General features: G+C 38.2%; 3 protein-coding genes across 3 annotated transcripts; 1 reads left to right on the top strand and 2 right to left on the bottom strand.

Annotated features, from left to right (window-relative positions):
• Window positions 1-20,662: 20,662 nt before the first annotated feature.
• Window positions 20,663-33,438, bottom strand: hadhb (hydroxyacyl-CoA dehydrogenase trifunctional multienzyme complex subunit beta). The gene is made up of 16 exons (XM_081378534.1): window positions 33,209-33,438; window positions 32,312-32,396; window positions 32,163-32,204; window positions 31,928-32,018; window positions 30,502-30,546; window positions 30,306-30,405; window positions 26,828-26,915; window positions 26,459-26,646; window positions 25,648-25,828; window positions 25,324-25,445; window positions 25,124-25,203; window positions 24,604-24,651; window positions 23,368-23,455; window positions 23,168-23,242; window positions 21,441-21,605; window positions 20,663-21,349 (listed from the first exon to the last, which is right to left on the bottom strand). Exons 2-16 carry the CDS (start codon window positions 32,376-32,378, stop codon window positions 21,314-21,316), a joined length of 1,416 nt encoding a protein of 471 aa, XP_081234660.1. The 5' UTR covers window positions 32,379-32,396; window positions 33,209-33,438; the 3' UTR covers window positions 20,663-21,313.
• Window positions 33,439-33,538: 100 nt separating this feature from the next.
• Window positions 33,539-45,896, top strand: hadhaa (hydroxyacyl-CoA dehydrogenase trifunctional multienzyme complex subunit alpha a). Its single transcript, XM_081379436.1, has 20 exons — window positions 33,539-33,635; window positions 35,155-35,196; window positions 35,283-35,353; window positions 36,377-36,510; window positions 36,591-36,729; window positions 38,377-38,496; window positions 38,588-38,690; window positions 39,313-39,435; window positions 39,533-39,651; window positions 39,726-39,782; window positions 40,103-40,212; window positions 40,296-40,430; window positions 41,330-41,501; window positions 41,594-41,680; window positions 42,260-42,400; window positions 42,475-42,543; window positions 43,463-43,658; window positions 44,703-44,817; window positions 44,916-45,061; window positions 45,213-45,896. The coding sequence occupies exons 1-20, from the start codon at window positions 33,575-33,577 to the stop codon at window positions 45,356-45,358; spliced, it is 2,286 nt and encodes a 761-aa protein (XP_081235562.1). The 5' UTR covers window positions 33,539-33,574; the 3' UTR covers window positions 45,359-45,896.
• Window positions 45,897-49,968: 4,072 nt separating this feature from the next.
• Window positions 49,969-66,301, bottom strand: gareml (GRB2 associated, regulator of MAPK1-like; the record flags this gene model as incomplete). The annotated part of the gene is made up of 6 exons (XM_081377903.1): window positions 49,969-50,734; window positions 53,231-53,391; window positions 56,666-57,781; window positions 58,930-59,060; window positions 62,513-62,653; window positions 66,190-66,301. The coding sequence occupies 6 exons, from the start codon at window positions 66,299-66,301 to the stop codon at window positions 49,969-49,971; spliced, it is 2,427 nt and encodes an 808-aa protein (XP_081234029.1).
• Window positions 66,302-72,089: the final 5,788 nt, after the last annotated feature.

Below are 72,089 nucleotides of genomic sequence, written 5' to 3'. Positions count from 1 at the left end.
CTTGCCACAGAGAACTTTCCAGAAAAGTTCTCTCCGGTTGGTAAACAGCTATTTGCAATATTCATCTAAACGCTGCTAACAGTATTTCGCTGCTCACGTATTTCAAATTTCTTTTTACCCCTAAGCAAAGGACGGAAAATAGCTTGCCGTGAGTATATCGGGGCCTTAAAATGACTCGTCCAAAGATACATTCTCTCTAAATCCCTCCGCTATGTGAGCCTGCTCTGCTCTGATTGGTCAGATGGCCCAGTCTGTTGTGATTGGTCTATCGCTTACAGCGCATCTATGAAACCAAACACCCCTTACCATAACCATGAACTTCAGCTTTGGAGGCTTCCTAAAGCTCAGCGATTGTACACACTGTAAAGACAGTAACAATGGCATTGATTTTACCATATCAATCTAAGCGCGAGTCTGATGATTAAACATTATAAGAGCTAGTTATTCAACCCGAACCTTCATCGCAAGGACGACTTGAGAAGGACGTTTCTCAGTGATATGCTATTCACAGTCCCTCCAGGATTTCGCGATTTTTTTGTGTGATTTTTGCGATCAAAATGACTGATTTTGTGGTGGTAATTTCCAGAAATTTGTGAAAAATTTTGCGCTTTTTACATTTTACAATTAGGACATCATATTTACCATAATAGTATTATGTCAGATGCACAATAGTCATTCATCACACAAATCACAAACAAAATGCATAAAGCTTGTTTATTTTGGTCTAATTAAATTCTCATAAAATTAACTTTTAAAACAACCTATGGGCATTTTTTCTACCTGACCTATGTAAATATTAACAGCAGGTGTAGTAATTTATACTGTAGAACTGTGTGTAAATCCTGAGTTGAGGGGTCCTGAGCTGCAGAATGCAACCAGTTCACTTATAGTGCGGCGTTTTGCATGGCGTCCCCACTGCGTATAGCAACGCAATACGAAGTGACCGTTCGAAAGGGAACTTCCCTGAGAGGATTTTTTTTTTCCCTGAGAGGAGTATTGCGTAGCTGGCCGCACTATAGTAACCTGCCAAGTTGCCGCTTCAAGCTGCGTTCACACTACACGCGACCAAGCGACGCAATACCATTAATTTTCAATGGGGAGCGGGCGATTTCCGGCGACACGCGCGGTCGCGACCGTTGGCGACTGGATGGGGCGTGTCTGGCGACGCGACAAAGTTGAGAAATGTTTAACTTTATGCAAATCAAGAGCGACTTTAGCGAGCGACAACCAATAGCAGTGGAGTCAGTGGAGCCGTCACTCTTCAGTGCAGCGTCTGACCGAGGCAAGATGAATGAGAAGTTTATTTTAGCAGTCAGAAACTGTTCAATAATTTATGATATGTCTCTGTGTAAGTTACATACAGTAGTGCTCGTCGTGCTGACTCTGAGGCCGAATGGTTTCGTGAACTCAGAAAGACCAGTATTTACCCATTTTCTGCAGTTAAATAGCCGCGATAGCACAGGGCACTCGCTGTTTCTCATTCATCTTTAATATTATGCATTTTATGTACTGATCCCATTTATATTTAGACTTTTCCTTCCAAAATGTTAGCTTGTAGCGGCAAGAAAACAGATTTGTTGTCTACAACACGTAACATCCGTGAATGTCACTCACAAACATTACCTAGGCAACCAGAAGTGAGAACGCCCACTAACGACCTCATCGCCAGCCACTGGCGACATGCAGCGATAAAGTCGCTTGTAGTGTGAACGGACATTCAGTCGTTAAACCTGCTACAATGGCGTTTTTCGGGGACTAATGTCACAGACAGTAAAATAATAATATAGGCTAAGGCCGCATCCCCTTGGCGGGCTCTGACGTGTAATGGCGTGGTACTAGCTCATTGGCGTGGTACTAGCTCAGAGGCGCCCGCGCCATTGGATGTGCAGTTGCCGCAGCACAGCCAATGAGTGAGCCAGACACTCACTGTGCTAGCTGTGCAGCTGCAAAATGCGTTTTAAGGCCCGTACACACCGGGACGAATATCGGCGCGCGTTATTCGCCAGCGTTTTTCAACGCGTTTTTTGTGTTCACACCCAAGTGATTTTCGCTGACGATGAGCCGAGTGAATATGCAAATTCATTCCCTGACATTAGATGGCGCTTAATACCACTCCATAACAGTTCTCTTTTATCAAGATTTTTGTAGTCGCTGTCGCGTTTGTCATAGTTCTTTATTTTCCGACACCAACGAGACCAGCAGCTCTACATTCATCTTGCCTTGCATCTTCCTCGTCTTATTTCTTCCCGGCAGTGTTTAGACGCTACTCGGCATATATCTTCTTCGCCGTTACGTTTGTGTGCTCGGCAAGACCGTTTTGTGTTTGAGCGCCCTCAAGTTGTGTTTTACTGTAACTTCAGAAGCTCCAGACACGTGAGCAAAAGCACCAATCTCAATGGTCGGATAGTTTTTGACGCGGCGCGTCAAACCAAAAAAACGAACCCGAGGTGTTTTTTAAAAAATGACGCTTTTACGCGTGGCGTTTTTCGCGTCAGTGTGCACACTCGCATTGGCGCCCTTTGTTTAGTTACGAGGCGTTAAACGTCGGCGAATATCGCACGCGAAATTCGTCCCGGTGTGAACAGGCCTTTACATTATAGGCTTCAGACAGTAAATCGAGGAAAAGGAGTTTCCCCTTTTCCTGCAACATCTGTTGAAACTTTTGAAACTTTAATTAAACTAGCGATATTTCAATCGGGTGATTATAATTTAATGTTTTGTGAGGTCTTTTTCATTTTTGTGATTATTTTGCGGTTAATTTAGGAATTATGCAGGATCGCAAAAAAATGCGATATTTTGTTGATTTTGCGTTGTATTCAGCGATCGCGGAATCGCGAAAAACTGGAGGAACTGTATTCAGTTTGTCATACATTATGAGATGTTGCAACTGTAAATCCTCACCATCAGTATTAACAAGTGTATGTCCATCAACAAGCCGATGTGTATATTTCTAATTTATTGAGGTGCATATTTGGGAACTGTATCAATAACAGCGCGTACGTTAGCCGAGCACTTAAGTGAATGACTGATGAAACATTATACACATATAACATTTGTGTAACAAATCTTGCTCCATTCTTTATCAATACTCAAGAGCGTCAATCTCCATAAACAGACACAGTTTTAAGTAATAGTGGCCCACAGCTGCTTAGCAGAAGTATTTCAGTAAGACAGTAAGTTAGCCGGTTAGCCAGAGACCAGCAAAATATAAAACTACGTATTTTGACAGTAGAATAAAGGGCCTTGTAAGGACCACCCATTGGCCCAACGACGGAATCCAACGGCCTGGCGAAGGTTTAAAGCGTGTATGTCTTTTCAGCGCTCCAGTGAAGTTTACTTAATCTATTGGAACTTAGTTTTAGTATTACTTTAGCTCTACGTTTGATCTGACTCCAATTTCAAATGATAATCAAATTTAGATCGTATTTCTGATTAGAAATTAATCATAAACATCGATTATGAATTAATTTAGATCTTTGATTATCCTGATTATCCCATACTTTCAGTTATTAATACGTTATGGACCCGAATGCCGCACAGAGATCACGTCGGCCAATTCGTGTTTCTCACGGACACAAACTTGTTAATTCTGATTTGAGTCAGAGGATGTAGGGTTTGCTAATATACCCCTAAAGTCAGTCGCCTACTGCTTACGGACTAGAGAGTGTAGTTCATTTTAGCCATTTCCATACAACTTGCTAAACCAGTGATAGACAGAAATCAACAGGTCTCCAAGATGACGTGCCTACTGCTCCGTTCATTCATGTGCCTGTAGTTTGACCTACCTTAACTAAGTTTGCGGTAGCACCAGCCTCCTTAAATATATTAAAATAATGATTTCAGAATACTTCAGAATAAATCAAGATGTAACATTTATTTGTCAGGTAAAAATGTATTATGCCAATTACAGAAGTAATTTATTAAAAGCCAATTCAAATATACATTTACTCAAAGATGAATCTAAAAGTAAGCAATGTTCTCCTGACAAAGACACACAGTAATGTGTCAGGATTTTCCAACAGGAAAATACTGCCATGCATTACTGTGTGGGGGATGATCCCGGTAAAAGATTCCCAATGATTGCTCTGTCCCCTCACCTTAAATACCAGACCAGAACAAAAGGGGTTAAACAAATGTTGTTTAGAGTTGGTTGGGCCAATCCATGTACCCCAGGGGGGTAGCACCTGGTTTCTTGAGATATCGTAAAGAGATATCAGCCAGAGAGGAGATACAGGATTCTCCTAAGTTCTTCAATCTTTTTCATTAAACCAATGACTGCAATGAAATTAAGACCATTTTACCAATCGCACTGTGCCCTTTAAAATGACACCAAACATGAAAAGGAAAAACAACATATTCACAAGATACATCATATGTGATATATAGACATTCTTAATGAACTTTCAGTGCCTTGAGGAGGGAGAGGGGGGATGAGTTGAAGTCAAACAGGGGAACAATGAGATAAGTTTGGGCAGTACAAGGTTCTGTGCTCTGCCTTTGTTGTCCGCTGTCCAGGGTGCATTTTATGGCGTTATTGCAGGGTGAGTTTTGTTTTAACAGGAAAATCAGTTCTTACAGACGGCCCCTGGCCCCTTGGGACAGATTTAGATCAGGCCTAAGGGGACATTTTTTGGACATTTTCCTGTTTCCACATTTTTAGTGTTCACAGACCTGACCACTGTAGTTTGCAGTGTTAGTCGATTGGTGCAGGAATCCAGTCGTCACCTGAAATAACAACATTACGACAGGTTGAACATTAAAATGAAAGCATGGCAGAATGTGTGGATTCTGCAGCAGCCGGACTGGGTGTCACATGACCCTCTTGGCCGGGTTTGCTTCCACCTGCACTTGGCTGCGTTGGTATTCAGTCTGTAGAATGATCTCGTTGTATCAAGTCTGTTTGCGTTGGTCAGCATGATCAGAAAGTGTCATTGGAAAGTGTCATTATAACGCTTTGCGGAAACATCTTTGTCCTCCCTAGGATGTTTTAACTGACCATTTGAGAAGTCCTCGGTCACCTTCAAGCAGAAGGTTTCATTTGCCGGGTAGATCAGAACTCCATTGTTGAAGGAATCATTTCACTGATGACGCTCCACTGCGTGTAAGACACCTGAACAACTTTTGAATGACCATGCAATAATTGAACACTGATGTATTTGTGGTTATTGTAAGATGAGGAAAAGTTATTGGATAAACACAAGAACACAAGATAACAAAACATGATGTACTCAAAAATATGAAACCCAAAAGTCAAAGGTGCGAGTGGTAAATATGGTCTCTTCTTCAAAATCATATATTTAATGAACAGGTGTAATTTGATCACCAAATTCTTCACTACCGCAGTGATCTGGTAGTGGGATTTAGACTTGGTCTGGATGAATCAAGGACGGGTAGCAGAAAGTCACCATAACTAGTATATTTACTAGTTGTATGCATAATTAGAGTAATTAGAGTATATCACATAATTAAACATGGAAATACACAATTTCATAATTGTAAAATTGTCTACATTAGTTGTTATAAGTGCAAATCATCAATGAAACTTAATGTTTTAATCGATTCAATTAGAGAATGAAATGTATAGAAACAGAGATTTAAATTTCTGGTTTAACTTTTGTAATCATCCTCTGTGCATTTGATTTACAGGCTAGGTCACACTCAATAGTGCAGGTCTGAATTGTTCAGTTGACAAATAGAAATGCCTGCATTTTAAATTTAGCTGTTTAGATCATTGTCATTAGTCATTTGTTGGAAACTAGGGGGCCCTCCTGGTTTGCAACAACGCTAACGACTGGACATAAAAAATATTTTGTCCAAAGACCAGTTGCATTAATTAATAGGTCTCAATAAGATTTTTTATGTGGATTTAAATCAATTGATGTGTGACCACAGCCATGCATGTCCTATGCACAGCACAGTATTTACATACAGGAAGTTGACAAGACTGTAATGCTGAAAAGAAATTATTAAAATAATTTTCCTTGTCCTATATGTATGAAGGTAAATGATGTATTGCATGATGTGAATAATTTTGGCCTGGTTAGTCTTATGATCTATGCCAGGTAGAGATGTTCTAAGATTGCCATAGTGATGGTGTGTATTGTGTATGTTTGTGTACAGGAGATGGGTGGTGTTTTATCCTACCATAATTTGTGTTGCATAATTTAGTTCCAGTGCTACACCGGGAGGCCACATACAGGAGCTGCTTCTGTAGTGTTATGAGGTGTGAGCGGCCCCTTGGAAGTTTCTCCACCCCCATCTCCTAATGTAAAGTTGTGTGTCCTGCTTAAGGCAGGCAGAACCAGACCCTTGTGGAATCTGGTTCTAAAGAAAGTCATTTGTCAGCCTGTAGGGAAATAGACCTAGAGAGGAAAACACAGTTTAATCTTGAGCCTTTATACAAATTGCATTTAAGATAGATGGTCTATCTCAATATTTATTTGATGGCTTTAGCCAGACAGTTGTTACTGATGGCTTTGATCTGTTAAGATTTTACGCCATTAGAAGAAAATTTGTTTTTGTTTACAAAGACATGTATCATTCTCATGATCATGTGTTTGCAAAGAAAAGGTCAATTAAACAGTGATAATAGTCAGATCTGACTGCTATTGCATCTAAACTCAAACAGTCTGCTGTGTTGTGAGCATTAGGACCCTCAGGTCTGCTAGGGAAATCTCTTTACATGATGTTGTTTATTTACACTAGCCAGATCTGTGTTTAGAGCAATTAGATCACCAGGGGTGGTGCTGTGCTTGTTTGTTTTAGCCTTTGGAATTTATGGTGCCATTCAACTCTTGACCATTTGGATCTCTGTGGTCCATAAAGACTGTAGATTTTCTGTCTGATATTTAAATTCACACAACTGTTCTTACATGTACAGTAAAATACCTTTCCTGATCAGATCCCATGTGAGATGAAGCTCCTAGAGAGGAGTTTAACACTTGCACCACTTTGTTTGTGGTTTTGTTGCAAGAGAAAATTTAAATTTGTACCTCCCCTTGTTACTGGGTTAAAGATCTATTAGATCAAAATGAAATCATCCTGTGGATTTGGATGGACATTTAAGACATGGTAATCAGGTTGATCATTTTAGTTGGTATATACTGGGCATTGTAATTTCTCTCATTAAAGATTTTTGCACAAATAGAAGGTAAAGAAGTTCTTTCTGATTCATTCTTCCTTTCAGTTTCCTTTCTTACCAATACTTTCTCTAACCATTTATTATCTCATTCCTCCCAACACTAGTAGTGTTCCTCCTTCTTGTTCCCTACATACACGTACCATCTTTCTACATTCTGATTCTTTTAATTCTCATTAAACATTCTTTTTTCTTCTAACCCAATGCTGAATCATCACGAGATTAAAGCCATTCTTGGCCATTACAATATAAGATATATTACAATCTGGTCATAATATAAATTATATTTTATAAAATTGTATAAATCAAACCAATTTTATTTTCTGGTCTCGGGGGTTTCTACTGAGTAATTTGTCCAAACTGACTTGTTATCTTCTCACTGATCTTTTAGAAGGTGATTGGCCCTGCAGCTCCAGCTGTGCTGGCATTAGCATTGTGTACACAGCAACACCCAAACTGGAAACCAGTTACAGCTGCTTCGATGCTGTGAACATTCAATGGACTGCAGGCATTGAGAAACATGGGTCAAATCATTGCTCAATTTAAAGATTTTTGTGACTACAATTTAGAATTGGACACAATTATCTTATTTTAGGCTGAGATGTTATCAGTTGCATTCTTTTAAGAATCTTATTTAAATATGAAAGAAAGGTTGGACAAACAGGTCTCATGGAGGGCGCCAAGATTGTTTTATGGTTTGTTGCTTTTATCAGTCTCTTTTGAGACCTCGAAAGCATACAATAATGCAGTGATTGCAAAGTCTGGTATAAAACCAAATTAAAGCTATGTTTTATAAGACTGAGCCTTAAATGGTGTTGTTTAAACCATATACGGGACATCAGTCATGAACTTTTTGACACTATTAAAAGATTTTCAAAGAACCATGATTACTTTGATGTAATTCATATAGGTCTTTGTCTAAATTATCTCATAAGATAAGGACAAGCTGTGCATGTCCTCTGACACTATCAGGCCTGGTTACAAGCCTCTAGTAACACAATAATTGTCATTATATGCATCAGTTTTAAAATTTAGCGTATTTTTCCAAATTTCAGCCTAGGACTCCTGCATAGCAGCTGTTCTCTAGGACTGGAATCATTTTCCCAGATAATTTCTTTTGAAATATTCTAATTGCATTGCACTGTTTTGTCCAACTTTACACTTCACACACAAAGGATTCAAGTGAGACAATTTTACTTGTTATCTTTTAGCTCATCAAATCACAAGATTTTTTCACAAGTTAGCGTGACCATTTTCTTATTTCCAGTGTTGCAATGTTGTTGCAACAAAGCAAATAATTAAATGTAACAACATTATTTACCTCAGAATTTAAGTTTTTAGTTTTCAACCCTCTGTTGAGTACCAGAATAAAATTTGGATGATGTTATTCCAATTTAGGTTTCATCACTTGTTGCTTTGGCAAACAAGGAGGTAAAGTTAAAGCAAGGGATATCTTTTCTCATCTACACTGCCGCTATCATGTCCCTGATATGTGGTTTTATCTAATTCTCAAGCCCCACCGGATTTTGCGTTCTCCGGTCTAACTGGGTATGCCGACCCATTCTACAAATGTGTCTATGTGAGGTGCGTCTGAATTTTCCCTCAACACTTCTAAAAGGCAAAAGAGAATTGACTTACCAAACGGCTGAAGAAAGAGAAGGACATCTTTTTTCTCTTACTTGTTGCAAGTCCCAATATTTCGCTGAAAAGACACTCGCAACCTGGAGAATCACGTCGAGGTCACCACTTTGTAAGGACCACCCATTGGCCCAACGACGGAATCCAACGGCCTGGCGAAGGTTTAAAGCGTGTATGTCTTTTCAGCGCTCCAGTGAAGTTTACTTAATCTATTGGAACTTAGTTTTAGTATTACTTTAGCTCTACGTTTGATCTGACTCCAATTTCAAATGATAATCAAATTTAGATCGTATTTCTGATTAGAAATTAATCATAAACATCGATTATGAATTAATTTAGATCTTTGATTATCCTGATTATCCCATACTTTCAGTTATTAATACGTTATGGACCCGAATGCCGCACAGAGATCACGTCGGCCAATTCGTGTTTCTCACGGACACAAACTTGTTAATTCTGATTTGAGTCAGAGGATGTAGGGTTTGCTAATATACCCCTAAAGTCAGTCGCCTACTGCTTACGGACTAGAGAGTGTAGTTCATTTTAGCCATTTCCATACAACTTGCTAAACCAGTGATAGACAGAAATCAACAGGTCTCCAAGATGACGTGCCTACTGCTCCGTTCATTCATGTGCCTGTAGTTTGACCTACCTTAACTAAGTTTGCGGTAGCACCAGCCTCCTTAAATATATTAAAATAATGATTTCAGAATACTTCAGAATAAATCAAGATGTAACATTTATTTGTCAGGTAAAAATGTATTATGCCAATTACAGAAGTAATTTATTAAAAGCCAATTCAAATATACATTTACTCAAAGATGAATCTAAAAGTAAGCAATGTTCTCCTGACAAAGACACACAGTAATGTGTCAGGATTTTCCAACAGGAAAATACTGCCATGCATTACTGTGTGGGGGATGATCCCGGTAAAAGATTCCCAATGATTGCTCTGTCCCCTCACCTTAAATACCAGACCAGAACAAAAGGGGTTAAACAAATGTTGTTTAGAGTTGGTTGGGCCAATCCATGTACCCCAGGGGGGTAGCACCTGGTTTCTTGAGATATCGTAAAGAGATATCAGCCAGAGAGGAGATACAGGATTCTCCTAAGTTCTTCAATCTTTTTCATTAAACCAATGACTGCAATGAAATTAAGACCATTTTACCAATCGCACTGTGCCCTTTAAAATGACACCAAACATGAAAAGGAAAAACAACATATTCACAAGATACATCATATGTGATATATAGACATTCTTAATGAACTTTCAGTGCCTTGAGGAGGGAGAGGGGGGATGAGTTGAAGTCAAACAGGGGAACAATGAGATAAGTTTGGGCAGTACAAGGTTCTGTGCTCTGCCTTTGTTGTCCGCTGTCCAGGGTGCATTTTATGGCGTTATTGCAGGGTGAGTTTTGTTTTAACAGGAAAATCAGTTCTTACAGCCTATACATCAATAATTAATTATACTTACAGGTTGTTAGCAAATTGGTCTAAATAAAGTGGGTTCTGTCCCATCTTTAATGGATAAGCCTTTTGCAAATCCTGCGTTGACCTCGAGAAGCAGTCGTCTAAAGTTTATACTGCTGTTGTATTGCAGTGGTAATTTTAACCACTGACTCTTCAAATCCTCATCCTTTGGAAGTGTTTACAAAGAGAATTTGCTTTTGCAAAGCAGAAAACAGTGTCTTCCCGACATGTACACAACACAAACCAGCTACAGTGTACAGTATGAGGGCGGGTCAAAGTAGACGCTGTTCGCCCGCAGCCAATGGAGACCATAGGCGGGCATTATGCAAATTTGTTACATTGTTGCGTATGAATGTTACAGAGGACTGGAATTACTGATGACCTGTTTCAGCAGTTCAGAAACTATGCTTTCGTTTGAGAGACAATAACTTTCTCATACACTTTGATCTTTAAAACTTTGCAGACCTTTTACATTCACTAATAGCTATTACACGCTGCATGAAAGATCATATCTGAACAAGCATAATAGGGGCACTTTAAAATAACTGTTTTCTGTCTACCTATATTTTAAAATGCAATTTATTCCTGTGATCAAAGCTGAATTTTCAGCACCATTACTCCAGTCTCCAGAATCACATGATCCTTCAGAAATTATTCTAATATGCTGCTCAAAAAACATTTCTGATTATTATCAATGTTGAAAACAGTTGTGCTGCTTCATATTTTATTGGAAACCGTGATACCTTTTTTCAGGATTCTTTGATGAACAGAAAGTTCAAACACTTTGCAACCTACTAAAGTAAGTGAAGACTATATATATATATATATACATACACATACACTCACACACACACACACAAATACCTGTTATCATAACCAATTCATTTATGTGGAAAATGACAGAAATTTTCAATAGATTTGGCTGTTTTTGAAAAGGGAAAAATGTCTACATATGAATACACACAATGAATAATATAAGCTCTAATAAGACAGTGGAATCAAGGAATTCAGTGACAACATGATAAGAGAAGCCTGTGGAAACCTACATCTAAACATGCGTACGTCTGGAGCAGATGTTGTTTTGCAGATTATATTACTGGTAAAATAATAATAAAAAGAAAAATTCAGTCTCTTATCACCTTGTCACTGAACTGCTTGTATTCACAGTCTTCTTTTAGCATATTTTATTCAACTGACTGGTGAAATGAAAAAGCAGTTGCTTTTTTAGCCTTATTTGTGTTATAAAACAAACAAACAACTTTTTGTTTGTCTTTTTTAAAAATAGCTAAATCTATCAGCAAGTTTTCTTAATTTACCAAACTTTGACTCTTCTAAAAAAGATTTTTTCTGAAAACAAAATACATCAAGAAAAGCAGACCAAACCGTACCTTACAGCTCAAGTGCAGCACTTTCCTCTTGGCTTGTTTCGTCACACTTTGTTCATACAACGATGAGGAACGATTCCTGCAAGAGAATAGTTTGGCATATATGACTTCAATTTTTGTAATAAACAACTAAATAATGTAAATATTAACCAGTTACTAACCCCTGGAGTAGATCTTCCTCAGAAGCTCTCATTGAAGAAGCCCGGGAACTTGACTTTGTTTTCTGGCGGACTGATAAAAACCTGTGCGCCTGAATCCTGGAAATTGTGTGAAGTCAGATCGGCCCTTAGCATTTTCAGAAAGTTCTGTGCATAAATCAGACGGTCTATAAACAGCCTTTTGGGGTTGGAGATCAAAACACTCCTACAAAAAAAAGGTTTATAGGTTCTGTCAGGTGATTCATGCAGTATATGGAACCTTTTGGAGGTTCCCAGCATGGAATCGTTTTATGGATTTAATTTTAATTAATTAATTTAGTTTTAATATATTTTTTATTTTAGCAAAATTTTATGAAACAGCCTGTAAACAACCTATTAACAGAAAAAAAATACAACCTGTTAAACATGAAATTATTATGCAATCGTTTAAGAAGCTTTTTGAGTCAAGAACCAGATATGTTTTAAGTATATAAACTCATATAATTCTGACGCAACTTTCAGAAAACAAGGCATAATACCTTAAGTCAGTGAACAAATCAAGTAAGAATGTTTAAGAATGTTTATATATATTTGTACTGGAAAACAATCGTTTAAGACAAATAGAACCTTTTCGACTTAAAGGGTTCGTTAAACGGTTCTCTTAAAAGAACCCCAATAAACCTTTTATTTCTAAGAGTGTACACAGGGTATTTCTCTCCCTCACATACCAAAGCACTTCATTCATTCAAATCTGAATCCTGCCTCTAAAAACTGACAGACATAAAATGCACATAAAAAGACTTTTTTCAAGCTTCGAAGTCTGTCGATGGCCCATCTGTTTGCCAGTAGCCCAGCGCAGAATTGCAGCTTTGAGTATCTCCTGCGCTGATGATGCTCTCTCACCAAACACACCGGCCCTCTCAATGTTCCCTTCATCTTGTCAGCTCAGAAAGGCTGCCGGTGTTTTGATGCTGCTAGCAGTATGACGCCACAGCCAGTAAAATGCCAGAGGGAAAAATGCCCTTAAGGTGTAGTATCCGCACTCCTCCCTCCGTTCACTAGCTTAACGTCTATAAACAGACACTAAACGCTGGGTCTCCCTTTCTGACAGCCATTTTGAACCAGACCTCACACGGACCTGCGGTTCTGTCAGTTCTGCTGACAAGCTTCACTGTGCTCAGCAAAAATGCTCTTTTGAAGTAATTGCCTCTTTGTGTGTGAAACTTCACATTTGGAAGGGGTGCTTAAAAAGAAATGTCTCGTTTTGAAGACATGGTGCACATTATGTAACACTGTTATTGATCAAAACTAGGGCTTGTCAAAGTTAATGCATTAACATGTGAAATTGATATTGACTTCATTAATGCATTTAATCAATTTTATACTATAACTGTTCCATTGTATTCTACTGTATGATTACTCAAAGCAGATTGCAACTGAACAGTACATACTGTACATCCACACACAAAAGTAAATCATAAAACAAAAGCTTTTAAGTAAAGTCATTTGCACTTTTCCTATCGTGAATATAATCATGCAGCTTTGCAATAAGCATTATATATATATATATATATATATATATATATATATATATATATATATATATATATATATATATTTATTTTTATTTTTTGTGGGACAGTTAAGAAGCATTGCATAACTTCACACAAGTGTCATTCGTGCAAATTGTCACAGCTAATAATTACACACGGGCCTGTTTTCTTGGAACTAAATCCATCAGACTAGGGTTACAAATCAAGACTCAGGAAGACACCATATTTAATTTGATGTGGAAAAAAAGGGACATACATATATTTTGGTGTCAAACGTTCAGCTGATCCAAAATCAGGCATGTTTACATAATTTTTGTCAATCAGAATGAATCCAAACCGATTTCACATATAAAGTTGTTTATGTGAACCCTAAACTTTGCAATGAATTTAAAATATTGCATTTACATGTGCATTTACTAATGAGCACATGCATAGTGCAATCGCTGCGTCCGCTATAATGTCACCAGAGCAGCCAGTGAGTACATAGTCGATTTTGCCTTGATGACACACCTAAAAATAAAGCTGCCAAATACGTCAGAAGAGCATTTAGTCTGACCAGTTTGTAAGATGTAAGATATAAATAAACATACGCACATTTGTAAGACATGCATGTAAACATACACATCACGGCACTGTGAGTAAATAGTTGGATTCAAGTGTTTACCTGCTTACATTTTTCCAATCTGATCAAATGTTAATTCGGATCAAGCTCAGTTGGACCGATTGCTTTTCAGTTTGGATGAGCAGTCAATCCCATGGTTTAGTTAACAGATTAGTTGAAAATACAGCTCTGAAAAACAAAAATGATATGTGCCACAGGTCCTTAACACAGTACAACCTATTGAACAGATTGTTGTTTTCATTTGTGCCAATTCCTACAGACAAAAACCTTTTCTAACCGGATCAAGACTTGGCATCCTGATACAAGTGTGGCTGAAATTATCTCGAGTAAGGGTGGTGAAGCGTGAGACACAAAGTGATTTATCGTATCATCCCGATCTTCACGCTGTCAGGACACCGCTGCAGGACGTCTGTGGTTCAGTGAAAGTTTACGCTCGCACCACGATACGATCTCGACATGAATTCAGAACAAAAGAGCTGATTCTCCAACCTATTAAAGAATCTGCATCAACTGTTAAGAGACGGTCAAGACTCTGCAGTTGTTTGTGTGAGATCACAGGAGCATACCATACAACTCACGTGATTGCTATACGGCTATCGGCATCCTAAACGATGCCTACAAACAGATCCAGGGAAAATGCTTAAAGTAGCCGAGACGTCGGTTTGCTTTCCGTTGAGGGTGGTGGGTGTAAGGAACAAAAAGAAGACTCGGACTTGCCACAAAGGGTTTAGATGAGAGCAAGACAGACAGGACGGGAAGCGCACAAAGCCGCCGGGGTGCAGGATGATCTCGGCATGGCGTGCGACGCTAGGCCCGCGCATACACACACATACACAAGAACTGGCGCATGTTTGAGGCCGAGCCGAGCACAGCAGCATTAATGTAGAGTGGGACTCAGGTAGCAGCCTGCTGTCAATCATTCATCCATCCACCTGACTAATTGGCTTCTTACCCTCTCTCCACCCGGCTCCTGTGCTAACCGCTCGCCTCTGGCAAAAATGCAGATGAGCGCTGGAGAAGGCGTCTGGCGGAGGGAGGGAGAGGAGAGGAGGAAAACTGCAGCTTTAGTTAATTATCTCTCTGAGTCAGTCTGTCCGACAGCAGCCCACACAGCGCACTTATGCTAAACAGCAAAGCATCCTGGGAATTGGAGTGACAGCTCATTTTCCTCCTGCAATTTTATATGAAAGGTGCACCAGAGACCTGCACCCCTCCTTCTATCTATCCATCCATCCATCTTTCCCTCTTCTCCTCCATCCGTTCTTGTCTTTTTCCCCTCACACTTGTTCTCCCTCTCTTTCTGGGTGGCGAGGACTCATGGGATGTTGGTGTGGTAGCTGTCAGTGACACTGTGTATGCCTTCTCTCTCTCGCGCGCGCTCTCTCTTTCTCTCTCTCTGCGCTGACAGCGGCTTGTTGACAAACGCCAGCAGTCATCTCGGCACCCTGGGAAATCTCTGCTACCATTTTGTCAGCAGAATGACAGAAGCTGTTAATGTCTCAAATTCTCCCCGTGACAGAGAGCCATCTTGTTGACAGTGTTTGACATTCGGCGCTCAATTCATGTCGTCCATTTTAATTTATTATATTTTTTTGTGCACCAGATCCAACCCCCCCTTCACTCTCTCTCTCTCTCTCTCTCTCTCTCTCTCTCTCTCACACACACACATGGATCCCATGGCTCCTCGGCGGAAAAATTAACAGTTACTCGATTTGTCTGAATGTAGCTGTGGAGCTGCTAATGATTTTTGTCCGGTAATGAGAATTGTGTCAGTGTCCTGTTAAAAATGAAATAAATCCTTCGCTCTGTATGAATCCACCGGCATATCTCCTGCCAGCCACGATCGATGCAATTTACAAATTAGAGTTGGGGAAAATTATTCCCTCTCTGGGGTGTTTAAAGCAAACATGCTGAAGACAGGAAGTTCCAAAGTAAAAAAAAAACGAAACAATACGCAAAACACAGCGATATATCAAATATATAAAACGTACAGGACTACTTCTGTATTAAATGCATGGTCAAAATGATGAATCACACAGTACATGTCACAGACTCTCGGAATTGGTATTAATAATATTAATGTGGAAAGTAAATGTTTTCAGAAATGGCAAAACTAGGCACCGATGTTTAATAGTAATGACTAGGAAGTTCATCAGCATTCTGATTGAGTCTAGTTGTTAATAGATGAAATCTGAATAGAGGCAGATGGAAATTTGAGGAAATTTGTTGCGTTTTCTGAATAAATTGCACTTCAACCACAAATAAATGTGCATGAGACACAGTACATGTCATAGACCTTACAACCTCAAATAAAATTGGCATAAATAACATTAATATGATACAAGCAAATGCTTTTAGAGACAGCGCAGATTTTTTTAACGACTAGGAATTTCATCCGTGTTTTGGTTGAGCCGTGTTGCTTATAGGAATCTGTGGAAATTTTATGCATTTTCTGTGCAGATTTGGAAAGAAAATCAATTTCTAAATGTAGCTCAGACTGTGTATCTGACATCCAAACTAATTAGCCCAAAAAAAAAAAAGTTTAACAAGCGAGGGGCGGAGGATATGTAATGATGGGTGTACCAATTCTGTGGGAAAAATGCAGTATGAGTCTGACGGAGAATTATGGGCTTTTATGGCCTAATTGTGGTAAATATGTAGACGAGAAGGACCTGATCTTATACTAATAGATAACAGTGACGTCTGCAGGACTCAGAAAGGCCTTTTTTGGGCAAAAACAACCCTAAAAATTCTATATATGTAAAAAAAAAAAAAAAAAAAAAAACTCAATTCTGAGAGAATTTTTTATTTTCTAGTTAGTTTAGCATTCATGATGTAATTAGCATTTCTATAAAGCTTTAGATTCTGAGCAGAATGAATGTGTCTCTAGACATGTTCTATAGATTTTACAACATGAAAATGGCAAAAAGGGGGAAAAAATTGTCAAAGACATCCATCTAGCGCATGTCCACATAAGAAAAAACAACTAAAAACTGAGGAAGCACGGAAAACTTTCGGTGTGAATGTACGCTAATTGACATGACACAGCAGAAGCAGAATTTTCTCAGTTACCTCTAAACAGTAGCCTTTTGTTTCAATTGTTTGTAGGAAAATATTCACTTCGTCCAACACTGTTTGTTGTTAGTGTTCTTAAAGGGATAGTTCACCCAAAAAGGTTTTTCTTCTTCTCTATACTATGTAAGTCACTGGGGTCCATCAACTGTTTGGTTACCAACATTCTTCAAAATATCTTCTTCTGTGTTTAGTAGAAGACAGAAATTCATACAGGTTTGGAACAACATGAAGGTGAGTAAATGATGACAGCATTTTTCATTTTAGGATGAACTATCCCTTTAAAGGAGAACTCCGGTCAATTTTAACATTGAGCTCATTTTTTTGTACATTTGTAGTGCTGTCAATACAGAGAACAACGACAAAAATCGGTGTTGCCTACACAGAGTTATTCTATTTTTAAAATTTGCACCCTGTTGACTTCAATGGAGCAAGTACTAAACCTGCTTTTAGCCTCTTAACATCCTTGATGTGTCATTACAAGTGCACAGAAAATGTGAGTGATTCCTTCAGAGTGAACACGAGTGAATCTGACTGCAGTAGATGTGAAAGATATTAATAAAAATGATGTTATTTAAGCCAGCGCAAATGCCTGTTTACATCCTGTTTTTCGGTTGAAGTCCAAAGTAGTCGATTGCCGAGTTCACGTGCATAGGTTTGATCACGCGCGTGAACTCGGCAATCGATTACTTTGGACTTCAACCGAAAATAGGATGTAAACACAGGTATTTGCGCTGGCTTAAATAACATCATTTTTATACATATCTTTCACATCTACTGCAGTCAGATTCACTCGTGTTCACTCAGAAGGAATGACTCACATTTTCTGTGCACTTGTAATGACACATCAAGGATGTTAAGAGGCTAAAAGCAGGTTTAGTACTTGCCCCATTGAAGTCAACAGGGTGCAAATTTTAAAAATAGAATAACACGGTGTAGGCAACACCGATTTTTGTCGTTGTTCTCTGTATTGACAGCACTCCAAATGTACAAAAAATGAGCTCAATGTTAAAATTGACCGGAGTTCTCCTTTAAGTAGCCTATATCGGTGTTGTTTGTTAGTTTTACAGACTGAGAAACCGCTTCACATGTTTCTGAATGAATGCAAATCAATTCAGGCAGTTTTGCTAACACATTCGGTCAAATCACAGATCAGAAATATACGGGACACACAAAATAACTGCTGAAATATTCGCAGGAAAAGCGTTTCTCATGTGCTCATGGTATGCACATACAGCTGCATGTGCCACTGACATAAAAGAAAGGTATTAAAGAACCAAAGTTCTCTGAGAGAAAGTGAGCAAGTGAGTGAGAAAGCACTGATCTTGGGATTCCTTCCCTCATTTGAGTGTACTAAAAAACTGATTATAGGATCTGAGTTCACACTAACCGGTCTTGCTGAACAAAAGATCCATCCAATTAAGTCTTCAATCCCTGCAAAGAAAAGTCAAAAGTTGGGGGGTGTTACAATTAAGCAGCTTTTTACATACATACACATATAGAGTATACATTGTTTAAATGTTTCAGTAAACAAAAACGTTAGCTAAATTCATTCTTGCGAAAACAAGTTTGCAAGGTTACAATAGTAAGCAGTTGTGTGAGCTCTTCCTGTTAGAATTAGTATGATGAAAATCTCACACACACACAAAAATTCACAGTAGCAAAAAAAGTTGTGATGTAAAGCATCTTGATGGTTGACACTTAGCTAATTGCGCTAGAGGCCCCAAAGAGCTCATTGGGTTGTGTGAGACAAACCTCAATAAATGACTGGAAAAATCACTTTAAAGGGTCAAAGGTCATTGAATAATTCACATACTGCAGCCAGGGTGTGATTTCATGTTGGTCTATTACAAATGAAACATTTTGGCCCCACCAAAAAGAAAAATGACAAAACCTCACAAAAAAAATGGTAGCAGATGATATAAGCTTCCATGGTATTTATGATTAGGCCTAACGTTACCATATTAATGTATCATGGTATTCAATTTCAGATATTACCCCAAGTTATCTGAGAATACCATGTTGGTAGCTACTTAGTAAGCAAAACCCTCCCAAAACAAATATTATTGAGAAAGTGAGTCATGAAACTACAAAATCAACATCTGAGCTTAACAACTTCCTTAATATTCTCCACCTGTTTACTATCGGGAAATTCCCCCAAACGAAGTTTAGAATACAGATTTTATCCTATATCGGCTCAACAATTACCTTCGGTTCCCAGGAGCCTGAGCAGGAGGCTTTTAAAATGTTATAATATTATCTTCACAGCTTGTGTTTGTCATTATGGCCTCGCAGCGGCAGCCGGTAACCGTTAAACTCGTGAAAGCGCGCGGGGGCCGCACGCGCTCCTCTTTAAAGCGCGCGAGAGAGGTTCTGCAGGTGCGAGCGCGAGCAGAAGGACGAGATTAAAGTGTCTCCCTCCACCTCTCTCTCTCTCTCTCTCTCTCTCTCTCTCTCTGTTTCTCTCTCTTTCACCTCCATCTCTCCGTTTGACGGGGTGAGGAGTGTGAGGCAGATTTGTACCGACAGCACCGCGCGCATTCTCCAGTCAAACGGCATAAAAGGCGCGCGGCTGATCAAAGCGCGCGCTGCGGCGCCCGTCTCGCGGGTTCACGACGTTTGAAGGTTAAAACAAAACAAAAAACCGACACGCAACCCGCTATTTACATTTTACTCCGTTTTGCATCTGGATAAAAACATTTTTTCTCTCCACCTCACTCCTGTTCAAAATCTCTGAAGCGCTCCAAAAAACTTTTCTGCACAAATAACAACATTAATACGCAAATATAGAAGTAGGCTAGAGGCGTGATAAATATTGGAATTAATTCGTTTAAAAATAATTTAATGAAGCCGACGTATTGCGGAATGTGAAATGATGGCAAACGAGCAATTTGAAGGAAAACAACTTGTGTCGTGAAGGGGGCGGGATGAAACGCATCCGTGTCGCGCGGACTTGTGAGGAATTTTTTTTCTTCGTTCATCTGGGATCGTGACGCCGTAGCGATTCAGTCCAACGGCTATATTTGTAGTTCATCTTCTGAGGAGTTGAAACGCTCGTATTTACACACCAAGGGATTCACGGCGCAGTAGGATGATCCTCTGGGTGCATATGATACAATTACACACTCAGTAAACAGCGCTTCGCTTATGAATGTGCGCAAAACTTGCGCTGCACGTGACGTAACGCTGCGTCAACATCAGGCAATCCGTCGTTAGAGCGCCTTTATTCTTCATATGACTGAGGGCTATATTAGTTTCATTACAATAACATCACCAAATATATTTTATATATGATAACTGTTTGTTATATTTATACAAAAAAAAAAAAAAAATCCAAAACGCTACAAAAGTAGAACTAGACCATGAGCTGATTAGCATTATATAAAACTCATTGTGTCCCCAAGGTGTTTCAACCCATCATAAATATCCATTACTGGTATTAAACTGTGCAATTCATTAAACATAAAATATATATACACACACACACATTAAAACTGTATTCAGTTACCTTAACATTAAAATTATACATATATATATATATATATGTGTGTGTGTGTGTGTGTGTGTGTGTGTGTGTGTATATATATATATATATATATAGAACACACACATCTTATAGAATGTAACATGAAAAACATGAACGTAACTGGCGATTTCAAATCATGTTTATTTGTACAAACTGTTAGAAAAGGTTCAGAGGTTCACCTGCTTGAATCTGAGGCACACGTGTGTTTAAGTATGTAACCTTTGTCTTTATGGCTGATCTAGAATCAGTCCTTCTTACAATCCATTTCTTAAGAGCTAAACGCCATAAACTGACAATGGATCTGCTAATATTGTCGTATGAAACAATTTCAGATCCAGCTATACAAACAGCAATAAGAGACCCAGCTGCTAAATTGATAGATAAAATGATCTTTATCCGGAGATTAGAATGCTTAGAATTAGAACAAAAAATTAAATAATCTAGAATTCTTGATTCCCTATCATATCCCCCCTTTCAAAATCAAATGTGAATTGTATCCTTCTTACATAATGTCCACATTTAACTGGCCTGGTTTTAAGCGCTATATTTAGCATGCAAAAAAATCATATTTATCATATCTTTTCCTCAACGTGTTCTCAAATAAAGCTATAGTACATTACCATTTACATCCACGTCACAAGCATCATTTCAAATGAAGAACCTCCAGATAACTTTCAGGAACATTTCTTTTCAAGGCATTACGGCACGTTAGTATTTACAGAAACTATTCGTGTGCATGTATAGAGCATTATGATGTGTGGAAGTACGCAGATTACTGAGGATAAGCTTCAATCACCATAGCATGACCCTGCAACACACATACAAGAGGATGTTATGAGGATATTTCCACACGTGTGAGAATCTGTACAGTACGTTGTAGAAGTGATCGTGTCACACACCTGTCCTCCAGCGGCACACGCTGCCACCAGACCATACTGACCGCCCTCTTTCTGCAGTCGGTGAGCTACGGTGGTCACCAGTCTACAGCCGGTGGCCCCAAATGGATGCCCAATAGACAGAGAACCTCCCCATGTGTTAAACTTCTCCATTGGAGGGACACCGACCTAAGAAAACAGAAACAATGATCATGAGTTTTCATTTTCATCAATATCATCAACATTACTATTGCTCATCAACAGAAGGTTTCTAACCAATTTCGAGTCGACTAGTGAAACATCTTAAGCAACCATAAATCAATGCATAAGAAATATTGAGTTTTGCATGGTAAACGCAAAGCACATTTACTTTAGAAAGTAAAAAAAAACGGGATCCTCATTTATAAAACGTATCATATGATCGGATTTGATCCTAAATATAGAGCCCTATGATTTCCGCGATAAGGAAAACGTCGATTGAGTTGCGGAATCCAGTCATAAAAACAGAATACTGTACAATGCGGACTTCGTCAAATTTTTCCATTACAATGGAATCCAGAAAACTTAAAACAGAAAACACAGAATTTGGTAAAAAAAAATTGAATTTGAGAAAAAAAAAACGTGATTTTGGTTAAACTATTAATAAATTGTTGCCAAATTGTTTTCCAAAAAAGTTTCATGATTTCAATTAATTGGGCATGCTTTTTATTTATTAAAATTAAATTTAAACATTAAAATTGAGTAAATAAAAATTAAATGGAAAAAAAAAAAATCCAGAAAAATTAAATGAAAAAAAAAAAAAAATCCAGAAAAAAAAAAAAAAAAAAAAAAAAAATCCAGAAAAATTAAAGTGGAAAAAACAGAATTTGGGAAAAAATTAAACGGATTTCATAGGGTCCTATACATACCATGGATTTTATGCATCAAAAGTGAGGAACAAATCAGGATTTATAAAGGCAGAAACTGTTCTTATATGTACGTCAACTGAAGACCATGCCTACAAACTTTTTGGCATAAAAGTAATTCAATTAATTCAACAATTAACTGTTTATGAAAATGTAATATAAATAGACAATCACAATATGCATTTATATAATTATGTGCACAAATAAGCATATTATTAACTTTTTTTTAATAATTGCATCACTGAAATCTATATTTACATATTATTTATATTTATAACATTTATATTATTTTTCCTGAAAATAATAATAATAATAATAATAATAATAATAATATTATATGCCTACACACACAAACGTTGCACAGAAACCGAGCCATATATCGCACACAGGTATTCAGAGCGCGCTTGGGTTTCCTTGCCTATTGATGATGAGTGCCATACTTCCTCTGATCCATTAGGAGATTTCTGTGGCCGTTCTGAATTTAAAATTAACTACTACAATGCATAAGGAGAGATGCATTTAGGAACATTTGCATACGTACGTTTTATAAATCATTTATAGTTTCTGGACGTATACATTCGCATTTAAGATCATTATACGCACGTCTTTATAAATGAGGGCCCCTGGTTTCTATAACTATTCTTTATTCGTCTGATGCTTTCTTACACAATGTGACATTTATTAGCACGTGAATCCCCCCGGAGTATCCTGAGGTTTAGTGTCTTGCTCAAGGGCACAACGGTGATAGTTCATGAATCAAACTCTCTTGGGCTTTGAATGCACAACCTATGGGACAATCTTTAAGCACTTTTTCACACCACCTAGTGTGAGCACACACACACCTACCTTAGATTTTCTGCCCATATATGTCTGAGCGAACCAGTCAGAATCCATTGCCTTCAGGTTTGCCATGATCTGACCCTGTAAAAAGAAACAATAAAACTGAACATTAACACAATTCCCTCACTAATAACTGTTAAGTAAGTGTCTGTAGAACACAGGATTTTTAAAGCAGTATCAATGGAAAACTTGAAGGTGATGCTTACAGCAAAAGCTTCATGAAACTCAAACACATCAATGTCGTTCAATGTCAGTCCGCTCCTCTCCAGGACTTTTGGAGTGCTGTAGGTCGGCCTGAGAAAGAAAACAACCCAGACATGAGAGAGCAAGAGATCGAAACAGAGAAAACACACACACTGAAAAAACCCCAGCACATTTACATACTGTATTTAAACCTACCTTAATAATAGAGTTGACACAGATTACTACTACTTTGGATAATCAATGCAGAATCAAATTAAATTAGTTTTATTTCTGCTTTTTGACACTATAATGATCGATAATCAATATAATATATATTTTAGGCTACAGCAGTAAAAATATATGTACTTCAACAACAATAATAATTACAAAATAATTATGTATGGCACTATGCAAAATTGTTTTGTGATCTAACTAGCACTTGAGTTACACTACACTAGACTGTTCAACAGTCTGGGGTCAGGAATTTTTTTTTACTTTTATTATTTTAAATGAATACTTTTATTCAGCAAGGATGCATTTAATTGATCAAAAGTGACATTAAGATATTAAGCAAAGCAGCAACAACTGTTTTCAACATTGATAATAATCAGAAAAGTGTCTTGAACATCAAATTATCATAAGTATATGATTTGTGAAGAATCATGTGACACTGAAGACTGAAATAACGATAATGAAAATTCAGCTTTGATCACAGGAATAAATTACATTTTAACATATATTCCAATAGAAAACAGTTGTTTTAAATTGTAATAATATTACTGTTTTTACTGTATTTTTGGTCAAATAAATGCAGCCTTGATGAGCGTAAGAGACTTCTTTCAAAAACATTTTAAAAAACATGTAAAAAGCTAAATAATTTATGCAAGCAATAAATGACTTAAGCTTTGTGCGGGAACCAAAGTAGAGTTGAAAGTCAAAGTGTCACTATTGGTCAAATATACTTGCTCAACTGATTATAAGCCTGTATCTATTAAGAATGACTACTAGGAAATATAGATAGAATATGAAGAAAATGAACCATTAAACAAAAAATGGCAAATGCGTAAATGTAAACCTACACAAAACCTTTCAAATAAGAATCTATACCAGAGAGAGTCTCTGCAGACTGAATGAATGTCAGTCACAAACTCACACGCCACAACACACCTTAACCACAACAATAACAAAACCCACAGCACAAAACCTCACAGGCCTGAAAGAGAAAGAGAGAGGAAAGAAGAAAAGAAGCAGGAACTCACCCGAGAAGCAGCTGGTCTTTTGGGTCTTGAGACACGTACACAAAATCTCTGAAGGTAAAAACACAGACATTCAGTAATTTCAACATCAGCACCACAAGCCGCTGTGTGTCAGAGATGAGCACATGATGTCTGTCTGCAGTAATGGGACACTATAAACACTGACCACTCCACAATATCTTCAGCAAAACATCAGATTTACTTAAAGATAAAAAAGAATCTTTTTGCAACATTAAAATACACCTATACCAATTTAATGTGCAGCAACAGTTTTATGGTTTATTTCCCCTAAAAGAATAAACACTGATGTTAGTGAGAAATTGAGTTAGGCGAGTAAATTATTGGATAATTTTTGGGTGAACTAACCCTTTAAATTCTATAAATCCATTTCAATAAACACCCATGATTCATGGGTAAATTTGCACAGATCAGCTAAATTGTTTATGAAAATACAGATGATGTCAGTGAGATGCTTCTGGTGATAGTTCTTAAATGCAAGGCATTATTTTTTTTGTTTTTGTACCTGAGATATGCTTTAGGCTTGTAACCCATAGCAAGAGCTTTCTCCTCTGACATGATCAAAACTGCAGACGCGCCGTCAGTCTGAGTGAAAACACACACACAGCGAGAGTTCATCTTTGAGTGACAAAACTGACAGATGTTCCTTAAATTAAAGGGATAAAAACAAACCAGATAAACCCGAATTATCTCAGATAAACTGACCAGGAAAGAGGAGTTTGCGGCCGTCACGGTGCCGTGAGGCTTGACGAAGGCGGGTTTCAGTCTGGCCAACTGTTCCATGCTGGAAGGACGGATCCCGTTATCTTTAGACACAATATCCTTCCCTGTGACAAACACATCATCACAACAATCTGAACTGTTTAAATCAAACTTATGCAACAGACCTGTCAATAAAAAGTCTTGTTATTTCTGTTCAAATCATTTGCGTATTGCACTTTCACAAATTGCCTGCAAGCTGAATTAATGTTTTTGGTCAAAAACTGAAATGAATTGGCCAGTGCTGTGGTAATTGTGTTAATTGTTCACCTGGCACTTTGAAGCTGATGACATCACTGAGCAGCCCGCTGTCTTGAGCTTTCCTTGCAAGCGTGTGAGACCGCAGCGCAAACTCATCCTGCTCTAAACGCGTCACACCAAACGCAGCCGCCAGACGGTCCGCGGAGTGACCCATTGTCTCGGCTGTGGAGAACTCGGCCACTGCCGGCAGCTAAACACATTCAGAGACACACATTTAACAGCTTTTAAAGAAGGGCACTCAACAATACCATATGGACTGTATTTAAACAGACTAAAAACTGAAATATAGATGTCCTACATTTTATAATACAGATAGTTATATCAGACTTGTGATAGTCTGTGTAGAATCAGTAAGAATGGGTTGAGAATTACAAGCAATCAGTAATGTTGTGTCATAATTTTCAAGCAAAAGTGTTGAGTTATCAGCTTTCTTTATAGCAGTTTCCTGCAAATTTTGCTAATTATCTCTGTAAATAATAATAAATAATAATAATATTATATATAACGTAAAATAAATATTGAAAAACTATAAATGTAATTTTTTAGAAATGGAAATTTAAACCTTAGGTTAATTAGAACTTCTAAAGTTTATATTTCCATGTCTAGTTTTTTGCCTTGATTTGCTGTTGCATATCTGAGCAGTTACTATTCTATGATATTCTGGTTTCTAGATATGAAACGGGTCCCTCTGCCCTTCGCTCAGGTGAGAAATGCACTATGGGTAAATTGTTTTCTGTGATGTGAGCAGAGTACCTTAATGATAATCAAATTGAGGTGCACTGGGGGTAAAATGTGAGGTGTATTGTGGGTAACGTAGTACCTCAGGTGCGAGGTGAGCGAGGCGGATGGAGCCCAGCAGAGAGAGTCGAGCCCCGAGGGTCTTTGCCTTGTTGAGTGACAGCATTGTCTTCCGCATCTTCCGGCTGTGGCGAATCGGAACGTCAGACATAAACTCGACGCCACCGGCGACCACAGTATCGCACTGACCGGCAGCGATCAAACCGGCAGCTAGAAAACAAATTAACAATCAACTGTTAAGTTGCCTCTGCTGTAGAATGTTAAAGTTTAATGCAATTTCAATATGTTTATGCAAACTAACCGATCATGGTTGTTTAAAGTGATGTGTTTGTTTAAGTGAGTTACATGCATTCAATAACTGCTATTGTCACAAAATGTGTGTGTTCAGTACCTGTGGTCATTGCTTGGTTGGAGGAAATACACGCCATCGTCACCGTGTGAGCAGGAGTCTTATCTGAGAATCCAGCACCGAGTGCCGCCTACAAGAAAACAAATCAAAATGTAATTACAAATTAAAGGGGTGGTAAAATGCCCTTTTCACAAGATGTAAAATAGATGATGTCCCCAGAGTGTGTGGCATGGCAAGTTAAAGTTGTCACTTTTTGAGGGTTTGCAAAAACGCACCGTTTTGTGCCTGGCCCTTTAAATGCAAATGAGCTGCTGCAGAGGGCAGGGTTTCAAGAGCTTGTGTGAGTTAGAAGCTGCTATTACCTCACGCAGACACACTAAAATGACAGAAACTGTTCTGCCTTTAATGTTAAAACGGAGTCAGACAAAGATGGAGAGACTCAAGAAGAAGTGACAACATGTAGAATGCAACAGGACGTCTCTGAATGGTTAGTTGATGAATTTATGTTGCTGATGTGGAGTTAACTATCTTCAATTAGCATTTTCTGTCATGATAATCTATAAATCGTTTGAATAGGAACTGTTGTGAGATGCACACAGAGTGACTTTCTATTGCATGTGAAAAGATGGATGCTAAAGTTTGAGCTGACTCACAAATGTACTCTTATACAACAACTTTTCCTCTTCTCAATATGGACTGAGTGTTCCCGGGGGCGGGGTTTATGTAAATTCTAGGGTTAGTGATGTCACTAACCCGGGAGGAATGTCATGTAGTCCCAACCAGCCGTTTGTTGTAGTCCTTTTTAGGGCTGAACGATATATCGTTATAGTATCTATATCGAGATATGAACTTTCAAGATATTACTATCGAAAAAAGCAACGATATAGACGATATAGATTTTCCCTCTCCGCGCTCGCCCTGCATACAACTCTGGCAGTCACAACAAACATCAGTTTTACGAGTGCCCTTGAATGCACCGCTAAAGCCAGCGCGCGCACACTACCAGGGACGTGGGAACTATATTGTGAGAGGGGGGGCGGCGTTTCCATGGTGACACGTCATTGCTTGTCACGTGACACACCGCAGCAGCAACAGCGCTGAATAGAGAGCCTAAGTCCCGCCCCTCCGCTTCCGGCTCATGGGACCTTATTTCGGAAAAAATATGTATGGAAGTCAATGGCGAGAGATAACTTATCTTTTTATTCCGTCTGAACTGTGCCCTGAACTACACATATGATGTTTGTCAATTTAAAAGGTAATTATGAAAGTCAAGAAAGTCGCAGTTTGTCATAAAACAGAAGAGTAACGTTTAGTTTTATGTGAAAATCGCTCAATGAACTACATCTCTCGTCTCGCACTATGTACGTCACAAGATCCGTTGCTCGTATGTGTGTATTCTGGCTCAAAACACTCAGGCATGACGGCGTAACGTTACGATTATAATGTAAGACTATAGAAAAAATGACAGACGTTAGCTTCAGTAAAGTTAGCTTCATTCATTGAGAGAAAAGGTATGACGTCGCATGTGCGCCTTCTGGGTTTGTAGTCTTTGTAATTACGTATTTTCACAGTCTTATACCTCAGCAGTTTTACATCAAGCTGCGACTTTCTTGACTTTAAAATGTATCTTTTAAATTGACAAACATCATATGTGTAAATCAGGGCACAATTCAAACGAGATCAAAATATTTGTTGTCTCTCGCCATTGACTACCATACAATATTTTTCCGAAATAAGGTCCCATGGTGGTCGACCGGAAGGGGTGGGACTTAGGCTCTCTATTAATGATGATCTTCCTTTATGACATTTTTCCTTTTTTATTCAGAATATTCACAAATGTGTTAGCTATGGCATGAAATATCTGATATTCCGATTGTCAAATACATGCAAGTGGAAGTATATTGTTGTTTAAACACCTTTATAACGATCGCGTTAGTTGAGCTGTATGCGCGATGGGCGCCGCCGTGTTAGTTTGTGCCGCAGACGCAGTTCAGAGTATCGGATCTGTTGGATTTACAACCTCTATGTTTACAACACGTGAATTCATCCACTTCTCCCGAAATACTTAAAAGTAAGTGGCTGGTGAACTGGGAATAGAGTAAACATTGAAGTTACTTACACAATGTGTATCTGATATGAATAAAACGTGTCGAATTATAATGGAAAGGATTATTATTACCTCTTCCATAGACATCAGTGTGTATTTTACAAACTCTAAATGTATTGTTTTTTTAGTACTTACGTAGGCATATCGTATTGTATCGATATCGAGATATCTGGCATGAAAATCGAGATATGAAATTTTGTCCATATCGTTCAGCCCTAGTCCTTTTCTTTAAAAGCAAATATCTTCCTTTGCTTTGAACTTTGAGTATTGTAACTTTGCAGATGTTGTTTATGCTCAAACAGCAACATTACACACTAACTAAAGTTAGAAAAGTGACATCATAATCAACCACCCCTTTAATATTGCTCCTAATAAATACTCAGAAACCAAGCAGCAAAAGTAATGTTTCTAAGAAAGGGTCTTTCATTGATGATGGGACACAAAAGAAATTCAACTTAAAATGTCAAAGGAAAAATTATATATATATATAAAACATTCACAGGAGCAGTAAAGTCACTTTTTAACTATTTATGTATTTAAATATATATGTTATGAATAGGGTTGCAAAGGGACGGAAAATTTCCGGTAAATTTCCGGAAAGTTTGCGATAAATTTCCATGGGAAGTTAAGCTGGGGAATTTTGGAAATATTCATTACCACGGCAACCGCTTGCGCATCCACTTTGAAAGTAACTGTATACATAAGAGACGGATAGATACATTATTTAAGGTTATTTCTATTCGTTAGAATATTGATATATGAACTTGTTGTCAAGTAAGCCCCGTTGCGAGCATGTGCGTCTCTCTAAACTTTCAGTGTGCTGCACTGCTCTAGTTGACTTCTAGAGAAATGTGATTGAGGAATGGCATGGATATTCAAGTGTATTTGAATGGCATCTGTTTGTTTTAGTCAAGATTATGCTAAAATATACTTATACTATATACTTATACTTATACTATATTTAAGTTCCCTATGAAGAGCCAACCTTCTACTTTGAAAATTCCCAGTTTATTCCCGTTTATTCCCATAAATTCCTGTTAATTCCCTTAAATTCCCATTAATTCCCATGGAAAGTTTCCATCTTTGAAAATTCCCAGAATTTTGCAACCCTAGTTATGAATGTATTCGCTTTATGTTTGAATGCATAGTATGTGCTGACAACCTCCACACATTAAGTTCCTAATGGAAAGATAAAGCTCTTTCATTGAATTGAACTGATAAACAGGAATGTGGCAAAAGGTTAATTCAGTACACAATATACAAACAAACACTGCAGTAATGCTGTAATAAGATGAAATCTCTGTGCAGATGCCCACACTCTCATTGGTCAGTCTGATAGCAAGTTTCTCAGCAGCCAATCAATAAACACAGACCTGACAAACTAAATCATCACAGACTAGAGGACAGACTGACCTCTCTGGCCACATTACTGGTCTTCACTTCCTGAATAACAACTCCATAGACAATATAATCAACAGCTTCTTTAGGGATACCGGTTCTGTTTAGCAGACCCCTAAAGAAAAACACAGGCAGACAGTTAGTCCTGAACATTAGAGTGATGAGTGAATCTTTATACTGTATGTATATGTTAATGTGTGTGGCGACGCACTGTAATGCTGCTCTGGCCAGATCGTGGGGCATCAGATCAGCGTATCTAATAACAAAGACAGAGACACAAAGAATGATTTCACAGTTTTTTTGCAAGGCATCACTGCATTGATATTCCTAAGGCTCTGTTTACACCTGGTATTCAGATGCATTTTGGTCGATTAGATCACAAGTGGACGACACTAAATACAGGTGTAAACGCGGTCTAAAAGGTTTTGAGCTCGTCCACTTTCGACCACTTCCAGAGGTAGATGAAAACACATTTGACCAGATTGCTTTTGTAGTGTGAACGCTCATGTGGTCGAATGTGTTCAAACAGCCACAAAAGACCGTCTACTCTCCGTCTACTGATCTAATCTATAAACATTATGGGAAGAGCTCTAGCCAGACGGGATTTAAACTTTTAGAAAGACAAAAAAGTGTCCAGGGTGCTCAGGGAGATCAGTCAGATGTTTGAAGGTGCTCTCTGGGGTCAGGAATTCAAATAAATGTAGAAAAGAGAAAATCCAAGGCACTCTTCTTCAAAATTATTTAAAAAGCCTTATTATTTCATAATAGAAAATTAAAAGACATGGGGAGAAGCAACCCACGCGTAGCGGCGCAAACAGCCTTCTTCAGGGGATTTAAACTTTGTCGGCTGAAGACCCAAGTTTGGTTTGAAGATGAAAAACGTACCAAGATCAATTTTCTCTCACCATTCCTGATTTCTAACACACACTCACAGCGTTCGGCTGGTCTTTCAGCTGTCAGAGCAGAAACTAAAGCTGCTGCACTCTGTATGTTTTTCCATCATCTCTTTTCTCGTTCATATGTAAATTGCGTGAGCTTATTTCGTCCAGTAGATCGAAAAATCTAAAAAAGCCAAAACATTTACCTATCCTAAACTTGCAATTAATTCAGCCTGAAACATTAATTTGTAGTTAAATTGCATGTCATATAGTTTTGGGTTTTGTAACCTTAAAGTTTGAAAATGACCTGTTACCTTAAATGTTGGCTCAAAACCTTAAACACCTTAAATGCGATACAAGTCACTTTGCATAAAAGTGCCTGCCAAATGCATGAATGCAAATGTTATTTTCTGCCAAAAGCATAAATTAGTCCTCTTTTCTCTCTCCATAAAACAGCATTTGAAGCAGGTTAGGGAAATCCAACAAACCATCTTCATTCACAGTCATCTTAAGAAGAAATCTTAGCTGACTTCGGGCCAACAAAATGGATTTCATTATTAACATGACAGGTAAAGTTTAGCTTTGATTTGTTGTAATGTGTCCAAATATCAGATGTATCCAATTATCCATTATCAATAAACAACGCTGCTTTAATCTCCTTTCTCCTCTTTACAAATGATTGTGTGATTTAAATTATTTTTTTTGTTTCAGTTTGAGTTTCACTAAACACTGTGTGCAACTTGTCAGGCCACGCCTTACGTGGTGCCAGACAGCAGGAAAGGGGTTCGGACGCCATCCACCAGAACGATGTTCTTCATTCCTGGTTTGGCCAGCGTCTTCTTGCTCTTTGCTATTTGGTTATAAAAGACACAGAATAGAAAAACAAAAATATTTTTAAAAATGTGCATTTTTCTAATATAATATTAAAAGTATTTATTTTATTTAGTTTTATGAGGACCTTATAGAATACAGCAAAACAGATTGCTATAGATACCTTGAGCTTGCAGATGGACAGATGTGCTGAGAGAACGAGCAGCTGAAGAAGAGAAACAGTTCTAATGAGTGATAATGACAACTTAAATGTTCAGTAATCTGCTTAATGTGAGGGGTTCATTAGTTCTGTGGTGACCTAGGACGTCTTACCGAACTGGGCAGTCTGCATAGATGTCAGTGGACTGCTCCTCAGTGAAGTCAACAACATAGATGCCATCTTTGATTATCTGGAAGGCTTGAGCCAAAAGTATGAATGAATATTCAAAGACTATTATTTCAAAGCAAATGCTGCAGGATATTTTATCTTCACTAACTCTTACTTTTCTGAAGTCTCAATGTCTTTGAATCAGCTGTTGTGTTGGTGATTTTTAGTGGCTGTATGGATATTTGCTATGTGACGTGTAGACTATCAGATTAACTATCAACATGCTCGACTAACCACAAATATACTGAATACTGACTGTCTTCATGTTCAAAATTACATTTTATTGTATTGTTTAAAACTATTCACTTGAGAACCCTTTGGTTGTGCTATCTTTCTTTTAAATAAATGGCACTTGCTTTGACATTTTTCATCAATGCAATGACTTTTAGACATTGTACAAGTGTTGCTAAAGTGTCAAGCTACTATTCATACTTTAACCAGATAAGTATGTGATAGTTTTGATGATCTGGTGTGTGTGTGTGTGTGTGTGTGTGTGTGTGTGTGTGTGTGTGTGTGTGTGTGTGTGTGTGTGTGTGTGTGTGTGTGTGTGTGTGTGTGTGACCCTTCACCTACTTCTGTCAGTAGACTGGACAAGGACAAACACACAAACGCATTACACACTTAAACAGCTACTTAAGTATTGGTATCATTATAAAACAACACTGATCATGATATAACCACACATAACAGTAATGAGACATTAAAAATAACACTTTAACACACATAAACAAGTACAGGGATTCATTCTTCCGTATGCCTAATAACCCCGTTTAAGACATTCATCAGGATGTATCATATACACAAATTGTCATGTAAGATAAGTAGACAAATTATATTTTTACCTGCTACTGTTGTAAATGTGGAGAGAATGCGATGCGTCTCGCGTCTATCTAATGACTACAGCAGTGCACGAGCCGCAGGACCCAGCGTCAACCTGCCAACCCGAATCACTGCCTGAGCAGGGAAAAAATCCCGCGGATACTTACTTTACATATATATATATATTTTTTTTTAAATGGTATTTTATTGACATCAATGTACATCAAGGAATAAATATAAAATGTTACTATATGCACTAAATTGGGGTGATTTGGTTTTATTTAAAGGCGCTAAGTTGGCAACCTAAATGGCGGCTGCAGGGACTCGCGCTCATGCGCGCGCTTGTCAGTGCGTACACGCGCGTTGACGGTGACGTCGTTGTGAACAGGATGGCGAGCGCGAGACTACTGTTGTCGCGGAGCTGCTGTTCAGCCGCGAAAACTGTCACAGGTGACAAACTTATATTCATAAACGTATTATTGTGCATATCAATTATATTGTACTTGTATATCAGGAGTCCTAAACACATTTAAAACGTAATAAGAAGAGAGAATGAGGGGACCTGCATGATTGAACTTTCACCTAGTTTTTACAGTATTGGTCAGTGGGTCACAGTTGAGCAAATATTATTATAGTAATAATTGTGTAATGTGTATAACATTTTAAATTATAATTATATAAACGATTAGTAATTTAAAATTAGTTGTACAGGTGTGTGACAGGTTACCATCCAACTATGTTTACAGTTTTTGTGACTCTGAAATCATAAAAAAATGAATACAGATTAAGAGACCGTTCTGTTATTTGCATTATTATTTATATACATACATTTTGGAAACATTACTATTTTTAATGTTTTTGAAGGAAGTCTCTTATGCTTATCAATGTTGCATTTATTTGATGGGAAATATTATTAGGCTACAATTTAAAATAATGATTTTCTATTTTAAAATAATTTAAAATACAATTTATTTCTGTGATGCAAAGCTAAATTTTCAGCATGATTTCTAAAGGATCATGTGACACTAAAGACTGGAGTAATTATGCTGATGAAAATTCAGCTTTGCATCATAGAAATAAATTATATTTAAAGTATATTCAAATAGAAAACCATTATTTCAAATTGTAATAATATTTCACAATATAACAGTTTTTTTTCTGTATGCCTTGATTAGCATAAGAGACTTCTTTTAAAACATTAAAAATAGTCATATATTTTATTATGCTATACATGTAGCATATAAATTGTCAATAATCGGTTTAATAAAAGCCTTTAAAACCTGTTTAATCAACAGCTATATTACAATTATATATAGCTATTATATATAGCTAAAAAATATATTAATGTATATTGATGTGAATTTTTTCCATGTTTGTTGTAAGTTTATGATTTCTTTAGTATTATTTTAACTAATACAAGCTTTCTATGACCTGCTGACACACGGTGTGTGTTTGGTCATGTGAGTGTGACAGGTGGGGTTGTATGGGGGAACTGGGGCAAAGTTCAATGACAATTGGATTCTAGGCCAAAGATGTTGCATTTCAACAGAGACCCCAAATTTAATTAAATATATAATGTTTAAGACTGCTGTGTGGTGTACAACATATTGATCTTACAATTTATACTGTAATATAATCAATAAAATATTGATTATAATCTGTTTGGGCCAAAAAAACTTTAAGCATAGCTTACTCAGAGGTATTATCATAACACAGTTTATGTTTATTATTAACATGGAATATTTTTTTATTTACAGCTGCATTTTATAAGATACAGAATACGAGTTAATAAATCACTTGTTTAATCAAACACAAACCAGCTTTTTTCTGATACAATATTCATAAATATAACTTTGTTAAAAGGAAATGACCTCTATGTGGTTTGAAGGACTATGTGACTTTCTCATGGAAGTTTCATGTGGAACTTTAGACTCGTGTGATCATGTTTATTTATGTTTTTGGGTCATAGGTCATGGACAGAGAAGTCTATCCGTATCATCAGCTGTGCTGGGTAACTGTTAAAAACAGAATTGATGAATAGAAATATATTTAATGATTTCTTTTTAATCACTCATTTGTCTCTGTCTCTGTCTGCAGCTCGCACTCATGTCAGTTATGAAGTCAAAGATAATGTTGCTGTGGTACGAATCAATGATCCAAACTCAAAGGTGTGTTCTGTTCTCCCATGATTCCTCTGATTAATTATGTCAGTGTTTATTTATTAAAAGTTTAATCAAAGTGTTGTTTATTGTTCAAAAGTTTGCGATAAGTACACATTTTTTTAAAGAAATTAATACTTTTATTCAGCAATTTTCGTGCAAATCGGACAAACCGTCTAGGACGAGTTCGAAAAAGTAGCTTTTTAGGAAAATTCAAAATGGCGGCCATATTTTTATGACGGAAAATGACGTCATAGGGTGCAATCGAATCGTCATGAGCTCAGGAATCAGAGGAAAAAAATAATTTTGTTGATTGGCCTTACGGTTCAAAAGTTATTAGAAAAATATTAGTGAAACTTTGGACAGGTGGTGGCGCTAGAGGGAATGACTTAGAAACACCAAAATTGGTGTATTTAATGTTGGGACTGTCCTCTATCAGAATGTCAAACCAAAACAACTTTCCCGCAATCGGTTCTATGGGCTGCCATAGACTCCCAGTCGGAAGAATAATAATAAGAACGGGAACAGATACAATAGGTGCCTCCTATTGTGAAAAAGTGAAATTAATACTTTTATTCATATTTTATGCATTAAATTGACCAAAAGTGACAGTAAAGAAATGTATAATCTTACAAAAGATCAATTAAGATTTCAATTAAATGCTGTTCTTTTGAACTTTCTATTCAGTAAAGAATCTTGAAAAAAAAAAAAAAATGATCACGGATTCTACAAAAATATAAAGCAGCAACTGTTTTCAACATTGATAATAATCATAAATGTTTCTTGAGCAGCAAATCAAGCATATTAGAAATATTTCTAAAGGATCATGTGACACTGAAGACTGGAGTAATGATGCTGAAAATTCAGCTTTGATCACAGGAATAAATTACATTTTAAATATATTCCAATAGAAAACAGTTGTTTTAAATTGTAGTAATAATTCACTATATTACTGTATTTTTCATCAAACAAATCAGAAATATAAAAAATCATTTGAACTGAGATTGTATATAATTAGTGTGTGTTTTGTAGGTGAATACTCTGTCCAAGCAGATGCAGGCAGAGATGACGGAGGTGATGAATGAGATTTGGGGGAATTCAGCAGTGAAGAGCGCCGTCCTCATCTCCAGGAAACCAGGATGCTTCATCGCAGGAGCCGACATCAAGTACCACACACACTCTCACACACGCAGATTGCTTAGACCTTTTATAGAGACTCATATTCATCATTATCTTCATCTTTCAGTATGATTCAGGCCTGCAACACTGCGGAGGAAGTGACATCACTGTCACAGGAAGGACAGAAGATGTTTGACCAGATTGAGAAATCCCCCATCCCTATTGTGGCTGCTATTAACGGCTCCTGTCTGGGCGGTGGACTGGAGGTCAGCACATGATCATGTGTTTATTTATTCCCTTGTATTATTTCACTCTTATTTGTTTTTAATAAATCATTAAATCATTTTTGAGATGCCTTTTAACTGTGTGAACAGCAGTGATGTTATTGTTAACTAAAAACGAATAACATTTGTCAGTGATTAAAATAAAGCATAAATAAAATCTAAATTTTGATGGAAATCTTTTGAAAATTAGAACCGTTGCCTTGGCAACTATCTGAAATAATTACTTTTAAAGGGGTGGTTGATTATGATTTCACTTTTCTAACTTTAGTTAGTGTGTAATTTTGCTGTTTGAGCACAAACAACATCTGCAAAGTTACGACGCTCAAAGTTCAAAGCAAAGGGAGATATTTGCTTTTAAAGAAATCGCTTTTTAAGGACTACAACAAACGGCTGGTAGAGACTACACCACATTCCTCCCGGGTTAGTGACATCACCAACCCTAGAATTTACATAAACCCGCCCCCTGAACACGATTTCTAGATTATCAAGACAGAATATGCTAATCAATGACTAGAAGATAACTACACATAAGCTACATAAATTCATCAACTAACCATTCAGAAATGTTTTCTGCATATTGTCACTTCTTATTGAGTCTCTCCATCTCTCTGACTTCGGTTTGAACATAAAAGGCTAAAAGTTTTTGAAATTTCCAGTGCATGTCTGTGTGAGGTAAAAGGATACAAGCTGCTGAAGCTCCGCCCCCCTGTGCCGGGAGCAGCAGCTCATTTGCATTTAAAGGGACAGACACTAAAACGGTGCGTTTTGCTCACCCTCAAAAAGTGACAAATTTAACATGCTATATAAAAATATCTGTGGGGTATTTTGAGCTAAAACTTCACACACACACTCTGGGGACTTCAAAGACTTATTTTACATCTTGTGAAAAGGGCATTATACCACCCCTTTAAATTGAGAAACTAAAATTTCTAAAACTGAAATGAATAATTAAAGCTATGTAGAAAAAAATAAAAACTTATAAAAATGACAAAATTACACAACAGAATTTCTAAAATCAAACTGAAAATTTTAGAATAAGAGCCAATTCAAAATATTAATAAATACTCTGATAGTACATAAATAATACTAAATTAACTCACAGTTAAGAACTGTATAAATGGTTAAAGATACAAAAAAAAAAGGTATTATAATTCAGCATTATTTATAAGTCAGATGTTTCCTTTATTTGTATACTGAATAAAGGTTTGTTCATGCCAAGAACGATAACTATAACGATAAAGATATAGTTCTACAATCGTTCAAAATATAAAAGAAGACTCCACACCGCAGCAATAACGATAACAGGACAGAGAAACAATATAGTTGGAATCACTTTTTTCCAGCTGATTAATGATTAAAAACATTGACAGCCAATCGGAATCTATCCTGCTTTAAAGAGCTCGAGCATTTAAAGCGGCCGTCGACAAAACTACAGCTTGCACTTGTAAGAAATCGTCCGGTGGTGTGGACGCTTATATACTTATCGTTATAGATATATTTACATATTTACCGTTCTTGGTGTGAACGGGCTTAATAAAGAACAGTGTCCTATGATAACATGCAGACTTTAATAATATTAAATGAGACAATAAAATTCACACATGGTTCTCATTTATCTTGTTCTTTCAGTTTGCCATTGCATGTCAGTACCGTCTGGCCACTAAGAGTAAGAAGACGATTCTGGGCACCCCAGAGGTGATGCTGGGACTTCTGCCCGGGGCTGGAGGGACTCAGAGGCTGCCCAAAATGGTGAGGACTTTACTGACGCTCCCTGACCGCTCAGATGTAGACGATCCCTAACTCATAATGAGGGTTTCATAATGATGTTTGTGTGTCTTAGGTCGGCCTTCCCACTGCGTTTGATATGATGCTGACCGGCAGGAACATAAGGGCAGATAAAGCCAAAAAAATGGGGCTCGTACATCAGCTGGTGGATCCTCTGGGTGATTTAATCAATTATAATAATAAATAAATAAATAAACAGTCCTTCTATCACAGATGAATCATGTAAACATATTCAAGGAGGTGTTATCATGGAAAACAGGATTTTTCCCTGCTTTGTTTTTAAAAGATAATAAATTTCTTAATATTATTTATAGGCTTCCTGAACATGTTGTTGTTGTTAACTTAGACTAAAACTATTAAAAATTGTTTTGTTACTTGAAGCTGAAATAAAAGAAAATATAAGATGTAACTGAAAAATGTTGCTATCGCGATTAAATGAAATGTTTGTTTCATTTACTTGTATTTCAGTTTTAGTTCAACTTAAATTAAACTAAATTTAAGCAAGGGTTTAAAGTGACATTCAAGCTATTTTAAGACATGAAGAAATTATTTTCACTGGGGAAAAAAAGATTTAAATATGTATTTTGATTATCAAAGATGAGTTTTAAGGGATACAATTATTGAATGCAGGGGGACTTTAGAAGCAACAACAGTCTGGTTAATTAAGAAGGGAATGCAAGAAACCTTGACTAGCTTTTAAAGTGGACTTCAGAGGAAAGATTAAAAGCTGCACATGTGCAGAGTTGAACCTCTATAACGTGTTTGTGTTTTATGTGGCAGGTCCAGGACTGAAGAGTCCAGAAGAGAGGACCATCGAGTATCTGGAGGAAGTGGCTGTTGATTTTGCTAAAGGTCTCGCTGGTAAAAAAGTCACCATGGAAAAGAAGAAAGGACTCGTTCAGAGTAAGACAAACATGAGTGTCGAGATGAGATAAGACAGACTCTTGACTTGTCTGTTTATTAAAGGCCTTTTTTATTGTTTTATAATCTGTTTTTCCAGAGGTGCAGGATTTTATAATGGGTCTGCCACCGGTCAGGAAACAGATCTACAAAACTGTCCACAGTAAAGTCATGAAACAGAGTAAAGGGCTTTATCCTGCACCATTGAAGATCATAGAGGTAAACGCACACGTGCACTGGCACACATACACGCTCAGGCGCTCATGAACTCACAAGTTTTTGTGTGTTTTTAGTGTGTTCAGACGGGCATTGAAAAAGGAAACGCTGCTGGATATCAGACTGAATCTCAGGTCAGTGTCATCCCCTCCTGAACGTGGCACATCCAATCAGATTTCAGGGTTTTACTAGTTTAATAAGGCCTCTAAATGATCAACATGAGCAAAACTTGTTGCACACACTCTACTGCATGCCTTCTGTCATTTGATTGATGGCTTATTCTCTTTTAGTAAAGAATAAGCTATCAAAGAGATTTTAATCTCAGTGAGTCTTTTCTCCTGGTTAAATAAAGATAATAATAGTAATAATATTATTTCATATGTTAGGCTTTACAGGTTTACTTAAAATAACTTCGGCATAATTTATTCATGCAGCCTGACTGTCTGTTTTCTAGAACTTCGGCAAGCTGGCGATGACATCAGAGTCCAGAGCCCTGATTGGTCTGTATCATGGTCAGGTGGCCTGCAAAAAGAACCACTTTGGGCACCCAGAGAGAGATGTGAAGTACGTCTGATGGGAGGGGCTTAGTGATATGATGTCATCAGGACAAGGGTGTAATAACTGATTGTGCTTTTTACACTTTTTAGAAAGCTGGCTGTCCTGGGGGCGGGGCTTATGGGAGCAGGCGTTGCCCAGGTAACGGTAGACAAGGGTGTGTCCACCATCTTAAAGGACACGACACAGGAAGGACTTGCCAGAGGTCAACAACAGGTGTACAAGGGGTTGGTGTAGCACACACATAGATATTATCATGATAAATATAATATACAAGTACAAGTTAGTTTTTCAAACCCACCTGACTTGGAGACATCAGCTACAGGTTATGGTGTGAGGCAGCAGAGGGCGCTGCACTCCATGACATTAGAAAGAAACAATTACAGCTGAGAGCCACCAGATGTCAGTGCTGTGATCTTTCTGTTCAGAGACGGCCATGAAATTAGACTGTTACTCTATTAAAATTTAAGAATAAAAATAAATACAAATATGAAAATATCCCCTTATAATAAGTGTTCACACAGTAATGGCAATCCTGGAAATATCAGGATTTGTGATTTCCAATCCTATAAAAAATCATGGATATTTCTATTGTGAAAAAAAAAATTGTTGATATTTTGGCTAGAAAGGTCCCTTTGTAAGTGCATTCTCTATAGATTTTATTTGTAAAAAAATAAAAATAAATTTTTTATTTTTAAATAAATATATATATATTTTTTTAGAATTGATTAAATAGTTTGTAATGTTATTTTCACTTATATATATATATATATATATATATATATATATTTATTTTTGTATATATAAATATACACACATGCATGTACATATTTAATAAAAAAGTGTTATTTATATATAAAATAATTATATATAATATAAATATATAGATATATAAATATATCTACAGTATATACATGCAAATATTTCTCAAGTATATACATGCATGTGTGTGTATTTATATATACAAAATAATTAAACACAGTACACACACATATATTATGTAAGATATGTAAATACACAAACTTTTATCACGATTAATTGTTGCACAGCCCTAGTTTACATTTAAATTTATATATGTATAACTTATATTAAATCTAATAAATACATTTCATTGTTTCTTTCTCAGGCTTAACGACAAAACAAAAAAGAAGAGTCTGACGACGTTCGAGAGAGATGGGATAATGTCCTTGCTGTCGGGACAGCTGGACTACCGTGGTTTCGAGAATGTGGATATGGTCATTGAAGCTGTGTTTGAAGACCTGTCAATCAAACATAAAGTGGTGAAAGAGGTTGAGGCCGTAAGTTTAGCTTTGTGTTGAGTGCGATTATACAGGCTTGCTGATATGTTTCTAGTCGTGTACACTACTGAGCATACCTGTCCTGTGTGCAGGTGATTCCTCCTCACTGTGTCTTTGCCACCAACACATCCGCTCTGCCCATCAAAGACATCGCAGCAGCCAGCAGGAGACCTGAAAAGGTGCGCATGTGTGTGTTTTACTTGTCATTAGTCAGTTCTGAAGGAGTGATTTATTGCAAAAGTCTTAAAGGAATACTTCACCGATTAGCATTAGGCTTTGTATCAGTAGAAAACCGGTTGTATTCTGGAATGACCGTGCTTCCCTCCCTCATGACCCCTGAGACGAGAGATTTCTGAATTGTGTGTCTGGAAATATGTGTCCAGAGGCGAGAGACTACAGCCAGTAGGAGGAGCTCGTCCCGCATGTTCTCAACCCAATAAGATCTCACAATAAAACAGCGTCTTTTCAGTTTCGAGTAACTAGTAGCCTAGTTGTATCATTTCTTCCGATACTGCCCTCTGTAACCGGTAGGCGTGGCTTGGGAGTGGCCTTGTAGGGCAGCAAAGCAAGTGCATTCTGGGAGTTGTTGTCTTTCATCCACATGAGCCAAAAATACATTTTCTGGCTTTTCTCTGTCTAGAAGGCACCAACTTCTAAAATAATTTCACATTTCACATAAATTAACCAGTTTAAATACACATTCATCTTTCCAGTGGTGAAATATCCCTTTAATTCTGAACTAATTGTGTGTTATGTAGGTGATCGGGATGCATTATTTTTCTCCGGTGGATAAAATGCAACTGCTGGAAATCATCACCACAGATAAAACATCTAAAGACACAACAGCATCTGCCGTGGCCGTGGGACTTAAACAGGGGAAGGTCATCATAGTGGTGGGGGTAAGAACACGTTCTGTCACATGTTTTCAGGGTTCATCAGGCATCAGTGAGTGACTGTGTGTATATTTTAACAGGACGGGCCAGGGTTTTACACCACTCGTTGTCTGGCACCCATGTTAGCCGAGGCCATTCGTGCACTGCAGGTAAATTCCTAGATGTTTGATGTGCTCATGCAAAAAATGATCTTTATTTGTTCCAGGACTACATTTTAAAATGTTTTGGTCCGGACCAAGTGAACCGAGTATTAAGTGTGAACACACCCTAAATCAGGGGTCCCCAACCCCCGGGCCGGACATTTGGTACCGGGCCGCACAGAAAGAATAAATAACTTACCATATTTTCTGGACTATAAGTCGCACTGGACTATAAGTCGATAGTAAGTCCATAGTAATCGATTGTCCAGTTCACACGCATAGGTTTAGTTACCTATGATCACGCGCGTGAACTCGACAATCGATTACTGTGGCCTTCGACCGAAAACAGGAAGAAAACACAGGTATGTGCGCTGGCTGAAATAACATCATTTTTATTAATATCTTTCACATCTACTGCAGTCAGATACACCCGTGTTCACTCTGAAGGAATCACTCACATTGGCTGTGCACTTGTAATGACACATCAAGGATGTTAAGAGGCTAAAAGCAGGTTTAAAACTTGCCCCATTAAAGTCAACAGGGTGCAAATTTTAAAAATAGAATAACTCGGTGTAGGCAACACTGATTTTTGTCGTTGTTCTCTGTATTGACAGCACTCCAAATTTACAAAAAAATGAGCTCAATGTTAAAATTGACCGGAGTTCTCCTTTAACCTTAAATGTTTTGTATAGATTTTGGTTAACTGTGTGACACTTTGTTCTCGCCATGAAGATAGCCTTGATGTTGACATGGCGTTTAAAATTAAAAAAATAAATTGCTTGTTTGTGGTTAAAAGGTGCTTTGTGGAGCACCAGAAATTTAATTCAACCTTTTAATTCAATTTAATTTGACTGTTTTTGTTCAAAACTATTTTTATTCTATGAGCTAAAAATGAGCTCATCTTCATGTGTCATCACTTCGACTGCAGGAAGGAGTTGGGCCCAAGAAACTGGATTCCCTGACAACAGGATTCGGGTTTCCTGTCGGTGCGGCGACACTTGCTGACGAGGTCGGTATTGACGTGGCGGCTCATGTTGCAGAGGATCTTGGCAAGGCTTTTGGAACACGATTCGGAGGAGGAAATGTTGAGGTCTTGAAGATGATGGTCCAAAAGGGGTTCAAAGGTACATCTGTAAAACTACATACAGCTTTATCTTCATGGATGATCAGAATTAAAGAGGGATAGTTCACTCAAAAATGAATGTGCATCTGACTAATGACTTAAAGACTTTTTTTCACTCTGTGGTGAAAATCAAGTTTTTAATGTTGTTTATATGTCCATACGGTGTTTTTAATGTGCTTTAAGACAAACCATGTGCAAATTCATAAGTCAACACCACTGCTGAGTATCTCTTAAAAACTGCGGTGAACCAAAAACACGGTTTGAAATCGCTGGTGTTTCTGACGTCACAAACTACCTTGTAACCAATCACGTTAACATGCCAGCGGGCTTTTGCATATCATTAACGGTGAACTAGCTGGGAAGTCTCGAGAGATGCCAGGTTATAGATGTTATAGAGGTTATAGATGCCGGTATATTTTTCTGTTGATATGAAAAATTGGGTAGATTTAGCAATATAGCCTAGCGTGTGTATGATATATATTACAATGTTATGATGAACTATATGCCTTTCTCCACTGACGTTCTGAGTTGTTCAAAGCGTTTCTTATGATTGTTAGACGGCAGATGCCTGACTCTGAGATGCGAACTGGAACATGGTTTGTGTAACATTAGCAACACATTATTAGCTGTTTGATAACAGTCAAGCAAAAGGCTAATCATATTAATTACCGTTATGTGTCTGACGTTGTAAAGAGCGATACCATTGTGCAGCGTTTACCTCAGTAAGTTGACCTAGTGAATCTCTGAGCTGTTGTGAGTGTGTGGAGACGGGGCTAATTATCATATTTATAGAACCGTGTATACTAAATGAAGCAAGGGTGTAGAGTTGCATTCGGGCTATTTTAAGGCATGAAGAAGAAAAAATTCACAGGAAAAAGCGTTTAAATGTCATTTTCGTGATCAAAGATGAGTTTTAAGGGATAACATTTTTGACTACGGGGGGACTTTAAATTTTATAAACTACAGCTAAAAAAAGCGTAACTATTCTTGTCGTATTCCAATTCAGCTTTCAGATTGTTATTGCATGTATATCTGTGCACTTCAGGGCGCAAGTCTGGAAAGGGTTGTTATGTGTACGGAGCCAAGTCGAAAGAAAAGACGGTGAACTCAGGAGCCGAAGAGATTCTTAAGAGCTTCAAGCTAACAGCGCCCCCTGCTGTGTAAGTTGGTTTGCATGATTAACGCCACAGATTGTAGCATCCTTAACCTTGATTTACCTCGGAAAAACCCCTTCATATTTCTCTCTGTCCCTCTTTAGCTCCGGCGATGAGGATATTCAGTACAGACTCTTGTCTCGTTTTGTGAACGAGGCTGTACTGTGTCTACAGGAAGGCATTCTGCCTGACCCTGTGCAGGGAGACATCGGAGCCGTGTTTGGACTTGGCTTCCCGCCTTGCTTGGGAGGTAACCGACATTACACACCTTGTAATTAAAATGATTTATCGTAAATGATGCGGGCCCAGCACTTAACCCTGTGGTATACCGCATTATGCCTGGGGATAGTTAAGGATTTGCTAAGTAAACTTTGGCAACCCACTTTTTTCCCACATTTCAGGCCCGTTCCGTTTTGTGGATTCATATGGAGCAGACAAACTTGTCCAGAAAATGAAGCGCTTTGAAGAGGTTTATGGTAACCACTTCACCCCCTGCCAGCTGCTCATCGACCACGCAAAGAACTCCAGCAAGAGATTTCACAAGTGAAAATTCACCGCCATTATAATTTTCTAATCTCAGCATTTGGTATCTTATCAAAAAAAAAGAAAACTCACATTCACTTACTAAGTAGTGCATTATTTACAAATCCTTTAATTGTGTTTTATCATTTGTGTGTTTAAAAAGCAGCACTTTCCTAATTTGGCCAGTACACAATTTGTCAGTTTGTTTATGTGATCAAAGAAACGTTAAAGATGTAAAATCTCAGTAAAATTGAGATTTGGTGTCAACCATGTTGTCAACACCAAGATAAAAAAAAATATATATATATATTTTTTTTTTTGCCGTTAAAGTATTTCATGGTTATAGAATTCAGGTACACATAAAATCACTGCAAAGCACTGTAAAAAACATAGAATGATGCAGCTACATTTTTTTTTTTTTTAACCAAGGTGCCTCAGATTATCTCCAAATTGAGCTGGAGAGGGAATTTTGCACAGTTATTATTTGTTGTATTTTTGCATAGCATAGTAGTTTGTATGTTTGCATAAAATTCTGCTAAAATAAACTTGAATTTTGACTGGAAGCATCTACTTCTCACACCCGGCCTATATTTTACTGTATGTAAAGAAAAACTAATTGAAAAGAGTAAAGAATGTATTCATATGTACTCACAATGATATGTTCGAAAGAGTAGGCCTATGTGTAAACTGATTCAAATATACTGTAGTACAGGTATTTTCATAGTAATTAAAAAAATAATTGATTTAACAAATAAATGATTTTCGTTTCAATTCTGACATCACTATAAGTCAACCGCAAAATCTGCACAGGGAAGAAACAAATGCACATTGCTCACTAAGCTAGGGATCTAATTATGTGGGCATATGAATTCATATTTAAATGTTAGCTTTGTCAGCTATTTTACTCTTGACTGTTTTGACTTGGATGGGCCATTATAACGTCGTAAATTAATAGAAAAATCCAATATAAATAAAATTGGAAAAATACCAAAATAAATAAAATTTGCCCCCAAATTAATTGTGACTTTTTCCCCTCGCCCCTTTGCAGGGAGTTTGATTGACAGGCAATCTGACCAATCATAATCCGCCATGTTTGTCTGACAGATCAGTCAGGAGAGTTAGTAGATTAAAGGAGAACTCCGGTCAATTTTAACATTGAGCTAAATGAGCTCAAATTTTAAAAAGAGGATAACACGGTGTTGCCTACACCGAGTTATTCTATTTTTAAAATTTGCACCCTGTTGACTTCAATAGGGCAAGTACTAAACCTGCTTTTAGCCTCTTAACATCCTTGATGTGTCATTACAAGTGCACAGAAAATGTGAGTGATTCCTTCTGAGTGAACACGAGTGGATCTGACTGCAGTAGATGTGAAAGATATGTATAAAATGATGTTATTTAATCCATTTACATATCTTTCACATCTACTGTAGGCAACACCGATTTTTGCCGTTGTTCTCTGTACTGACAGCACTCCAAATGTACAAAAAAATGAGCTCAATGTTAAAATTGACCGGAGTTCTCCTTTAACGTTGGAGGATTTGAACTTGAAAAACGGAGTGCACTGACGTCTTTCCGCGGTTAAAACAACATTCCTTCTTATGTTCATTCATGTTTATTTGATGCTATAAATTAACTAGAAGGAAGAGATGATCGGTTCACGAGAAGCTTTAACTGAGGCGCCACAGCCATCTGTCACGACCATAGACTGTAAAAAAAAGAGGTCACGACACATTAGGTATTTATTGTTTCTAAGTATTGTATTTATTTAAGTTTCTTTAAAAAAAATGACCAAATTTGAAAGTTGAGACTTTTCGTTTCATATCAAGAGTAACTTGGTCTGTACTGTCCTGTCTCAGTGTGTTGTCAGTGTTGCTTCACGTTGTATTTTTCACTGCGTGAGATCATGTATCGTGAGGGGGCGGGTCTTTGCGAACGGTTGGTAAGTCCCGCCCCTTCCGTAAAACCCCGCTGGACCTCTAGGTTGAAAAATCGTCAATGCAAGTGAATGGGAGAAAATAATTATTTTCTGGTCCCGTTTGAATTTTGCCATGAATGTGAACGTGTTGCCTGTGAATTTTTTATATAATTTTTCATGTTACGAGTTTGACAGTATATGGTATGATTCTTCGGCTAGCAGTTGTGGAAAAGCCATAACGAGAAAGACTACATGTCGCCTATGTGACGTCACCCGATAAAGTTGACTTACCCGTGGTTTTCGCCAACATCAACGATTTTGTCCTCTCCCTGAAAGAAGGCGGTGAAGTGCACCAAAGACACAGCCATGTTTAGCGGGATCCGTGAGCTAGTGTCCGTGTGCGAGTGGTGGTGACGTTTCAAACGCGTCGAAAGCAGCGAAGAGTTGTAGTCCACAAAGTGCTCTCACACAAAGTCTACCTGTATCAAACTTCTACACGCTAAATTGTATCATTCTTTACACGAAAAGTTATATAAAAAATTCACAGACAACATATGTTCAATTCATGGCACAATTCAAACGGGACCAGAAAATAATTATTTTCTCCCATTCACTTGCATTGACGGTTTTTCAACTTTGAGGTCCAGCAGGGTTTTGCGGAAGGGGCGGGACTTACCAGCTCTATAAAGGCCTAAACAAAAATTAAAGTAAAAAACTTACTTAAAATAAGTAATTGTGACTTTTAATCTCACAGTTCTGACTTTATAACTCGGAATTAAGAAATAGGCCTAACGTCGAAGTTGCGGGTTATTGTCCAATTCTAACGGGAAAAAATTAAAATTTTACTAGTTACAAGTTCACAAAAACTGAGCAATTCCAAGAGGGTCCTCACACCATTGGTGCTCGGGCCCTAACAAGTTCTTACAAGTCTAACTTCAAGCAATTCTGACAGACTTTTTCCAATTCCTTTCAATTTCAATTCTGACTTCATACAAGTCTGAGAAAAAAAAGTCAGAATTGTGAGATTAAAACTCACAATTACTTAGTTTAAGTAAGTTTATTTTACTTTATTTATTTTTTTGTTCTGTGGCAGAAACAAGATTCCGTAATTGTCTGTTCGAAAATAGTTCCAATTTTAAACATTTAAGGTATGCAGTACACTAAGGAAAAAAGCTAGTATTGCATTCAGAACATAGCCTACGATACAGGTACATCAAGGATTTACTTTGTTCAAGTGAGCACTATTGATTTATTCTTTTCTGTAGTTGATCCAACAGGATTAAATCATACATGATGAAATTACAGTACAAATGAAACACTACCGCTGTTAAATATTATTCAAAATACACATGCATCTACAAAAGGGGGAACTCTGTTAAATAAACATTTCTGAAATGCTGATAAAACATTTTTAGAAAACAGTGAGATAAGGCTAAAACCTTCTCATTTCAGCAGCTCTGACTCACCTCACACACACATCCTCCATCAGTGTCGTCTGTGTTTAGTAAGCTCTTAATTACAGTCACCTAATTACAGTGTGCTCTTTAGACTGTAAACTCACACGGCTCTTATTAGTGTGTACATCACGAACTGAACTCTTTAAGTCTCTAAAAAGCGAATTTCCCGTGTGCATGACATGAGCTCAGTATGAGAGCAGATGGAATGAAGAAAATTGTGCCGTAAGTGGGTGAATCTTGTCAAACCTGTCAAACCCCCCCAATTTTCCCCTCAATTCTTATTAAAATAATGTGATCAGAAGTTTTACTTTTCAGTTTTGTGCCATTCTAATTATTCTCAATGATTATCATTACATTTTTTATTATTAAAAAAAATATTGTAATACAACAACGGTATAAATGATTTTACTTATATTGTTATCGACACTTATTGAGCTGAAGAGTCAACTCTGAACTAGCTCGAGCTGAATAACAACACTGTTCGCTGTTGTAGAGCTGCTTATAGCTGAATTGAACTAATTTTATAATTGATAAACTTAGTTTTTGAACTGAACTGAATCAACACTGAACTTACTTGAGCTGAATAATGAAACTATTGTCTTTTTACAGCTGCTATACTGCAATATTTGAACTGGTTCTTCATACCTGATGAAGTTTGCATCATTGATTCTGTTATTTTCTTGTTTATTACTGTGAAGCTGCTTTGAAACGATCTATCTGTATTGTATTAAGAGCTATAAAATAAGGTGTCATGACTTAAAATTATTAACATTTTTCCACATTACAATAACAAGAATGAGATTTTCATACATTCTAACAATGACAATTTATTTATTTATTTTTACTTTTGATTTTGGGGTGAAAAATGACCTGGACATGATCCCGACAGGTTCTGTGAGATTCACCCAGATCCAACTGACAATCATGCCAGATTATTAGAAAACAGACAAAAGAGGTCAAAACACAGTCAGTAAAACCCTTGAAACACAGCAGAACGGCCACAAGATGAGCTCTGACTGTCCACTGAAGGTACACAAAATCTCCCCACCCCAAAAATAAAAACATCGAATAGTGCTCCATAATATATTAGTCACAATCTGTCAGTCCTTCGATTAGAGAGGTGTATTTCAGACACACGCACACACACACACACACACTTATAAAACATCTGAAACTGTCCGAGTAGAAGCACTCATTGTGGCTGGAGTAATTTTGTGTCTCTCAAATAGAAACATCTATAAGTTCACGAGGATGCTGCCCTCATATCTTGGGTCTCCATCCCTTGATGAACTGCATGATTTTTTTGACCTGTAGTTTGGTGAGGTTAAAGTCCTCCAACAGGATTTCCTCTGTCAGCTGAGTGAAAATAGAGCCGTCGATCCTCTCTCGGCTGAACAGGCCAATCACGTCGTCCGAAAGGCCGATAAACCTCAGACTGGACGAAACCTCCTCCACCGAGAGCCAGCAGAGCTCCGAGGGGGGTCGCCATGACGACCCAGCCCCGCCCTCTGCCCCCCTCGTCATGGCAACGGATCCGGAGGCGGGGTCCACGGTGACCGTGTCCTCTTCTGAATTCTTGACTGGTCTGGGCGGAGCCTCGGGACTGCATTCTGAAGCCCCCTGATTGGTTTGAGGCTCCTTGGGGGTGGAGCTAATGAGGTCGGGTATCAGAGTGGGAGAGTTCCTACCAGTGGTGAGCCAGTCGGAGGAGGCGTGGGTGTGTCCCGGGTTGGCAAAGGGGTTTAGGGCACCGAATGGTGCGAAGCGGTTCTGCGCCACCGGCCGCGGTCTGGGACAGGTGGAGTAGTTCTTTTGGGCGGAGTCAGTGCTGAGTAGAGGTGTATTGAGGACATTGGAGGTGTAGGCTCCGCCTCCTCGAGGGTGGGACCAACAGGCCTGTGCGGGCTGGGCGGGATCAGGGCTTACGCAGGGGTCAGAGGTCACACAGTCGGCCCAGGTGCATGGGTAACAGTACAGAGAGTAAGAGTCCGGCGATGGAGAGCTGCTGCCGCTACGAGGAGCAGAACTGATGGAGAGAGAGAGAGAGAGAGAGAGAGAGAGAGAGAGAGAGAGAGAGAGAGAGTTGTGTTGTAATAAATAAAGAAATCACCAAAAACTCACCGTTCCTAAAAAAGTACAAAAGTCTAATCCAAAGAGGTGAGAGATTGTAAAATACTCAATTAAACACTTAAAGGGATAGTTTGGCCAAAAATGATATTAAACCCATGATTTACTCACCCTCAAGCCGTTCGAGATGCATGTGTCAATCATTTTTCAGACGAACACATTTTCAGTTATTTTAGAAAATGTCTTAGATCTTTCAGTGGTTATAATGTCAAGTTATGGGGTCCACTCCTTCAAGTCCCAAAAAATGTGCATGCATCCTTCACAAAAGTAATCCATCCGGCTCCAGGGGGATAAACGAAGGCCTTCTGAGGGTAATCCGTGCGGGTTTGTCGTAAAAATATACTTTTACGACAAAACCGCACGGACCCCATAACTTGACATTATAACCACTGAAAGATCTAAGACATTTTCTAAAATAACTGAAAATGTGTTCGTCTGAAAAATGATTGACAAATGCATCTCAAACGGCTTGAGGGTGAGTAAATAATGGGTTTAATATCATTTTTGGCCGAACTATCCCTTTAAGCCCTATTCGGACAGGACGTTTGAGTTATAATACTTATCACTCAAAGTTTCTGATTTAATGTACTGATTCAGACGGGACTCACATCTCTGTGTTTATTACAGACGTGGGAGTGTGTGTTTTCAAGATGTGGGCGTAACAGAAGGTCATGCTGTGCTTTTACAGTATATGTCTTTTAATTTATCATTTGTTGATATAATTTTAATTTATTAGAATAACCCTATTTAAGTAAAGTTTATAGCAGTGGCTGTTTATTATAAACTTGCACTGATTTTAAAATGGGCAGATGTCGCGGTTTCTGTGATTTTGCTCTATTAATTAATTTTAAAATGTTATTTTTTTGTCGGATACCATCCATATCGAAACTAAATGAAAGCATGCCGAAGATTGGTGTGCAAACGGTAGCTCATGAGGCCAGAAAACACACGAGGAGAAGTGTTAGGATAATACAAAGTTCGCATTCGGACAGGATTAGATCTCTCTAGGGACAGATGAGTTTGCTGAACAAACAATAGGTAATTTGCCTAGGATTTTTTACAGAGGTTGTGTGAGAAAAACACAGACTTGGCAGATTCGGGCGGGATTAAATCGTAAAGTACATCTGTGAAACAAATTTCTCTAACGTCCCCCTGGAAAACTAGTCCTGTCTAAATAGGGCTTAAAATAGTGAAAAAAAGACAACAAGAAAGCAAATGCAAGATCATGTTTTGACCAAAACATTTGCTGTTCCTCATTAAAGCTGTAGTTTTTATCTCGCATTTGATTTTTTTTTTTTTGTCTTTTTACCACCATATAGTGTGCGGGCCTTTTTTGCAACTTCTCATAATAAATAAAGTTATAAAAAAAACAAAAAAACATTTTTATTCCTTATGGTTTTGTTTTAATAGCATTTGATATTGGATCAATTATCAGTGCTTCCGAAGGGATATATTTCCTCAAAAGTACTAAAAGAATTATTAATGGAATTAACTTCCTCTTGATTCCCATTCCTACTCCTTTCCAGTACTTATAACGCCTCTATTTAAACCCCTCCAAGAGCACACCACACCACAATACTTCCATTTGCAATAATTCCTTTCAAGAAAATCAATGGCCATATTTGCAATGCCTTTGTGCCAGCTATTTTGGGCATCCAAGACCAAGTCATATCTACAGTACTTGAATGAGGCATTCCTGAAATCTCAAAAACTGCTTGCCACACTCACATTTCAATAACATATTTCAAATCAGCAAAAAAATCTGACATGAACTGTCCCATAAATGTTATTTCTTATGCTTAAATTTAATTAAAAAAAAAGTTGTATATTTCAGGGTGGACTAGCCAATAGCACTGTCTATCATTCATAACAATATGACTGCACTGTCTTGGTATATCTTAAAGGGATAGTTCACCCAAAAATGAAAATTCTGTCATGAATTACTCGCCCTCATGTTGTTCCAAACCCATAAAACTTTCGTTCATCTTCATTACACAAATGAAGATCTTTTTGATGAAATCTGAGAGCTTTCTGTCCCTACAGTACATTGACGCTTCAAAGAGTTTGTAAAACTTATGCAGAATTGAACGTATAAAGCGATCGAGTCTCTTCAGAAAATTTGGACTAATCCGCTCAATTCATATGGATTAGTTTTATGATCTCTTTATGAACTTTTTGAAGCGTCACAGTGGTAGTTGTGTAGCTGTCAATGGAGGGACAGAAAGCTCTCAGATTTCATCAAAAAGATCTTCATTAGTGTTTCGAAGATGAATGAAAGTCTTACGGGTTTGGGACGACATGAGGGTGAGTAATTAATGACAGAATTTACATTTTTGGGTGAACTAACCCTTTAAGTCTTTGAAAAAGTAAAGCTTTCTCTGTATGTGATTTGTACCTCTCCTGCAGTCCAGAGGAATAAAATGAGTGGTTTGGGTTGAGCGTCTGTGTGGCTGGAGCTTTAGGGAAGCGTGTGGGGACTGGAGGGCTCGGGACGGGGCCTTTAGCACAGCGGGGCGGAACGGGAGGAGCATTTAAGAAACGACACTCCTCTTTCACCTACAGAGAGAAGAAATGCAAAAGAACTATAACTATGTCACACTAGATTGTGAGTGACATCTCCTGTATTACACAGACTTGCTCTTGTTTTCCTCACAACTCAAGAAAATGTCACTTTCTGTCCAGAAGAAAGTAAAACACCTACCGAAATACCGAAAACTGAACAAATGAATATTAAACGCAGAATATGGAATAAATGAAACAATGAATACTGAATAATAAATACTAAACAATGAGAATTGAAAACTAAATACAGAACACTGTTAGTTTACAAACACTGAGTGTCATTATAAAAAATTTAAACAGAGCCAAAATTCTTATATTAAAATAATATAATATTGTAAATTCAAACTATCACTAAAACAGATGTGATATCAAGTGTCAATTCATCTCAGGCTGTCAATCAAATGATTTACATGATATAATTGCAAGATATTAAGATAATTCAAATACATAATTGTGGAAGATGTGTAAATCGCTGAACAGACTAAACGTATTCTTATAATGGAAACTGCTAATGATTTTAATATCAATTTAACTATATTTTAATAATCAAATTGGTATTTCTGAATCTATTTAAATCTGGTATCCACAAAACTTTATTATGTGCTTCTTATTTATTAACTCTAAACAATGTACAGTACAATATGATTTCTGCATGTGTTTATTTTTTTTAATTACAGTCAATATGGAAATATTGCCTTAATGATCATCATGATGATGATAAACATTTTAATATTTATCGCTGTCTAAATTTCCTCTTCTGGGAGAAACAACTCTAGGATTCTGGGATACAGTTCATTTCCTCCACAAATACACCAGGGACAGTGTGTGTGTGTGTGTGTGTGTGTGTGTTTGAGAAGCTAAATTACAGGCCAGGACTGAACCCTCGGTGTGTGGGAGAAAGAGAGAGAGGAAAAGGAAAAGGCTGTAATTTCAGTCAACAGAGTCAAAAAGACTTTAATTCCGGCTCTACGAGATGTTTTTTTCTCTGAGTAAAGTGTCAGTAATTTTATCAGAAAAAGTTGCTACATTAAAAACTACTTTACCACCTGCATTATTAGTATTTTCATGAAGTGTTCAAAATATTCAAGCAGCTCCTCATATTAACATTATATAAATGACATTGACTGAGATGATGTGTGATTATGTTTCTGTGTGTGTGTGTGCTTTTGTTCCGGTAAACGCATGCTCATTATTCAGTCTTTAAAAGCAATAGTATCAATAATTTAGTCTGGGGCAGCAGTGCTGTGTGATACTGTATATAATGCCCATATGATTGTGTGTTTGTGTGTGTCTGCATGTGGGCCTGTGGCAAAAAGAACAGAGGAAGACAAGTACTCTCATGGGAATAAAGAGGGTTAGTGAACTACAGTAGAGCTGAGCTCAGGGTCAGAAGCACAATAACACCAGGAAAATGTCTGGTCAAGACCAAATCTGGTCAAGAACATGTCCAGAATATTTCAAATATACCTTAAAATCTATAGAAACAAATAAGGACTTTTATGTGTTTTTTTTTTTTATACAATATTATTAAATATCATTATACTTTAAAAAATATACTAAAAATGTTTACATTGTACTTACGGAAAGGTTTTTAGAACCATTAAGATTTTATTGAAGTGGCATTATTTTCCATAACAAATACATACATTTCCCCAAAAATTATCATTATAATGCAAACAAAATCTAATTAACATTATTGTACTGCCATATACACCGATGAGCCAAAACATTATGACCACCGGCCTAATACGCTGTTGGTCCTCCATGTGCTGCTAAAACTGCTCCGTCCTGCCCAGGCATGAACTCTACAAGAGGCTGAAGGTGTGCTGTGGTCTCTGGCACCGAGACTTTAGCAGCAGATCCTTCAAGTCCTGTAGTTTGAGGTGGACTGGACTTGTTGGTCCGGCACGTCCCACAGATCTGGGGAATTTGGAGGCCGGAGGAACACCTTTAACTCTTCATTATGTTCCTCCAACCATTACTGAACAATGTGTGGCAGTGCTTCCACCAGGGAACACCATTGTCATGAAGGGGTGTATCTGGTCTGCCACAATATTTAGGAAGGTGACTAGTCAAATAAACGTCCACATGAATGACCGGACTCAGGGTTTCCCAGCAGAACATTGACCAGAGCGTCACACACTCCCTCCACCGGCTTGTCGGCGTGATTTTTCCCCCCAAACCAGTTCAGTGGAAATCCCGCCCTGCAGCCGATTCTAAAGATTTCATTGGTCATGTCAACCACTGTACTGATTACCAACACCAAACACTGATCCCTAAACCTACCCGTCACTGTAACCTTAACCAATGAAATTAGCTGCAGGGTGGGATTTCCGCTGAACTGGTTTGGGGGGGGGGGGATCACATGGCTTGTCATCGTCCCACAGGCCATCCTGGTGCATCACTTCCCCAGACGACCGTCTTCCACTGCTGCTCCAAGGTCCAGTTTTTAGGCTCACGTGCCCATTGTAACCGCTTTCAACAGTGGACAGGGGTCATCATAGATCTCTGATTGGTCTACAGCTGCTCCATACGCACTGTGTGTTGTAAAATTCCTTCCATAACAATCATTAAAATTTTGTAGTCTGTAGTCTCAGATCAGACGGGATAGCCTTCATTGTCCTTGTGCATCGATGAGACCCTGTCGCCGGTTTGTGGTTTGTTCCTCCTCGGACACTGTTGGTCAATTCTCAGCACAGCTGACCGAGAGCGACACACATGCCTTGGCGTTTCAGAGATACTCTGACCCAGTCATAACAATTTGGCCCTTGTCAAAGTCGCTCAATGGCCTTGTTAGGAGATGATCAATGATATTCACTTCACCAGTGGCTGGTCATAATGTCTTGGCTCATCAATATGTGTGTGTGTGTGTGTGAGTGTATATATTAAAGGTTGACTTCCCCCCCAAAAGTGTAAACACTGCGACACTATCAAAACATTGATCTGTTAGTTTGAGTATCTTCAAGATACCCAACACAGCTACTTTTTTGTAATGGAAATCTAATGAGAATCACCACAGAAAATAATGACAATTACAAAAAAAATTGAATTTGGGTGGAAAACATGGTTAATAGTCATGAAAATAATTTAATATAATGCAAAAGTAATGGTCCTAAAAATAGGCTTCACTTTCTTCAAGCAAAATATAAGTTCATATTTTTCCTTTCACTTTATGGCTAAAATATGGCCCAGATATTTTTTTACGAAAAAAACAACGAGGCAAAAACTCAGAATTTTATTAGAAAATCTATGGAAAACAACTGCTTACAGCTTCTGATTTGGGTGGGACTGGGGGTGGAGTCGATACTCTTCCTGCTTCCATCTGCACCATGGCGACGTGGGTGGAGCCCACCGTTCCCTCCAATGACGTGGTAGTGGAGTGAAAGGATATGAGGTTATGCTCCGCCTTCACCGCGCTCTCAGACGCCAAGCCAAAGCTTCCAGAACTCTGATTGGTCCAGAGCTCCTCGTATGGAATCTCCTGCGTCTCAGTCGACCAATCGGGCGTGACGTATTCTCGTTCCTCTCCGTCGCCGTCGCTAGAGGGCAGCGTGTGCGAGTCGACCAGCGAGTCTCTGCAGCCGTGTGAGATTGTGTGTGTGTGTGTGACCGCTCCACCTCCGTACACACACAGAGACAGTCTCTGCAGGGACGTCCCCAACTCGTCTCGCCCGTAGCCTTGAACGCACACCCGAATCCGCCGCGGACTGAGACACTCCTCGGAGAAATCCGTCTTGACTTCGCGCACGGCGCGCGAGTAATCGTCTGGGTCGAAGCTCTCTTGGCATCGCAGCGCACACTGCAGCACCACCTGCTGGTAGGAAGCGTCTCCGCGCAAAAGCCCCTCCGGCAGAGTGAAGCACGGCATGTCCGTTAATAAAAGGAAGTGAGACGGTGTCACTTCCTCTTTGCGAAGTATGCAGCAAAGAACGACAGTTTTGCTGATGATGCTGAGGAGTTTATATCGATGACCCTCGCGGATCGCATGAAGGTCGTACAGGTTGCGAGGAGGTCGCGAGGGCACGGATACGTTCACAGGCAAACGCACGCGCTCGATGATGCTGCGCACGGTGTGTTCGCCTCCCTGCATCTGCAGCTCCTGCGGCGAGCGTGTGCAGAACCGCCCGCGACACTGGAACGGCAAACTGACGCTCTCGTTGGTCCGATGGTTCATGCATATCAAACAAGGCATCTTCGTGCGGGCGGGACGTCCCAAAGCTCCGCTTGCTTTGCCCAGTCGCCGTAGCAGCGTCGTCAGGCGGGATTTCTCGCGAGTCGATTGGACGCAGAGCAGTTCTGCTTGGCCCATGAGAGTCAATTCATCACCCGTCTGAAGAGAGAAATTATATAACTCGCTATCCTCCGTAAACTCCCCAGAAACCACCTACAGAGAGAAAAAAAAAGAGACAAACGTATTAGCATTTAACACAAAAAACAATGACTGATGTTGTAAAGTATGAACCTAATTTGTTCAAGGGATACTTCACCGATAAGCATTAAGCTTTGTATCAATAGAAACGACTGTGCTTCCTCCCTCATGTCCCCCTGAGACGAGAGATTTCTGTATTGTGTGTCTGGAAAAAAACCTCTGATGACGCAAAAATCGTCATTTAGCTTCATCAGAGGCTTCTTTGTCCAGAGGCGAGAGACTCCAGCCAGTAGGAGGAGCTCGTCCCGCATGTCTTCAACCCGCCCATAGGGGGATCTCACCATAAAACAGTGTCTTTTCAGTTTCGAGTCGACTAGTAGCCTAGTTGTATCATTTCTCCCGATACTGCCCTCTGTAACCGGTAGGCGTGGCTTGGGAGTGTCCTCGTAGGGCAGCGAAGCAAGTGCATTCTGGGAGTTGTTGTCTTTCATCCACATGAGCCAAAAATACATTTTCTGGCTTTTCTCAGTCTAGAAGGCACCAACTTCTAAAATAATTTCTACTACATAAATGACCCAATTTAAATACACATTCATCTTTCCAGTGGTGAAATATCCCTTTAAGATACAAGCTACTCATAATTTACAGCAGTTAAACTAGTCAAGCCTAAAATTCGAGTTCCGGCGGAAGATTGACCTCTGACCCGTATTGATGAATGCGGAAGCACAGAGGATAGAGCAAAACAAAACACCGAATTAGAAGTCAAAAATGAGAAATTTTAAAGAGAAATGTGGGAGGAGCTTGAGTTTGTTTGCCAGCCCTGTCTGTTTGAACGACGAGAGGCGTCTACTACTCTCACCTAAGATTACGCTACTCCTACATCCTACGTCATGCGTCAGGTCAGAGGTCACTCTTACCGGAAGTCAGTGATTATAGTTTATAATTTTTATTATAAAAACAGTGTTTTGCCATGTTAAATCACTATTTGTTGGACAATGTATTACATAACTAGTATGTTTGTAATTAGTAATAGTTTTTTATGTTTTTAATGTTTATTAACTTTAATTTCAGATTTAGTTTTAGTTATTTTTGAATAGTTTTAGATAACAATAACAACACTACTGACAGATTAATGTTAGGTATTGCTGAGATGCAGTCATTACCTTAACGCTGAACGTGATGGGCTCCATGACGAACACGCGATCAGGAAAGATTCCTGCGATTTCCTCCACGCTTCCAAAATACTGAACCGGCTCACGGACATCCCGATCCTGATCCAATAACTTAAACTTTCCTGAGGACAGAGTAAAAAAAAGAGTCAAAGACAGAAATGAAGAAATAGTTTTACAAAATGTTCCCCTGAAATGAGCTAAATCAAACTAAACCGCCCTCTGATGACATCCTAGAAGATAAAATACAGTTTTTTATTTAAAAAAATATAGAGTTTATATTGGGGTATAGAGTTTAGTCTCTCAAGATAACAATTTGCTTCATATAATTAACAACAGAAGTCTATGGTATGTCTGCATTTAAGTGTGTATGTGATCTTATAGGTCATTTTCTCACACACACCAATAAAGCATAAGAGGGCATCTCTCTCTTTGTCTTTTTGTCTCCTGGCAACAGCTTTTCTTTCTGCAGTTCTATACGACACTCGGAGCTGAAAGGGTTTCTTTCTCTTCTGAAGTTTCACTATTTCTTTTCTGTTCTGGATGCATTTGTACAAAATAAATCTCTTCCACTAAAGCCACTAAAATGATTACTGTTGCAAACATCGGTTGGAGCACCTTCAACCAATCACAGCAAGCATAAATTTAAATACACCAATCACATTTCACTAGCACTCAAACACCATTATATTGCATTCACTTTTACATAGCAATCTAAACAGAGACTTCTTGTGTATTAAACTGCACCGTTTGTGTTACTGACATGAATGATTCCTCAAATCATGTGTCTTGTTGAGGAGAGATGTGCTGTTATGAAGTGATTTACCTATTTTCAACTGACAGACAATGAAAAAAATATTTTAAAAAATATGTTGCGTTAAAAAATACAATTAATGATTAAACAAAATACTGGATTTACAAATCTATAGGATGTATGTGGACCTGAATATCACATAGACTTGGGAGCGTGTTCCACCTAGTAACACCTTAGCAACTACATAACGCACATAAACCTAGCAACCACACACATCACTCTAGCATCATGGTTGTGAGTTCTGATTGGTCAAGCACCTCTCAAATTTTCTTCTTTATTAATATCTACTATATATTAGTCTAATCTTAAAGGGATAGTTCACCCAAAAATGAAAATTCTGTCATTCATTTCTCACCTTCATGTCGTTTTAAACCCATAAGACTTTCATTCATCTTCGGGACACAAATGAAGATGTTTTTGATGAAAATATTTTTGATGAAATCTGAGAGCTTTCTGTCCCTCCATAGAAACTTTGCAACCAGAAACCACTTTGACGCTTCAAAAAGTTCATTAAGAGATCGTAAAACTAATCCATATGATTTGAGCGGTTTAGTCCAAATTTTCTGAAGAGACTCGATCACTTCATTTGATGAACAGATTGAATTTATTATTTTATTCGTAACACGAGAATTAACCTCATTGGTTCTTGCATGTCAAGCGAACATGCTCAAGCTTACATTTACCACAACTGACAATTTTTTTTTATATATAAAGTGCAAAACTGATCAGTAATTGCCCACTTTTCCAGCTGCCTTGGTTTTCAAAGTATTTTAAAAAAAAAAAATTTGTTATTTTATTCATAGAGTGTAAACAAAATGTTTATTGTTATAGGTTTATGTTATCATTACAAAACAATTTCTCCCTGAATAAAATGAATGACATTATTATTCCGAGTCCCTACAGTAGCTAGGTCAGAAAAACACACAAATATAATGTGTCTATATTCTGCCGATCTTCCGTTTTGAGATTCATCGATAACAACTCTCTTCTGCATCATCAAAATCACATGCAAATCTAAAATATCAACATGGTCTCATCTTCTGCATCTCTCAGCTGTGTAAAAATCATCCTTCTGTAATTCCATCTTCCTTATTAGCACTCTATCTGTCTATCTGAGAGACGTTAGACCCAGCCACCGAGACACGAATGACCTCATCCATCCCTCTCAGCATCTTACTGCCTCCGGAAACCCCAACAGATGATCTCATTGGTCACCTGACCTAATGGTATGGGTGGCGGGTATATTAGGTAACGGGCGTCCCAGGAGAGGAAGTCCAGCGCAGTAATGTCTGCGATTCCGGAAGCTCAGAAAAACGGGCTCCTCCGGGCTCTCATGGGAATGACGTCAGGATGAGGTAATGATGAGTTTGACTTTATGAATGAGAGCGCTAACCAAAGGGTCAGGGTTTTAAAATCTGCCCCTGCTGGTGGCTGCCGTAACTACACCATTCTGTGGGCAAAAAGCATCTTTCTCCACTGACGGCCATTGATAAAGCTGTTGTGTATTCTAATGAAATCAATTTTTTGGATGGATGGATGTTATATATATATATATATATGTGAAGAGTTCAGATGCAAAAGCCTCTAAGTGCCATTTGAAATTTTCTTGTAGAATGATCATTTTTATCAAGCTCGTATATTTAAGTTTAGTAATTTCACTTAAATGGCAATGAAGATTATCTATTAATTGTCATTTAAGTGAAATTATTTAACTTAAATATACAAGCTTGATAAAAATGATCATTCTAGAAGAAAATTTCAGATGTTTTTTAGAGACTTTAGCATCTGAACTCTTCATCTCTACTAAATAGAAAAAAATATATATATACAGTATATATATATATTGTTGTTTGCATATATATATATAAATTATTATTGAATAATTATTATATATTGTATAAATAATTTAAAACAAAATAGCTTCACTACTACTTCTAACAGAATAATACAGAATCAAAGAATTATATTGAATCAAACTACTTCATTAAAGAATTTAGACTTCTTTGTCTTTGTTGTAATCTTAGGATGGTTATATCATTAAGACATTTTTGGCTTTATTGTCCAGAAAAACATTCACCATCTTTATAATAGTTTATGATCTTAATGATTGTCTTAATTTATTGTTCCCGTATCACCTGAACGCTTTGCCCACATTGTATAAAAACACTCACTGCTATAAAACACTGTGAATTGAATTGAGACTGACTGTGTGTGTGTGTGTGTGTGTGTGTGTGTGTGTGTGTGTGTGTGTGTGTGTGTGTGTGTGTGTGTGTGTGTGTGTGTGTGTGTAACGTCTAAGTGGCCATGTGTGAAGTTAAGTGCTTGAATACAACAATCAATATACTGTTAACAACCAATCATCTCCCTTTCTCTGTCTCTCTCTTTCTCTCTGGCCTGAGTGTTTTAATAGCTTGTACACTCTCAGTGGATAATAATGAAATCAGTTTTTGTGCGCTGATATATAATTATTTGCTTAAAACTCTACTTTTACGAACTAGATTTTGGATAAAAATGTGAGTGGTGCATTTTTGGTGCATTTTATAATATTCTGATCTCTCTAGTCCATTTTATCATCAGCAAGGAGCAAATAAGTCACTTTGAAAAGTAATAGCACACCTCTAGTCAACAAACTCAAACACAATATCCAATATCATTCATGTTCATAGAACTAGCTTAACTGATGCAGCAACCACTAATTGATTACAATCATTACTTGAGTGTCAGTACACATGTTGGCACAGTCCAGTGTGTGTTATATGGTACCTTGATACTGTAGTGGGATGTCTATTTTAGGTCCGATCACATAATGACCTTCCTCCAGACTGTGGGCAGTGACGGTGGTCCACTGTCTGCAGGAGTGAAGCAAAATCACGTCCTCCTCCGACAGACCCTCCACATTCTCACCTGCACATACACAAAAATGCACAACTGATATGATTATTCATCATTTACAGGTTCAGCACTGATGCAAAAAAAGACATTTATATTGGCCAAGCTGATACTTGGCTTTTTCGAGATGATCTGCATCAGCTGATTCTAGATTAACTCAAATTAAATAACAAATCAAACAACTTCTATAAGTATATCAAACCTTACCCAGATGCATACAGTACACTCACATATAGCAAATCTAAACTTGATTGTTATACCATTGAAAAATGTACAGTAAACTATATTCTCGCTTAGCGATATACTGTATATAAAGTTGTATTATATGCAACTTGATTCACATACATACAGAACACTAATGTAAAGTGATATACTGTATAGCAAACCTCAACTGCCTGTTTTTTCTATTTCGTAGCAGTAACTATATTATTAACCAGGTCTTTTTATAAAGTTGGATATACAAGTATGTCCAAATTTATCCAGTAGACTCACGTAAATACTATATACAGCATATATCAACAGATTGATTGCTTGTATCGCCGTAAAATATACATTTTACTGGAAAATTGTCTAAATTACCTGGTTTTATTCAAGTCAAAATATGATTTAACATTGTTGAATCAACTTAAATGCATTATAATTTATACCAACAAAATTCAAATGAATGGGTTAAATCAAATATAAACATTAACATCATGATTTTCTGTAAAGCTGCTATAAAACAATGTGTATTGTGAAAAGCACTATATAAATAAATTCGACTTGACATTATTCCTTTTGCACACCCATAAAGGTTGACCAGGAATTGTAAATCACAAAACACATAACACACAAAAGCTACGAAACTATAAATCCGGATGTATCTGCTCTTAATTTGAAGCTTAAAAACACACACACCTACACAGCCAAAGAGACAGTCAGTCTCACACACACAGACACAAGTTCGACCACAAACATCACATGAGTTCTTTGAACTTCCTCACATGGGGTTTATGGGAGAGAACTGAGGTCAGCGATCAGACACAAACAACATCACCTCACAAACATCAGGCTGATCTCTCTGCTGAAGAAAGGATGAATGGACAGAGAGAGAGATGAACTGTATTGATCGGGTATTAAACGCATTCCTCATTGAGAGAGTCTCAAACAGATGCTTTACACAGGGAACGAGTCCAACACACACACACACACACATTCTCTGCAGATTGTCTGTTGTGTATAATTACTCCTGTCTGTGCTGATACAGTGAGATCCTCCTACACACAAACACATTACAGCAGAATCTAATCAAGGAGATGATCTGAAGGTTTAAAATTAGCATTACAGTCAACAGGAACAATATTAGAAAACATTTATTATCAAATCTGTTGTCACTCTGCCATATTTATACTGTATATAACATATTAGTGTATTTATTGCACTTTAAAAGCCCGTTCACACCAAGGTCGGTAACTATAGCCATAACTATTTCATTAGTTGGGAATATCGAGAAGCTCCTCCCCTTTTTAAAATAGCCAATAGCATTTAGTTTATATCAAAGCTCGGCCAGAGCTGTTGAGCTCCATAAAGCCGCAGTTTCCTCCTTATCTCCTCCATATCGCTTTAAAATAAAACATTCGGTGCAGAATTCAAATGGGTCCGATACGTTTTGTGGTCTACGCCGACTCGCACATATGATCCGCTCTGTGTATCGTGTCTCTGGACCGGTTAGCGTGACACTAGCGTGAAACCAGACTTCATTCGCCCCAATGGAAAGCATATTTACACTGTCTGAATCGTTCCCTATCCCCTATATAGTGCACTATGTGCCCTTCACCATGTAGAAAATAGTAAATGTGTCAACAAGTGACCGATTTCAGCCGCAGGTTCAGCGTCTATTTATAACGTAGGGGGCGAAGCTTCAGATTCTAGAGAGCATTTGATTGGACAGAAAATCTGATGAGAAGCTGAAGCGCAGAGTGATGTCATCAAAATCATTGGCGGAAGTGAGACAGTAAGTTTTGAATGCTTATATCTTCTAAATGTGAATTTTGTCATTGCTTTCATACTAAAAGCCAAAAAACTTCAATTGGGATTTCATGCGGACTTTGATAGATTATTGAAGTCCACATCACAGCTATAACGATAACAACAAAGAGTAACTATATCATTGAAATCTTTTTGTTCCAACTGATGAACTACATTGTCAGCCATTCAGAATCCATCTGACTTTAAAGAGCTGGAGAATGTAAAGCGACAGACGATAAAGCTGCATCACACACTTGAAATAAACCAGAATATTATCGTTTGTTGGTGTGGACACTCATATAGTTATAGTTATCATTCTTGGGGTGAACAATCAGGCATTACAAGTATGCAATACATGCGCATAAAATAAACAAAAAGTAATAATCCATTATGGTCGTGGCAATGGCCCTTGCTCAGGCTAGATAGATGCCAAATTTAATTTAAAAGTCTTGCCACTGAATTGTCTGAAGTTTTCAGCTAGTTGGCGAAATGGAAAATTAAGTTCTTGACTGTTTGCTTGTGTTAAAAAGAACCATTTTCAGCATGTTTTATTTCTAAGGATGCCCAGATCTATTGGATATTCCTGTTTTCCTCGTCTGATTCATTTTCCTCTGATTCAATCATCTTTACAGAAGAGCTGTTTTATGTTTAAAGGGTTAATTCACCCACCCAAAATAGAAATACTTTCAGGTAGGGGTGAATTCCCTCAATTCCATTGATATGACTTGGAAAAAGTGTCCCAATCAACCTGATTTCATCCCTAAATAAATGTCAGAAAATTCATTTCTGGGTGCGAAATATTTCTTTAAATACTCTCACCAGAGAATATGGAGTCTGACTATAATGTAAACACAAAAACTCCCGGAAAAAGTCTGTGAAACTCGTGTAAAATGTGTATAAAGAACATGCTGTCACATATCATATCATGACTTATATCAGCCACATATGCAGTAATTGATAATTGATCATTTTAGTTTCAATTCAGAACCTTTTTTCCCACCATAGAGAGTTAAACGTTCTCTCTCTCTCTCACACACACACACACACACACACACACACAGTCGACATTGATGGGAGATTAATTCTGTGTTCCTCGGTTGTGACTGCTGAGTAAATGTTGGAGTTTCTCCTGCAGGAGGTTGTTTAGTATTCAACACACACTACAGCGCATTACAACATTAACATATGAAAAGAGCTGCAGCTCTTTAACACACAACACACACTCTGTCACCTTTAGCCAAAAGACAAGTCAACTACACACTCCACTGAGGATTCTGTGTTACAAACATTTACACAACGTTTCATTAGTTTCATGCGATGACATTTTTTATTTTGTCAGGGTTTGTTAAACTATCCCGAGTGTTTCCAGAATTACTTTGCATAATCAGAGCCAAAAAATCAGTAATATGCAAGCGAAATGTCATGTTTCTTATTCCACTAACTTTGATTCGGCAACAAGCTGAAGAATCTTTGACGCGACGCGGCGCAAAAGCGTCAAACAAACTCTCGCGCTCGATCTAGTCCGTTTATAACTGCTTTCTTACCGTGGCTCAGTCGCACGAGTGTCGGTAAGCGGAATTTGCTCACGATCACGTCCAACGGCAGCGACACGGAGCTCCACGAGAGTCCGGTAATGCTCGCGGATAGTTTCTCCATCTTTCATCCGTCACCATCATCATCATCACTCGCATCACGGGGACGGAACGGAACCGGTGTCAGGAGCGCATGGGGCCATGATGAAGAGAAACGCGTGAGAGAAACTCTGAGTCTGAAGTGATGTGATCTAAACCGGACTCACCGAGCGAGGCGCGCGACACCCGCCCTCCTTCTCCTCCTCCTCACGCACCCGCATCCGCGCGTACCGGAACACCGGACTGACCGTGCGCTGGAGATTCATCACTTCAAAATACAAATGGGTCTGTATTTTTTATGAAAGACGAAAAACTTTTTAGATATTGTAAAGTACAACACTTGCGTGATTATGAATTAAAATTCCCTAATATTTCCAAGTTAATGACCGTGGGAACCTTCCTTGATACAATAGGCCTATGCCAATTAGGCCTATAGGCTACGGGTTACTTGTTAGGCTCTTGGCTTAAAAGCATTTGCGTTATTGACTAATTATTTGAAGTGAACAATAACATCTTGTACTCAGGCCTATACTTTTATGATTAATAAAAAGTTAGTTTTACTAAAAAACTTTAAAGTCCCCATGAAATCAAAATTTAAGTAGGCTATGAATATTTTAGCCTTAGCCTGCCCTGTTGTTGTCTATAAGCTAGTGTGCTCCGAAACAATGACAGAATTCGCATTTAGAAGATAAGCGTTCAAAACTTACAGTCTCTCACTTCCGCCAGAATGGATCAATGATTTTGATGACATCACTCTGCACTTCAGCTTCTCATCAGATTTTCTGTCCAATCAAATGCTCTCTAGAATCGGAAGCGTCCTGCTGCAGAATCTGTCACTTGATCACACAGTTACTATTTTCTATGTTGTGAAGGGCACATAGTGCACTATATAGGGGATAGGGAACGATTCAGACAGTGTAGATATGCTTTCCATTGGGGCGAATGAAGTCTGGTTTCACATGTTACACGACCCGCCACAGCGCACTAGTGTTGCTACAGTGCCAGGGCTGCATGTTTGTCCCAGTCCGCAGTCCCTGACAGTTGCTGTTCTAGCCAGAGCAAGCGGATGTTTTAGTGGAGTTAAAAGTCAAAGGTGAAGCTAATGTCAAATTTCCATAATTGTGGTTGTGATTTATTTCTGTTATAGTCAGGGACGTCAGACAGGGGGTAATAGTGGAACTGAGTAGCAGGGGCCCTTGGCGGGCCCCACAAAGATATATTGATATACACTCACCTAAAGGATTATTAGGAACACCATACTAATACTGTGTTTGACCCCCTTTTGGCTTCTGAACTGCCTTAATTCTACGTGGCATTGATTCAACAAGGTGCTGAAAGCATTCTTTAGAAATGTTGGCCCATATTGATAGGATAGCATCTTGCAGTTGATGGAGATTTGTGGGATGCACATCCAGGGCACGAAGCTCCCGTTCCACTACATCCCAAAGATGCTCTATTGGGTTGAGATCTGGTGACTGTGGGGGCCATTTTAGTACAGTGAACTCATTGTCATGTTCAAGAAACCAATTTGAAATGATTCGAGCTTTGTGACATGGTGCATTATCCTGCTGGAAGTAGCCAACAGAGGATGGGTACATGGTGGTCATAAAGGGATGGACATGGTCAGAAACAATGCTCAGGTAGGCCGTGGCATTTAAACGATGCCCTATTGGCACTAAGGGGCCTAAAGTGTGCCAAGAAAACATCCCCCACACCATTACACCACCACCACCAGCCTGCACAGTGGTAACAAGGCATGATGGATCCATGTTCTCATTCTGTTTACGCCAAATTCTGACTCTACCATCTGAATGTCTCAACAGAAATCGAGACTCATCAGACCAGGCAACATTTTTCCAGTCTTCAACTGTCCAATTTTGGTGAGCTCGTGCAAATTGTAGCCTGCGGAGATGAGTGGTACCCGATGGGGTCTTCTGCTGTTGTAGCCCAACCGCCTCAAGGTTGTGCGTGTTGTGGCTTCACAAGTGCTTTGCTGCATACCTTGGTTGTAACGAGTGGTTATTTCAGTTAAAGTTGCTCTTCTATCAGCTTGAATCAGTCGGCCCATTCTCCTCTGACCTCTAGCATCAACAAGGCATTTTCGCCCACAGGACTGCTGCATACTGGATGTTTTTCCCTTTTCACACCATTCTTTGTAAACCCTAGAAATGGTTGTGCGTGAAAATCCCAGTAACTGAGCAGATTGGGAAATACTCAGACCGGCCCGTCCGGCACCAACAACCATGCCACGCTCAAAATTGCTTAAATCACCTTTCTTTCCCATTCTGACATTCAGTTTGGAGTTCCGGAGATTGTCTTGACCAGGACCACACCCCTAAATGCATTGAAGCAACTGCCATGTGATTGGTTGATTAGATAATTGCATTAATGAGAAATTGAGTGTATATTGGTGTTGTGAGGGGCCCACCTCTTGGTTCTGTGACCGGGGCCCAACATTTGGTGCTACGCCCCTGGTTATAGTTGTCTTCAGCCATTTTGGTGTGTTAAATTGGTAGTTTTAGACTTCACATTTTTATGTTTGAATTTACAATATGAAAAACAAGGTTGTGTCCATATTGTGGTGTTCAGCAATTTGAACATAGTATCGTCATCATATCAGTGTAGTTCGACCAAAATGAAACCATTAAATATCAAGTTAATTAGTATTTTGATACTTGATACTGTGTAAACTACAAAAGCATGAATTTGTGAATGCGGTGAAGTCATGCGCATGTATTATGTGTTCATACCCATAGTGTTTCTAAACAAACTGACATCGCCAACTATTGGCCTGGCATGAATAATACAGCGTTTTTAATCGTTTCGCGGGTCCATGTTAAAGGGATAGTTTACTTTGAAATTAATTTTTGATATGTTTTAGCTTACCTCAAGGGCATCCAAGATGTAGGTGTCTTTGTTTCCGCAGTAGTTTCAATTTTGATATTTTTAGGTCAAACCGTTCTTGTCTGTCAGTCATATAATGCAGGTCGATGGTCACTGGCTCAAAACACAAGCACAGAGTCCAAATTAAAACAATTCCCCATCGTCCAAATTAAACAATTCCCCATCGTAAGTACACATTGATGGCCTTAGACACGAAACGAGCGGTTTGTGTGAGAAAACGAACAGTATTTATATCGTTGTTATCTCTTGAAAACAGCACACGTCCAAATGATCTGACGGCGTGGGCGGGTATAGATATGTAGCCTACATAGATGTCACCTTGGCTACTGCAGTTCATTGGAACGAAACCGTAGCCAAGGTGACATCTATGTATATATCTATACCCGCCCGCGCCGTCAGATCATTTGGACGTGTGCTGTTTTCAAGAGATAACAACGATATAAATACTGTTCGTTTTCTCACACAAACCGCTCGTTTCGTGTCTTAGGCCATCAATGTGTACTTACGATGGGGAATTGTTTAATTTGGACGACGGGGAATTGTTTTAATTTGGACTCTGTGCTTGTGTTTTGAGCCAGTGACCATCGACCTGCATTATATGACTGACAGACAAGAACGGTTTGACCTAAAAATATCAAAATTGAAACTACTGCGGAAACAAAGACACCTACATCTTGGATGCCCTTGAGGTAAGCTAAAACATATCAAAAATTAATTTCAAAGTGAACTATCCCTTTAATGGTACGGGGATCGTTTTGACAACGTCGTCGTCTGAATGCGAAAAACTCGAAGGAAAAACTTCTGTTTTTTTTTTTTTTGTACATCGCTGTTGTAAACATATACCCTCAGAGGGAAAGGATAGGTGAATAACACTGATGTAGAAGCACCTAACTCTGGTTTTCAGCCTAAATTTGACAAACTTTAAACTTGTCCCTCAAATCTGATTGGTTGATTGGATGTTCCAGGATCAACAAAGATGAAATCATTGAAAAAAGGTATGGTAGAGGAGCGCTTCCTGGACTCCAAAGTTTGGTTAAAATCGAGGTGCTCTTTGGATGGGAAACTAAATGCCACAAATCAAAAAGGAAAAAGGAACTCCAAGGCACTCTCAATTGCAAAAGTTAAAAAGCCTTTATTATTATGGCTTGGTCACATTAACCTTCTAAAAAACTCCAACGCGTTTCGGCTACATGCCTTCTTCTGGGAGTTAAACAGATCTCAAACAAACAAAGTTTCTTATGAACTAACAGTCCACCAATCAGAAGTCTCCATCTGTCAACTGCGGTGCTAAGGCTAATTGTTAGTACACACAAGAGACAGCAGATGTCATCATTTCCACTTCTTACCAAATCAATTAAGTACACACAAAAACTGACTTCATGAAAGGAACATACCAGTACCCAACACGGTGACCAATACAAGTTAAAATACAAGCATAGTATACAAATTTCAAACCACCAGGACAACAGAACATCAAAGATATACACTAAGGTCAAGTTCCTCATTCAAGCCTGGATATTTAGTAGCCTGCAGGCGATATATCCAGAAAGCTTCCCGTTGATTCAGCTGCCTTTGCCTATTGCCTTTTCTTAAGGACAAAGGGATGTGGTCAATCCCACAGACCTGTAAGGTGGATTGGTCACTATTGTGATGTTCCATATAGTGTCTTGCCATGGGATAGTTGGTGTTACCTGTGCGAATTGCGTATTTGTGTTCAGCCAGTCTGTCCAATAAACACCGCTTGGTTCTTCCTACATAAAAGACTTCACACATAGGACATTCCAATCTATAAATGACAAAGGTAGTTTGGCAGTTTATAAAATGGTTAATAGTGAATTCCTTTTGAGAACCAACATCATGAAAAATTTTGGTTTGTCTTACATTAGCACAATGGTTGCAGTGATGGCATTTGTAAGAACCTATGGGCCTAGGGCCTAACCATGTTTGTTTTACTTCTGGTTTAAGATAACTGTGAACCAGTCTATCTTGTAGGGTGGGACATCTTCTAAAACTAATGAGAGGTGGTTCAGGAAAGACCTGACTTAATACCTCATCACTTTCAATAATTCCCCAGTTTTTTTGTATGATTTGCCTTATCTGTTCAGCCTCTGTACTGTATGTAGTGACAAAAACAGACCTCTCTTTTGTTAGTTTCAGTGTATTCCTTTGTAGTAATGATGCCCTATCTACATGTTTGGCTCTGGTGTAAGCTTTTTGGAGAGTAGAGCTTCTATATCCCCTTTCCTTAAATCGTGACATCATCTCTAGTGATTTACTTTCAAAAACATGATCTTGGTCACAGATCCTCTTCACTCTCTGAAACTGTCCATATGGGACATTCTCTTTAAGCCAATTTGGATGGAAACTCTTGGCATGTAAAATTGTGTTTCTGTCTGTCGGTTTTCTATACACTGATGTCTGCAAGGTTCCTTGGTTATCTTTTGAAATTGTCAAATCAAGAAAATTAATACACACTTTGCTATATTCTAAAGACAACTTGATGTTTGGATTAATGCTATTCAGATAACCATGAAATTCAATCAACTCTGTTTCCGAGCCAGACCAAAAAAGACATATATCATCAATATAGCGCCCCCACCAGATAATAAACTTGTGAAACACATTATTTTCTTGGTTCAAAACAAAATCCTCCTCCCATTTGCCCAGGTACAAACCTGCATAGGAAGGGCTGTAACATGCCCCCATAGCACAACCTTTTGTCTGTTTAAAGATCTTATCCTGGAAGACAAAAATGTTATTAGTCAAAGTCCATTCTGTTAGTGACAGCAAAAAATCAGTGGGTGGCATTTCATGTTCAGGACGGCCACTCAAGAAATGTCTCAGTGCTGCAAGGCCCTGTTGATGGTCGATATTTGTATATAATGCTTCCACATCCATAGTTACAAGGA

This window comes from Scardinius erythrophthalmus (assembly GCF_964197995.2).
Source record: "Scardinius erythrophthalmus genome assembly, chromosome: 11".
Classification (NCBI taxonomy): domain Eukaryota; kingdom Metazoa; phylum Chordata; class Actinopteri; order Cypriniformes; family Leuciscidae; genus Scardinius; species Scardinius erythrophthalmus.
Note: the sequence above shows the minus strand (reverse complement) of the source record. Positions and strands in the feature narration are given on the sequence as shown.

What these genes read in the sequence shown, in the direction of transcription:
- hadhb (XM_081378534.1), bottom strand. Translation starts at nt 32,378, where the DNA reads ATGGCATCTATGTTGTTGACTTCACTGAGGAGCAGTCCACTGACATCT. An exon ending in CATCAGCTTCAAAGTGCCAG is followed by an intron (nt 25,446 to 25,647) that starts GTGAACAATTAA and finishes TGTTTGTCACAG; the next exon opens with GGAAGGATATTGTGTCTAAA. An exon ending in ATATGGGCAGAAAATCTAAG is followed by an intron (nt 21,606 to 23,167) that starts GTAGGTGTGTGT and finishes CTGTTTTCTTAG; the next exon opens with GTCGGTGTCCCTCCAATGGA.
- hadhaa (XM_081379436.1), top strand. Translation starts at nt 33,575, where the DNA reads ATGGCGAGCGCGAGACTACTGTTGTCGCGGAGCTGCTGTTCAGCCGCG. An exon ending in TCAATGATCCAAACTCAAAG is followed by an intron (nt 35,354 to 36,376) that starts GTGTGTTCTGTT and finishes TGTGTTTTGTAG; the next exon opens with GTGAATACTCTGTCCAAGCA. An exon ending in CAACAACAGGTGTACAAGGG is followed by an intron (nt 40,431 to 41,329) that starts GTTGGTGTAGCA and finishes TTTCTTTCTCAG; the next exon opens with GCTTAACGACAAAACAAAAA.